Source organism: Oncorhynchus tshawytscha, linkage group LG16 (genome assembly GCF_018296145.1).
Source record: "Oncorhynchus tshawytscha isolate Ot180627B linkage group LG16, Otsh_v2.0, whole genome shotgun sequence".
Taxonomy (NCBI): domain Eukaryota; kingdom Metazoa; phylum Chordata; class Actinopteri; order Salmoniformes; family Salmonidae; genus Oncorhynchus; species Oncorhynchus tshawytscha.
The window spans coordinates 63,398,659-63,470,747 of record NC_056444.1 but is presented as its reverse complement, the minus strand read 5'-3'; positions in this window follow the sequence as shown (position 1 = coordinate 63,470,747).

Here is a 72,089-nt window from a genome sequence, read left to right as displayed (position 1 = left end):
TTCCTCGGCATACACATCACAGACAAACTGAATTGGCCCACTCACACAGACAGCATCGTGAAGAAGGCGCAGCAGCGCCTCTTCAACCTCAGGAGGCTGAAGAAATTCGGCTTGTCACCAAAAGCACTCACAAACTTCTACAGATGCACAATCGAGAGCATCCTGGCGGGCTGTATCACCGCCTGGTATGGCAACTGCACCGCCCTCAACCGTAAGGCTCTCCAGAGGGTAGTTAGGTCTGCACAACGCATCACCGGGGGCAAACTACCTGCCCTCCAGGACACCTACACCACCCGATGTTACAGGAAGGCCATAAAGATCATCAAGGACATCAACCACCCGAGCCACTGCCTGTTCACCCCGCTGTCATCAAGAAGGCGAGGTCAGTACAGGTGCATCAAAGCTGGGACCGAGAGACTGAAAAACAGCTTCTATCTCAAGGCCATCAGACTGTTAAACAGCCACCACTAACATTGAGTGGCTGCTGCCAACACACTGTCAATGACACTGACTCAACTCCAGCCACTTTAATAATGGGAATTGATGGGAAATGATGTAAATATATCACTAGCCACTTTAAACAATGCTACCTTATATAATGTTACTTACCCTACATTACCCTACATTATTCATCTCATATGCATACGTATATACTGTAAAATATATCACTAGCCACTTTAAACAATGCTACCTAATATAATGTTTACATACCCTACATTATTCATCTCATATGTATACATATATACTGTACTCTATATCATCTACTGCATCTTTATGTAATACATGTATCACTAGCCACTTTAGCTATGCCACTTGGTTTACATACTCATCTCATATGTATATACTGTACTTGATATCATCTACTGTATCTTGCCTATGCTGCTCTGTACCATCACTCATTCATATATCCTTATGTACATATTCTTTATCCCCTTACACTGTGTATAAGACAGTAGTTTTTTGGAATTGTTAGTTAGATTACTTGTTCGTTATTACTGCATTGTCGGAACTAGAAGCACAAGCATTTTGCTACACTCGCATTAACATCTGCTAACCATGTGTATGTGACAAATAAAATTTGATTTGATTTTGTTCATCATATATGCATAGTCACTTTAACCATATCTACATGTACATACTACCTCAATCAGCCTGACTAACCGGTATCTGTACGTAGCCTCGCTACTTTTATAGCCTCACTACTTTATATAGCCTGTGTTTTTACTGTTGTTTTATTTCTTTACCTACCTATTGTTCACCTAATACCTTTTTTGCACTATTGGTTACAGCCTGTAAGTAAGCATTTCACTGTATTCGGCGCACAGTGACAAATACACTTTGATTTGATTACCGGCACACTGGCAGTCACGAGTCATGACCACAGTCAAATTCCATGTGACCTTTGAGTCACGGTAACTATGCTTCTCAAAAACTGTGCTCTGATGCCGCTGATGGTCATTAGTAGGCTATCAAACTTGCTAACTGCCAGTAGCTAATGGCCTGCTACTCAGCCCTCTCTTGTCCCTCTAATCATGCTGACATCAATGCAAATGCAATCAAAAATCAAACACTTCATGGATCCTCTCCTCATAGCTGGTGGACGCATTGAATGAAGTGCAACATTTCTATAGGCTATGCTATTAAAAAGAGGATCTCATCAACATTTTATAGGCTAGGCCTACTATATTTACATCTCAACTTTCCTAATATTAAGCACATTGCTATGCTTTACAACTGGAGAAGCCTACCTGGCTGGCATGAAAATGAACCACAGAAAAGTTTCCTCCATTCTCTGTTCAAGTGAGTACAGATCACTTCTTTTTTTTCCCTGTCCCGACAGGTGCATGATAATGGCCCGTTCTAAATCAAAACATATTTCACATATTATTTAGTATATGTAAAGACAAAATCAAATTTAGAACAGTCTGATGAGGGAGAATGATGCCCAGCCTGTGCAGTATAAGGCACAAAATAGTGCATACATTTTTTTGTTACTTTTTCAAATCATAGTCACATGCATTATGTAGCCTGCCTAGACCATAGGCCTATATGTTTTAATAGGGTTTTAACAACTAAAGTGGCCAAATAACTCTAATAGTAACCTATAGACCTAGGGCTTTTGGAACTGGTTTAGAGAGCCGATAACCCAAAGAGCTTATAGTGAAGCATCTGTTCTTATAAGCCCAATCATTGCACAATCGCGTGTGAAAACAGAGTTTTGACTGGCCACTATTTAAAAGAGGATCCCAGCTTTTCTCTGCTGTATTTATTGCTCAATTCTTAAAAATGAAGCACATTCACATTAATCTGTTTTACAGCCAGTGTAGCCTAACCGCAGGAAGTGCTTCCTCCATTTACTTCCTCCATTAGCTATACAAGTGCAGTCAGAACAGGATCTGCACACACGTGTTCACATTTTCCGTCTGTTGCCCACATCGCAGTCATTGTTGTTTTCATCAATAATAATAACTTTGGAAATGTGTGTATTTCTATCAAAGTAAGTATCTTATTACATAATAATACTTTATTTATGTCGTTTCTACTGTAGCTTACCGTATGTATGGAGCATAATATATTTGTGTATATTCCTCATAACCGCGGACATGCGAGTTAACGTTACTCATTTAATAACCTTTATGGTGTTATATTCAATCATGCTTAGGTAGCTAGCTACATTCTTCTATTAGCTCTGTAAAACAATGCTAATTGTGGCAGAGAAGTATTAGCTTGTGTTGTATTTTGAAGCTACCCTGGCCTTATGACTCCCAAGTCTACAGCACTGCATCTCAGTGCTAGAGGCATCAGTGCAGACACCCTGGTTTGAATCCAGGCTGTATCACAACCGGCCGTGATTGGGAGTACCATAGGGCGGCGCACAATTTCGCCTAGCGTTGTCCGAGTTTGGCCAGTGTAGGCCGTCGTTGTAAATAATAATTTGATGTTAAATGACTTGCCTTGTTAAATAATGGTTAATTAAATTTATATATGACCATAGTTTGTTTTCATTTGGCCTATTTAGCATAGCTTTGTTCTGCCCTGCCTTGCCCCCTTGTGGAACTCAAAAGTTACTTTTTCTGACTGTTATAATATTGTTTTATTGCTATATCCTTATTGTATTCTAATTAGTAATAATTCCTCTTTATTCTATACTTTCAGAATCGACAAACACTATTTGCCAATATCATAACTGGAACTGGAGCTGGACATCTTTGGTGCTGAAGATTGAGGCCAGCTTTTGTATGCTAGCATACACAGTTTTAATGGATGAAAACACATAGGCCAATATATAACAGTTGTCTATTTTATTGCAGTAGTGGTGGTGGTTGGTTGAACAACCACAACAAAAAATTGTTTTAATAGAGGGAAAAAAATGAATATGCATAACCCATATTTCATATTCATGCAGTGGCTGAACAACAACTGCATTTCCATCCCCACCTCTGAAAGGCATAGTGTCATGGCAAGTCTGTCAAGTTCAGTTCAGTCAGTCACTAATTGCTTCAGATGTGCTCAATAGTGCTTGAGCATATGATACTCCCCAAAGCATGGTGAAATACATAGAGGTGTATCACAAACTAAACACATGTATTTTGTCAACTTCCTTTGCTTACTTCTCCTGGTGGCAGACAGGCAGACTTTGCAGTGCCTCCGTGTGCGAATACCTTGAGCAGCAGTTTGAGGGACTTTGCAAGGAAAATGCCGTGCAGTGAAGCGTATGGGGATTGTTCGCAGCAGGACGACCCCAAGTGGATGGGCACCGAGGGGTGTGGTGCTCCAGCAGCTCTCTCATGAGGTTCTCTCTGTACTTTTGGTAGGTAATTACTTTACCTATGAGGGTGTGGGAGGATGAGGGAAGGAATAGGATGATGAGGCAGTGGGTAGGTGGGTGAGATATTGTCACTATAATTGCATAATGCAACTGTATGTGATTTGTGTGTGAACTGTACGCTAATTACAAAAAAGACCTAATCAGTAATCATCATTATCACTAATCCTGTTAGTTGGCGGTGAACTATGTAGCCATTGAGGGCAGCAGTGTCGATCAGATGGAAAAATATCTTCTTATGCCACTTGGTCGTTTTCCAAGTGCATTCCACAAAGCTGTTTATCATGTCCGCCTTATCCACTTCCCCCATTTTGAGGTTATAGTCAAGCACACAGTCAGGTTTGATTTTTTTCTCTCTCTCGTCAGGTGGTCCACTTTCCCTGTGGCTGACATGGTTGCTGTATGGACAGTGGAGAGGACATGGAAGTCTCGTTTGTTATACCACTTTACTGCCAGCTGTTGACCGTTCTCCTTGAACTCCACCTCTCCTCTCTGCATTTTCCTGCATACGAATGCCGGCATCCCCTTCCTGTTCGACCTAACTGTGCCACAGGCCCCTGTGCTGTTGGAGAGCAGATGCTGGAAGAGTTTGGGACTGCTCTACCAATTGTCCACATACAAAGTGTGTCTCTTGCCGAGATAAGGAGCCAGCATGGTCATAATCACGGACCCGGACCCCAAGCCCCTTATAATGGTGGATGTCAGTGGTGGACCCTGTGTAAACTATAATGTCCTGGAGAAATCCTATCTTCACGTCGCACATGAATGACAAAAAACTTCACCCCAAACCTGTGCCTTTTGAAGGGAATATATTGACGGAACGCCAGCCTACCTTTGCATAACAACAGGGACTCATCAATGCAGGCTTCATTTTGTGCTTGTATTGCACAAAGACCTGACCAAATGCTGATGTCAAGCTGGTAAGAACATTTCTTATTTTGTATAATTTTGTATAATTATATTTTGTATAATGCCTTTTGCACACATTGTATATAGACTCCCCCCTTTGTTTTCTACTGTGTTATTGACTTGTTAATTGTTTATTCCATGTGTAACTCTGTGTTGTCTGCTCACACTGCTATGCTTTATCTTGGTCAGGTCGCAGTTGCAAATGAGAACTTGTTCTCAACTAGCCTACCTGGTTAAATAAAGGTGAAATAAAAAAAATAAAAAATAACGGGTCATTTAGGATGGCAGTAGCATTGTTGATGAAATGCAGGCATCACAGCAAAACTAGGAAGTGGTCTTGGGAAACGAGGGTGGCAAAGAAGGGAGTTGCAAACATAGGATCTGTGCTCCAGTATTCTCTTAGAGGGTTCTACTTTACTATCCCCATGAGAAGGACTGTCACCAGGAAGGTATACATTTCACTAATTGTGGTTTCAATGACTTCTCTCCCCATAGGAATACATTGCCTGCACCCCTAAATTCAACCTGAAGCCTATGTGGGTTATGAATGTCTTATGAACTTGTGTTCGATGAGAATCCATCAGGCCACTATAAGGTCTACAAGGTCTGTGTTGATTCTAAGCTTCCTGAAGCAACCGGAAGTGATTAAATTCACCCTAAAAGTGTTTTGATATACATAACCTGCAATTATGAAAATCACTGCATTCAACCCTGTGTAGATCGGTCAATTCTTAACATAAAGTCTTAAAACTCAGGATTCTGTAAGAGCGTACCCCAAACAAGATATCTGTTGACTTATAGCTTCCTGTGCCAACCGGAAGTGCAATAAAATGCTAATTAATTACTTAAACATCATAGAATGTGATTTTATGGATTTTTGTTTTAGATTCCGTCTCTCACAGTTGAAGTGTACCCATGATAAAAATGACAGACCTCTACATGCTTTGTAAGTAGGAAAACCTGCAAAATCGGCAGTGTATCAAATACTTGTTCTCCCCACTGTTTAAGTTCGTATGTGTATGCAAGCATGTAATTGAGTACTGAGTATGTGTGTGTTCATATCCACTTCATAATGTTCAGATATTTTTACAGTTCTCATACCTTCTTTTTTCATAACCTGAAGTCCCTGTAGAATTTAGTACAGCCATGGTGTTATGGAGCTGTCTCGGAATAGCTGTCCATCTACAATGATAAAGGCACACTTACCAGTCTCCCTTTGTGGTCTTTGTACCAGAGACAGTCTCTTACGACGTCCATTTATCTCCCTTGGAAATTGGTCATTGAGACTGAATTTGATCTCTTTAAGCTCCCTTCCCATGCTTTTGATCAGCTCCTTTTGTTAGTAGTGTTCAAATTTTGTGATGATCGGTCAGGGGCCCTTGGTATTGTCGCTCCGAACTCTAAGTCTGTGGACTAAGGTGGAAAGCCACCTTGTTTACAGTCTCTATGGGAAGTTTCAAGGTGGATTGCATGAATTCTCTGATCGCGCCCTCTGGATTATTGGATGCGTCCTTGTTAGTGGAATTTTTTAATTCCTGTATGTTTTGTAGCCAAAACCAGATTCTCACTCATTCTAATTCATTAATGAGTTGTAAGTTCATTAATTATGCATGAAGTAGATTGAGACCAGTCTAAAAGCCAAAAGTAACAGCGTTTATTTCAAGAGAGTACTCCCCCATACACATATTTCCACAGGTTATAAACTGAAAATGACGTCAGCGTTTTCTAAACGTTCTATTTCACAAGTAGAGGGGCCCTCTAGCCTTCGCGTTATCAGCACGAAGTCAAGGCCAGTCAGTATAAATCGACATTCTAGACAATCTGGAGATGGGCCGTTCCCACCACCTGGAGATTTGTACACTGAATGAACTAAGGAACAGACATTCATTGTTACTAAACTCCTGACTACTTTATATACAATTGGGAATGGGAGCAAGAGAGAAAATTCACATGTACAGTACATTATAGCATTTGGACTAGTCAGTTCTGATTGGAATGTGTACATAATTAGTCATTTCAACCATAATTTCCTCTAACAGTCCTCAGGAATCGCAGAAAAAAATTGATTTTAGTACGCATGCTATGACTTTGTAGGTCTAGTAGCGACTCCTTCATCACGATGTTTGCCCTGAGTAGACAATCCATGTTGGAATCGTGGATTTTTACCTTGCTGGGAAGGTCTTGTTTTCTCTTTGGAGCGTGAGAATTTCACTCTGGCTGAACTCCAAACCCCCTCAGCCCTGTTACCTCCTCACACAAATTGTCCAGTGTTGCATGGATTCCAGACAGAGCACTAGCCTCTACGTCAAGGGTAAGCAAATTGTCCGTGTCTGTAGACTAATCTCTTTTTCTTTTTTTGTCGGGTTAAAGTTATCTTGTGTTAAAGTTATCCATCACGGATCTTTCCATGATGGAGTATGTTCCTCCATAGCGTAGAGCTATTGGTACTCATCAATTTCCCTCAGGATCTCCTTAGTATCCAGGTTGGCTCTTTACAGCAATCAGTTGTTTAACAAAAAGATAACAATGAGTCTTTCCCACAATAACAACAGGTGTCTGTAGTACAGCCAGCTAGCACTTGCAGAATCCATGCAAAAAAAGGAACACAGACTTGCAGTCCCAGCCGAAAAAGGGTAACCGCGTTGTGGAATCCTTAGCAACAAAACTTTAGTTCTGATTAAAATAGATTTAATTAAAATGTTTTAATATAAACAATAAATCGAGTGTAGACATTACAATGTTCAGTTGCGTGCTCTGATGACGTATCTCCGGTCTAGAGCATGGTGTTTGTAATGCTAAGGTTGTGGGTTCAAGTCCATACACTACCCACCATTGCGACCTGTATGCTCTCATTGGCTGACCCTCGCTTCAAATTTGTCGCCAAACCCACTGGCTCCAGTCCCCTATAAGTCTTTGCCAGGTAAAGCCCCGCCTTATCTCAGCTCACTGGTCACCATAGCAGCACCCACTCGTAGCACGCGCTCCAGCAGGTACAGTATATCTCACTGGTCACCCCCAAAGCCAATTCCTCCTTTGGTCGTCTTTCCTTACAGTTCTCTGTTGCCAATGACTGGAACAAATTGCAAAAATCTCTGAAGCTGGAGACTCATATCTCCCTCACTAGCTTTAAGCATGAGCTGTCAGAGCAGCTCATAGATCACTGCACCTGTACACAGCCCATCTATCTACCTACCTCATCCCCATACAGTATTTATTTATTTATCTTGCTCCTTTGCACCACAGTATCTCTACTTGCACATTCATCTTCTGTACATCTACCATTCCAGTGTTTAATTGCTATATTGTAATTACTTCGCCACCATGGCCTATTTATTGCCTTAACTCCCTTATCTTACCGCATTTGCACTCACTGTCTATAGACTTTTTGTTTTCTTTTGTTCTACTGTATTATTGACTATGTTTTGTTTATTCCATGTGTAACTCTGTGTTGTTGTATGTGTCGAATTGCTATGCTTTATCTTGGCCAGGTCGCAGTTGCAAATGAGAAATTGTTCTCAACTAGCCTACCTGGTTAAATAAAGGTGAAATAAATAAAACATTTAAGTCCTGGACTCTGACCTTGTTATGATATTTTGCCTGTCCATGACCATTCTCTTGCCTGCTCCTTGGATTATAATAAATATCAGAGATTCGAACCATCTGCCTCCCGTGTCTGCATCTGGGTCTCGCCATGTGCACTTATAAACACAGCATGTGCGCACTCTCTCTGAAGTTGTGTAAAATATCCTTCCTACTTTATTCAGCTATGTTCAATTCTATTCTACTTACTATAAAACATTATCAAATAATGCCATGGGAATTATAAACAAAGCTTATCTGCTAAATTACCTAGTGTAACCACAGCCATATGGCATAGCCAGATCAGGGCCTAACATAAGGACAAAACAGAATATGGTATATGGGCAGCCAATTCTTTAGCCCAGTGATTTGCCCTTATACAAGTCCATGATTTATTTCTCTAGCACACAATCTTCTCTCTCCTCTCTTGTGTGGCTGTGTAGCTTGATCCCTGACAGGGAGGGCTGCCACTCTGTGTGTGTGTGGGGGGGGTGAGTTATTAACCAAAACCACCGGATCTGAAAACACAGCCAGAGAGACTGATGAGACTCCACCAGACTCAGGGATTCTCATCACCCTTAAACAAGAGGAATTTACCTCCCTGTCATCGAAACAAGAGGAGGGACCTCTCACCAAGTGGCATGAATACATAGACATTCTGTCGCCGTGAGCGTCTGAGTGGAACATGGCTGCATTTCAACACACTCCCTGTTAAACAAAGGAAAAAGCTCTTTGTTTATTTAATGAAGAATAATAAAAATTTAAAAAATTCTGCCGACTGAACTCAGCAGGTGTGGGGAAGAAAAATCGACATAGGAAACTGCATTACTGATTACCTCGGCCTCTTCTTTCTAATACTCCTTTTTCTCCCTATGGAGAAGTCTAAACATGTCCACTGATGCACAGCACTCTCTAAGTGGTAAGCAGAAAGTTTGAATAAAGGCTGAGTCATGTAAAACATCTTGTCATGCATGAGTGCAAAGTATACCATTAGCACGTCAGATTTTTTTTTTTACCAATGCCGAGTGGGGCTATGCGAGGCCAGGGATATCAAAGGAATTTTGAGTGCTCCTAAAAAAAAAAACATACAATGCTATTCAGAGACATATTGAACAAAAAAAAACGATCACGTCACTGCAACGGCGGAGGTGAAAACAAACAAGGAAGTTGTTGAATCACTCTCCTGCTTGAAGATCAACATGTTGTGGAGGATTTTCGAGGCATAGTCAACTTGATGATTGGCGCCTTGACCTTGATACTCAGCTAACAACTAAAGGAAAGGGTCACCCTTTTACTCTGACCCTTTGTTTGTTCCACACATGCAACGTCAATCTTCCTTCCTTTGTGGAAGGAGCACACTGAAGTCATTTTCACACCCTCCGCTCTGAGTATACTGTCAAAGACTCTCTGACATCAGTGCTTTGCAAGACCTATTTTGAACCACCTTCCTACATCTCTGCCATAGCCTTACAAAATGTCAGTCACATACTTCAGAGCATTGTCTTCTTCGTTGAAACAACAACAAACAGAAACCGGTGTCAGCTAGCCAGCTGTTTGACTCTTCCCTTGAGGATGTTGACAGCACTATATTTCCTGTCTCCGTCAGCAAAGCGCAGTCTCTGGCATCAGCGCGGGATACGTAAAGCACAGAGACAGCTTCACGACCCTTACAAGTTTTTACGAGAAACAACAATGTTTCTCACATCATTTGTGTTGTCTCGGCAAAGCGCTTCAAAAGGTCTGAAAAACATTCTTGATGACAATGTGATTGCATTTTCAGAATTGTTTGACACTATTTGAGACTAACAGCTCTTGGTGTCAAAGCATTTTTATCCCATCAAAGCTTGACACTTTGTAAACACGTTTTTAATCTCAGAGCAAGTGCTTTTTCCATGTTGTCAAATGTAATTGGCTGGCATAGTGCTCGGTGCTTACGTAATTTCCATTAAGTGCCCTGCCTTGTTGACATTCAAAGTAATGTGTACTGATTTGATCTAAAATTCTATCAGCATGACAAAACATCCTCCGTGAGAGAAACATCCTTGCATCGTTTCTTAGAATTTATTGATGTCAGACATGTTTCAATACTAAAATGTAGCATTTTCTATTTTATTCAAATGTTTACCTGGGCATAGTTGATCTCACAGCATAAGCCATTGAGTCCTGAAGGACAGGATTGCACTGAAATGTATTCTTCTGATTATTTTTAATTTGAAGACGTCCATTGATTTTATACATTATGTTGCTGGTGTTTGTCTCCTAAATGCGGAATGCTTGAACCATAGCTTATGAAATATGAAACCATAAAAAGCATCTTGACATCCTGACATGTCAACACTGATTATATTTCCCAACCTTGAATGTTCCCTCTTCATAATCATTGGCAGAATTTTTAGAACTTGGAATGATGTTTACATTTACTCCGAGGATTGAAATTCCTTGGCTTTGGAGACATGATTGAGTGTCATATTACGTCCTCTTAGTGAGTCATTGGTCATGGTTGCAGACACCAAAACAAATCAATGGAGACATATTTACAGTGATTCACTATCTGAAACCGTAGCCATAGTGATATGATCAATAGAATACAGGGAGTGAGGCATCCAACTGAATGTTAGAACATAGTTGAGTATTAGCATGTAGTTAATTTGCTTTAGTTTTAGCATATAGCTGAAGGTACCTGAGTGTTGGTATATAGCTGATGCTAACAGAGTGTTGTCATGTAGTCGATTTGCTATAGAAATTATGAGTTCAGCACAGGGACATGCCCATGTTTTATATTACAGGGGGAACCAGAAAGGAAGGCTGAGCAGATTCACTTAGTCTTTTTTTATCTTTAAAGTTTTTTTAAAGAGCTCAGCCATGTGCTCCTTGTCAGCAACAACCACATCATCAACATTAAGGGACATGGGCAGCTGTGAGGAGAAGGGTTTATTCTCCAGGTCAGGATAGCCTGAGTGAACTTATTTCTCATTTGCCTGAATGATAGCCAGTCGGCCTGAGTATGTGTGTGCCAAGCGTTTCACCAAATGGAATTCTTGAGGTGGAGTAACTCTGCAGATCACTGTCGAACCAGGGGCTGAACCTGTTTTTCATTCTCATTTTCTTTATGGGGGTGTGTTTGCTAACAATACCTCTGAAAATATAAAAAAGATGGTCCAAGTGTCTTCGACAGAGAGGATCAAGCTGATTCTATACCAATTTACAGAGGCCAGGTCATGAAGGAAGGCTTGCTCATTAAAGTTTTTTAGCAAGCATCTATTACAAATTAGGACAGGTCATTTCTCTGAGCTGCCATGACGAACACAGGCTGTAAAACAGTGATCACTAAGATCATTACGGAAAACACCAGGCTAATATCTATCAGGGTTGTTTGTGAGGATAACATCGAGAAGCCTTTTCTAGGTGTTTGGAGTCATACCTTGTGGGATTAGTAATAATTTCAGAAATATTTAGGGAGTCCTATTGCTTTAGGACTTGGTCAGGTTGTTTAAGCATGTCCCAGTTTAGGTCACCTAACAGGGCAAATTTAGACTTAGTATAAGGGGCCATGAGAGAGCTTAGTACGGTACAGGCCGGTGCTGATGGTGGAAGATAACACCCAGCAACAGTCAACAAAGAACTACTTGAAAGATTCATTCTTAAAACCAGCAAATCAAATTGTTTGGGGACAGATATGGTGGAGACAACCGAGCGCTGAAGGCGTCCCTTTGCCATTCCACCACCTTCGGAAGATCTGTCTTGCCGAAAAAGGTTATAACCAGAAAGATTAACATCAGTGTTTAAAATGCTCTTTCTTATCCACGTCTCAGTAATGACCAACACATCTGGATTTGAGCTGTGAACCCACTCTTCAATTGATCAATTTCAGGTAATGGAAGATTAACTGTGTAATTTAAATCAACGGATATTCCCATTCAAGTCAACATTCTCTGGTGTGTGGACCTCCAAACATCTTTGTGGTACCATTTGAAAGTTGACATTTAATTGTATTTATCAGCTAAAACATGACACCCACCCGGGCATGTAAAATAGGGTCTAAGCAATACGTTTAAGTTTTTTTTTTAGATCATTGAGGTTAAATGTAGAAAAATTACAACAACAAAAGAATTATAGAAATTAAAAAGTAGTTTGACATTCCTTTTTGTAAGCTTTTAATTTAAAATCAAACTCAACTGTATCATATTTTCCAGTGATGAGGTCATGGATGTCTCATGGTATGGTGGGGGGGGGGTATGGAAAATGGGTCAACTTTCTGCACCTCTATCTCCTGAATGTTTTGTCATTCAGGTCCAAAAAGTTACTTTCTGGCCACTTCTACCATAGAAAAATATGCATAGAAAATATATTTCAAATCAAAAGGGGTGCAGTCAAAAAGTTATTGAAATCAAATGGAACTACCCTACTGAAGGCAGTAAAGTAGTCCTTATGTGTAGAACTTTTGACACTTGCTCAGAGGATTTGATAGTGCAGCTGACAATGACAAATGTATTCTGATTTCCAATAGTGCATGAGACACCAATCAATTATTGACAATTGTCATCAATAAATATCAAGAAGAAGAATCACCTGGAATTCCATATGGTGTTTGTTTTCTCCAACCAGATGGCTGTCACAGCCTATGATGATAAATAGTGACAGCAGAAATTGATACAGTATGTCCACAAAGGACACAAGAACATGCTAGGTAAATCTATTTTCATGATCAGTGGGTTAATCCTGTAAGGAATTATGTCAGTCCGTCATTAACCTACAGTAGTTTAAATGTAAGCCCACCCCGCTTATTCATGAAGCTCATTCTTTCACCAGTTTCCTCATTGCCAATGCTGTTTTGAATGAAAGTGCAATTTGTTAATTATTAATTGATACATGCACTTATGCCCCACAGAGATGATGATAGGCCTTCAGGAATTCCAGCAAATTCAAAATGGAAGAAGTCCTCTAATATTCGGCCTTTGTGTCTGAAAAACAATGTAAGGAATGTAAAAATGACAGCGTTGTTGTAGACACTAATGGGCCAAGACAATCTATTGATGTTAACCTCATGCTGGACACGAGTATCCAAGCGTATCTGCACTGATCCTTTATAAAAAAGACAACAACAAAGGGACAGTTCTCCTTTACCACATGCATTACCCCATAACTCCCATATGGAATAAGGGGTCTTAGAGCTGGCACTCTCACTCAATCTAAATTGACTCTATGGATTTCCAAAATGTACTGATCCTGCCAAAGATTCCATTGCTTTATTAAGTCTCTTATGGGGATACCACTGAAGCAACATGCAATGGACAGGCTGCCAGAGGAGAATGTTAGGAATGGGTGTATTCATTACTCGCTCTTTGTTGATGCAGTTGTATAGTGGGCCATGATTAAGTGACAAAGTTTGTGGACTGCTCAAATGTGTTTTTTAGGGAGAATTTGAATGACTGAGTGAGTAGGCCAACGAAGAGACCTTGATACTTCACACCCTTACATGCAACATATTGATGTTCAATGTCACACTTCAATATGTTTGTACAAGGCTGAGCAGTTCATCTACTGTATGTCTCTATGCAGACATGTCTTTATGTGCTTAATTAGAGATATGACCAACATCTGTGGTAGTAAAATTGTGCTATATTCGGTAATAGTCATGCATAAATGCCAGATGCTGTGCCAGTTCTGTGAAGTGGAATAGCTCACAAAAATTACACTGTTGAGCAGGCAGCGAAATACCAGTTATCAAGGGCAACCTGGTCCCTGGTTGCTTAAGATCCTGATATTGGACATGAACTGTAGGCATAATCAAGTAATTGTGGTGTGGTGGTTATAAATAGCTATAAGCTGCAGACAAATTCAGTATTAAATATTGTCCCCCATTAGATTTGACGTAAAAATCCACACATCCATGCCATTAACCTCTCTAGGGTAGGGGGCAGCATTTGGAATTTTGGATGAAAAGCATGCCCAAATTAAACGGCCTGCTACTCGGTCCCAGAAGATAGGACATACATATAACTGGTAGATTTGGATGGAAAACACTCTAAAGTTTCCAAAACTGTTTAAATAGTGTCTGTGAGTATAACAGAACTGATTTGGCAGGCAAAAACCTGAGAATAATCCATTCAGGAAGGTTTTTTTTGGTTGATTTTGTAGTTTTCTATTCAATGCCATTACAGTATTCATTGATTTAGGACTCAATTTGCAGTTCCTATGCCTTCCACTAGATGTCAACAGTCTTTAGAAATTGTTTCAGTCTTGTATTCTTCTAAATGAAGGAGTAAGACCAGTCTGAATGAGTGGACCCTGATGTGTCACAGAGCTTTTTCATGCGCAATCCAGAGAGAGTGCATTTCTTGTTTACCTTTTATATTGACAACGTTAATGTCCGGTTGAAATATTATCGATCATTTAGGCTAAAAAAAACCTGAGGATTGAATATAAACATCGTTTGACATGTTTCTATGAACTTTACGGATACAATTAGGATTTTTTTGTCTGCCTGTTTTGACTGCGTTTGAGCCTGTGGATTACTGAAGAAACGCGCAAACAAAACAGAGGTTTTTGGATATAAAGAGACTTTATCGAACAAAAGGAGCATTTATTGAGTAAATGAACATCTTCTGAGTTCCACCATATGAAGATCATCAAATGTTGTTTAAGTATGTCCCAGTTTAGGTCACCTAACAGAGCAAATTTAAACTTAGTGTAAGGTGCCAGGAGAGAGCTTAGTACGGTACAGGCCGGTGCTGATGATGGACGATAACACCCAGCAACAGTCAACAAAGAGCTACTTGAAAGATTAATGCTTAAAACCAGCAAATCAAATTGTTTGGGGACAGACATGGTGGAGACAACCGAGCACTGAAGGCATCCCTTTGCCACTCCACCACCTTCGGAAGATCTGTCTTGCCGAAAAAGGTTATAAGCAGAAAGGTTAACATCAGTGCTCAAAATGCTCTTTCTTATCCACGTCTCAGTAATGACCAACACATCTGGATTTGAGCTGTGAACCCACTCTTCAATTGATCAATTTCAGGTAATGGAAGATTAACCGTGTAATTTAAATCAATGGATATTCCCATTCAAGTCAACATTCTCTGTTGTGTGGACCTTCAAACATCTTTGTGGTACCATTTGAAAGTTGACATTTAATTGTACAGTATTTATCAGCTAAAACATGACACCCACCCGGGCATGTAAAATAGGGTCTAAGCAACAAGTTTACGTTTTTTTTAGATCATTGACGTTAAATGTAGAAATATTACAAGAACAAAAGAATTATAGAAATTAAAAAGTAGTTTGACAACCCTTTTTGTAAGCTTTTAATTTAAAATCAAACTCAACTGTATCATATTTTCCAATGATGAGGTCATGGATGTCTCATGGTATGGTGGGGTATGGAAAATGGGTCAACTTTGGGCACCTCTATCTCCTGAATGTTTTGTCATTCAGGTCCAAAAAGTTACTTTCTGGCCATAGGAAAACATGCATAGAAGATGTATTTCAAATCAAAAGGGTTGCAGTCAAAAAGTTATTGAAATCAAATGGAACTACCCTACTGAAGGCAGTAAAGTAGTCCTTCTGTGTAGAACTTTCGACACTTTCTCAGAGGATTTGATAGTGCAGCTGACAATGACAAATGTATTCTGATTTCCAATAGTGCATGAGACGCCAATCAATTATTGACAATTGTCATCAATAAATATCAATAGGCCTAGAAGAATCACCTGGAATTCCATATGGTGTTTGTTTTCTCCAACCAGATGGCTATCACAGCCTATGATGATAAATAGTGACAGCAGCATTTGATACAGTATATCCACAAAGGACACAAGAACATGCTAGGTAAATCTATTTTCATGATCAGTGGGTTAATCCTGTAAGGAATTATGTCAGTCCGTCATTAACCTACAGTAGTTTAAATGTAAGCCCACCCCGCTTATTCATGAAGCTCATTCTATCACCAGTTTCCTCATTGCCAATGCTGTTTTGAATGAAAGTGCAATTTGTTAATTATTAATTGATACATGCACTTATGCCCCACAGAGATGATGATAGGCCTTCAGGAATTCCAGCAAATTCCAAATGGAAGAAGTCCTCTAATATTCGGCCTTTGTGTCTGAAAAACAATGTAAGGAACGTAAAAATGACAGCGTTGTTGTAGACACTAATGGGCCAAGACAATCTATTGATGTTAACCTCATGCTGGACACGAGTATCCAAGCGTATCTGCACTGATCCTTTATAAAAAAGACAACAACAAAGGGACAGTTCTCCTTTACCACATGCATTACCCCATAACTCCCATATGGAATAAGGGGTCTTAGAGCTGGCACTCTCACTCAAAGTAAATTGCCTCTATGGATTTCCAAAATGCACTGATCCTCCCAAAGATTCCATTGCTTTATTAATTCTCTTATGGAGATACCACTGATGCAACATGTAATGGACAGGCTGCCAGAGGAGAATGTGAGGAATGGGTGTATTCATTACTCGCTCTTTGTTGATGCAGTTGTATAGTGGGCCATGAGATTAAGTGACAAAGTTTGTGGACTGCTCAAATGTGTTTTTTAGGGAGAATTTGAATGACTGAGTGAGTAGGCCAATGAAGAGACCTTGATGCTTCACACCCTTACATGCAACATATTGATGTTCAATGTCACACTTCAATATGTTTGTACAAGGCTGAGCAGTTCATCTACTGTATGTCCCTATGCAGACATGTCTTTATGTGCTTAATTAGAGATATGACCAACATCTGTGGTCGTAAGATTGTGCTATATTCGGTAAAAGTCATGCATAAATGCCAGATGCTGTGCCAGTTCTGTGAAGTGGAATAGCTCACAAAAATTACACTGTTGAGCAGGCAGCAAAATACCAGTTATCAAGGGCAACCTGGTCCCTGGTTGCGTAAGATCCTGATATTGGACATGAACTGTAGGCATAATCAAGTAATTGTGGTGTGGTGGTAATAAATGGCTAATTAGCTGTAGACAAATTCAGTATTAAATATTGTCCCCCATTAGATTTGACATAAAAATCCACACATCCATGCCATTAACCTCTCTAGGGTAGGGGGCAGCATTCGGAATTTTGGATGAAAAGCATGCCCAAATTAAACAGCCTGCTACTCGGACCCAGAAGATAGGATATGCATGTAACTGGTAGATTTGGATAGAAAACACTCTAAAGTTTCAAAAACTGTTAGAGTAGTGTCTGTGAGTATAACATAACTGATTTGGCAGGCAAAAACCTGAGAAAAATCCCTTCGGATTTTTTACGTTTTTTGTTGGTTTTGTAGTTTTCTATTCAATGCCATTACAGTATTCATTGATTTAGGACTCAATTTGCAGTTCCTATGCCTTCCACTAGATGTCAACAGTCCTTAGAAATTGTTTCGGTCTTGTATTCTTATAAATGAGGGAGTAAGACCAGTCTGAATGAGTGGACCCTGATGTGTCACGGAGCTTTTTCATGCGCAATCCCGAGAGAGTGCATTTCTTGTTTACCTTTTATATTGACGACGTTATTGTCCGGTTGAAATATTATCGATCATTCAGGCTAAAAACAACCTGAGGATTGAATATAAACATCGTTTGACATGTTTCTATGAACTTTACGGATACAATTTTGATTTTTTTGTCTGCCTGTTTTGACTGCGTTTGAGCCTGTGGATTACTGAAGAAAATGCGCGAACAAAACAGAGGGTTTTGGATATAATGAGACTTTATTGAACAAAAGGAGCATTTATTGAGTAAATAAGCATCTTCTGAGTGCCACCATATGAAGATCATCAAAGGTAAGGGATTAATTATTTCTCTATTTTTGAGTTTTGTAAGGCTTCTGCTTGGCTGGTTACTGTTTGTCAACTGGGCTATGTTTTCAAATAATCGTAAGGTATGCTTTCGCCGTAAAGCATTTTTTAAATCTGACATAGCGGTTGGATTCACAAGAAGTTCATCTTTAAACCTATGTAAAATATGTTTTGTTTTCTGAATTTTTATAAATGAGTATTTCTGTATTTGTATTTGGCACTCTGCAATCTCACTAGATGTTGGCCAGATGGGATGCTAGCGTCCCACATACCCTAGAGAGGTTAATCACCACTTAATTAAGTCAGGATTCCTATTTGACTCAGCCATGCCTCATTGCCCATCCAATATTTCCTCATCTCCCACCCCTTCTAATGGGACAAGCCCAGATGCTCCTCCCTCTTTTTCCCCTGCTCCGCTAAAAAGTTTCTCCCTGTAGGCAGTCACTGTCTGAGGTGCTAAAGGAGCTCCTTAAACTTGACCCCACAAAACCATCTGGGTCAGATGCAGCCCCTATCATCGCCAAGCCAACTTGTCTCTCCTCTGGGGAGGTTCCAATTGCTTTAAAGGCTGACACGGTGCATTCTGGATTTAAAGGGGGAGATCAAGCTGATCCTAACTGTTATAGGCCTATTTCTTTTTTGCCCTGTTTATCGAAAGTGTTGGAAAAATGTGGCAATAATCAACTGACTGGCTTTCTTGATGTCTATAGTATTCTCTCTGGTATGCAATCTGGTTTCTGTTGAGGTTATGGATGTGTCACTGCAACCTTAAATATCCTAAATGATGTCACCATTGCCCTGATTCTGAGCAATGTTGTGCTGCTATTTTTATTGACTTGGCCAAAGCTTTTGATAGGGTAGACCATCCCATTCTTGTGGGCCAGCTAAGGGGTTTTGGTGTCTCTGAGGGGTCTTTGGTCTGGTTTGCTCTCTCAAAGAGTGCAGTGTATAAAGTCAGTACATGTGCTGTCTCAGCCACTGCCTGTCACCAATGGAGTACCCCATGCACGATCCTAAGCCCCACAGTCTTCTCAATTTACATCAACAACATAGCTCAGGCAGTAGGAAGCTCTCTTATCCGCTCTTATTTTTATATTTATTCCCAGCCTCCATCCCCGCAGGAGGCCTTTTTCCTTTTGGTAGGCCGTCATTGTAAATAAGAATTTGTTCTTAACTGACTTGCTAAGTTAAATAAAAGGTTAAATAAATAAAATAAATAAAATTCCATATGAAAGCTATTGAAATCGTAGGAATATAGATAATAGAATAGACGTTCCCATTTAAGTTGACTTTCGATGGTTGGTTGACTGGCGGCTATCTTTGCGGTAGTAATTGGAAGTGAATACTTCAATTTGATATACATTTCAATGATGTACCAGCTGAATTGCAGCGGTCTGAAACAGGGGAGAATGACTGCCACCTCTCATTGATGCCACTGAAGTTCAAGGCTAACTGCAGACTGCAGGCATTATTTACAGAAAACAAAACCTATTATAGTGAATGGAAAAATGGAAATCTTCGTGGTGAATTTTCATGTAAATATATATTCTTTACTGCACTGTTGGTGCTAGAAATATAATAATTTCGCTGCACTTGCAATAACATCTGCAAAATATAGGTACGCGAACAATAACATTTGATTTGATTAATTTTTAGCAGCCCCGGTCGGCCTTCAACTTGTGTTAGTCAATGAGAAGGGGCAGCACTGAGCTAGCTGCAAACATCACTTCCTGGAGTAGCTCAAACTGCGCATGTTATGTCTCCATGAGACGCCATCTTAATCAACTTCATTTGGATTCAATGTGTTATTGATTCTTCACAAAGGAATGAATAGTGTAATTTGATCGATGGCTTTGTTCACTCGTATATACAGTCATTGGTCTGACGGGATAGGCCCATTCTATGAATTATATTTCTATGATTGAAATTAAACCCACCGTGTATTCAAGCATATGATGTGTCTCAATCGATGGTGGGCACAACACATACACCTCAGATGATTTAAATTAGGGTTTAAAGCTCATCATATGAGAAAATGAAAAAAAAATGGAGTTTACACATTTTTAGACAATTGATGTCAAAGGTTACATTTTTGTACAAATTGTTACATTTGTCATTTTTTTCAAAAAAGTATTAAATTGTTTGACACTCCTGTTTGTAAGCTTTTAAATTATATCAAACTCAACTGTCACTTTCTGACCACTTCTACCAAATGAAAAAATGTATGAAAAGTTTTGTTCAAATCAAAAGGGGTGCAGTCAAATGGAATGACCCAGTAACTATAAGTTCCCAGCCAGGCAGTTGGTTCTCCATACAGTCAGCCTTGGTATTGTAGCTAGTAGCTACAATGTGCTGACAAATTGTTCTCCCTGATCATATCCCCCATAAATCCTAGCTAAGCAGGGTGTCTTGCTTCCCTGGTCAATCCCACTCAGTTATCATGCCCGGGGTGCAGCAGTTACATATCTAGCTTATCCGGGCGGATGAATCTGGGGCCTGAATCAAATGTACCATCATAAACCCCACAGCATGTCCCGTAGCCAGCGTCACTAGGGGAGCAAATGCCAGGGCTCTAGATCATAACAGCCATAATAGTGGTTTCCTATGATGGCGGGAACAGGGAGCCATTGAATGGACCTATAAAGGGCTCCATTCAGGGCCCTTGGCAGTCCCTATGTGCCCCTGAATGCACCTGCGGCTGCCGTGGGGACCCGGAGACCAGAGAGAAGAGAAAGAGAGAGAGGATAAAAGTACAAAAAGATAAAGAAAAGGGCATAAAAGGCGAGATAGATTTAGCATGTTGAATGAATCGCCAGCCGGGAGGGAAAGTAAGTCAGTCCGCTGGGGGTAGGAGAAGGAGACTGCTGCCAGAGCTGCAGGGATACAGTATATGGATTGTAATTCAACCAGAGTGAAACATTTCCACTGTAGAATTTCCATTACAAATGTGTTAAAACAGACCGATGAGCCGGGAGTAAGAGATCAGCGTCAAGCAGGAGAGCCTGATTACAAATGTCTCCATTAGCATCCTCAGTTAATGTCCACCCGCAGGTTTAGTGGACAGACTGTCAGCCTGTGTTTACCTCTAATAACCCTTAATTTAGGCAGTGGGGCTAAAATTCTAGCACAGCTCCTCCATCCACTATGGTCTGCACCTTTTCCATTGTCATGAAGAGAAAACCTGAGGGCAAGGGAGCTACAAGGGAGCTAATGTGAATGAGCGAGAGGTCAAGAATTTTCTTTTCTGCCAAAAACATCTAAATGTTTACTCCAGAGTGGTTAAACAATAGCTTAGTTCAATAATGGTTTTGTAACGCTGATGTACAATGCATTTGACACATCAGTTGTGATACAACAGATCATGTTCATGAGTTTGTCTGCACAAAGCTGTTTAAAACCTCTTAGAGCTACCCCCTACTTTTTTCAATTTCCGCCTGAAGACATACCCAAATCTAACTGCCTGTAGCTCAGGCACAGAACCAAGGATATGCATATTATTGGTACCATTTGAAAGAAAACACTCTGAAGTTTGTGGAAATGTGAATTGTATGTAGGAAATATAACACAATAGATCTGGTTTAGGTAATACAATGAAAAAAACACATGTTTTTTATTTTTATTGTTGTATAATCATTTTTAAAATGAACAAGATAAAACAAACATTCAGATAGGATGATGGGGACAATTTCAGTGAAAGACATAAGAGGGCAGCAGTACTTGTGCAAAGTTTCAGAATGATAACTTCCAAAATGATTGTGCTACATGACATTTATCATGAAGTCACCCAGGTGTCCCACACAAATAGCCCAAATGTACTCAATTGGCCAAATTGGTGAAGTTATACATTTTGTATGGAATAACTATATACAAAATACCAAAATGGTATTCTAACACACCCTCCCAAAAAATGGAGAAAAACATTTTTTACAAAATAACACTTTCGATATTTGGAAGACCCTCAGTCCTCTACACAACATTGTGCTGCTGATGCCAGGTGCCATAGCAGTCTCTTTCTGCTGTAAAGCAAAGGGTCACCAAGCATGACTTAATTTTGCAAAGAACACAGCGACGCCTCCATGCTGTGCCCTTTTGGCCCTGAGGCACATCCATGCCTGCAGAAATACATTTGGGCAGATGAACACCACTTGTTGCAGGAGCTGGATGAACCAGCTTCAGTGGGGGATGGACACCTTGGGACTGGGGGCTCCCATTTGGAGTCAGTGTCACTGTGAAAGAAAATGTTCAGTTAGAATAGTTTCACATATGAGCCCTGAATCAAAAGATATAATAAACCGATATATATAGAGAGTACAGGGAACATAAGGTTGAATATATTATTATAGACCTGCTAGATCTACTGTCTCATTTATATTATGACATTTCAGCTAGATCTACTGTCTCTATTATATTATGACAGACCAGCTAGATCTACTGTCTTTATTATATTACAACAGACCAGCTGTATCTACTGTCTCCATTTCACTTTGGCCATTGTTGTGGGCCTGCCCTCCCCTCAACAGCCTCAAATAGGCTATTTCATTTCACAAATAATATTTTATGTTATTAATTTCAAACAAAGGCATTAGCATGAGAAGAACTTACCAGTCCAAAACGATGTCCTCTCCGTTCCAAAAATATTCCTCAATTTGGGAATAGCTAAATGAATCGTCCTCGATCAATTTCTTCTAAAATTGTGTGTACATCTGTACATCTAGACTTAGATTTAGCTTTCCCTGACTTAGTCGCCATACTGATTGATATATAAACAGCTGAATATGCGCTTTACCAAAACCATGCTGTGCGTAACATGCGTTGCTCCTTCCGGTATGAATCGTCAATGGCGAATGAACCTCTTTACGCCGGAGTTTACTACATGGGTTGGTCTTCCAACACATAAACATTACATATTGACGTTTACCTCAGCTCATTGGCTATCTACCCAGCTAGATTTCAAGACGATCAGTGGTCATTGGGTTAAAATACAGTCAATCAACGAAACAGCGGTCTTATCATTGGTGCACAATGATGTCGACTTGTTGTCTTCAAATCGGTTTCTTTCAGTCAATACGTCCCGCGAAATGACCCATCAGGTTTGGTTGTGTTACAAACAAACCAGTTGATTGCAATGAAACCAAACATGACTGGAAAAGTCACGTTTTGTGTGTGTATTTACCTTGAATGTGTCGTCAAAAATGGAATGAGGCGGAATTCACGACACAAGCGGTTCAAAAAATGTTTCATGTTAGGCTTTAAAAGTGAATTTTATCAAACAAAAGACCATTCATTGTGTAACAATGAGCATTGGGATTGCAAACAGAGGAAGATCGCCAAAGGTAAACAATTTGTTTTATTGCAGTTTGTGATTTTGTTACGCCTGTGCTGGTTGAAATAGTTGTTTTTTATGGGGCTCTATCCTCAGATAATCGCATTGTATTCTTTTGCAGTAAATCCTTTTTTAAATCTGACAACGCAGATGGATTAGCAAGATTCTAGGCTTTCGAAACATGTGAGACACTTGTATTTTCATGAATGTTTAATATGACTATTTATGTAGCGATCACCGTATGTTGTCGAATTTCATCCCGCTAACGGGTTCTGTGTGCAGCGAGGTTAACCCCCTTTGTTTTTACACTGCTACTACTCGCTGTTTATCATCTATGCATAGTCACTTTACCCTTACCTACATGTATAAATTACATCGACTAACCTGTACCCCCGCACATTGACTCGGTACCTGCACCTCATACTCACGGTGAAATATGGTGGTGGCTCAGTGATGTTTTGGGGCTGTTTTAATTTCAGAGGTTCAGGGGCACTGGTTAAGACTGATGACATAATGAATTCCACCAAGTACCAGGCAATTTTGGCTGACAATCTGGTTGCCTCTGCCAGAATCTTGGCTGTATGTGGACTTTCCAACAAGACAATGACCCAAAACATACCTCAAGATCCACACAGAAATGGTTCTGTGACAACAAAATCAATGTTCTGCCATGGTCATCTCAGTCGCTGGACCTCAATCCAATCAAAAACCTGTGGGCTGAGTGGAAGAGGGCAGTTGATAAGCGCAAACCCAAGAATGTGAAGGATTTTGAAAAGATCTGTATAGAGGAATGGTCCAAAATCCCTCCAAATGTGTTCCTTAGCCTTGTCAAACATTACAGGAAAAGACCATGCTGTTATCCTTGTCAGAGGTGGTGGCACTAAGTACTAAATGAGGAGTACCAATAATTTTATTTTGGTGAAATGTATTTTGTATTAAATAATTGTATGATTTTAGTGGGTTCCATTGAAACATTAAAAAAGTACAGTATTTCTCGCATGTTGGTATTTTGAGTTTCTCTATAATTATATTGTTTCTATTTTTTTACTTCTTGCGTCTAGCAATCCCGTATCCGGGAGCGTAATCATAGCCTCAAGCTCATTACTATAACGCAACGTTAACTATTAATGAAAATCGCAAATGAAATGAAAGAAATATATTCACTCACAAGCTTAGCCTTTTGTTAACAACACCGTCATCTCAGATTTTCAAAATATGCTTTTCAACCATAGCTACACAAGCATTTGTGTAAGAGTATTGATAGCTAGCATAGCATTAAGCCTAGCATTCAGCAGGCAACATTTTCACAAAAACAAGAAAAGTATTCAAATAAAATCATTTACCTTTGAAGAACTTCAGATGTTTTCAATGAGGAGACTCTCAGTTAGAGAGAAAATGTTCATTTTTTCCAAAAAGATAATTTGTGTAGGAGAAATCGCTCCGTTTCGTTCATCACTTTTGTCTAAGAAAAAACCCCGAAAATTCAGTCATTACAACGCCAAACTTTTTTCCAAATTAACTCCATAATATTGACAGAAACATGGCAAACGTTGTTTAGAATCAATCCTCAAGGTGTTTTTCACATTTCTATTTGATCATAAATCATTTGTGGCAGTTGGGTTTCTCCTCGGAAGCAAATGGAAAAATACACGCAGCTGGAGATTACGCAATAATTGCGACGGAGGACACCAAGCGAGCACCTGGTAGATGTAGTGTAAAATGGTCAATCTTCCAATGATATGCCAACAAATACGTCACAATGCTGCAGACACCTTGGGGAAACGACAGAAAGTGTAAGCTCATTCCTGGCCCATTCACAGCCATATAAGGAGACATTGGAACACAGCGCTTCAAAATCTGGGGCACTTCCTGTTTGAAATTTCATCTTGGTTTTGCCTGTAGCATCAGCTCTGTGGCTCTCACAGACAATATCTTTGTAGTTTTGGAAACGTCAGAGTGTTTTCTTTCCAAAGCTGTCAATTATATGCATAGTCGAGCATCTTTACGTGACAAAATATCTTGTTTAAAACGGGAATGTTTTTTTATCCAAAAATTAAAAGAGCGCCCCCTATATCCAAGAAGTTAAAGGATTGTTTGTGCATTGCCAGTCAGGGGTGCCAGTAATTTTGGAGCCCACTGTATAGTGTTAGGTTCTAATTCTCAGAGTAAATAAGGACACTATGAAAGCTTAACCAAGTTTAATTCTTCCCAGAGGATCAATACAGCTGCATTAAACAAAACATAATTCCACCACCACAAGCATATATACTCCAATTTAGGCACTCCTCCTTCTCTCCAATGCTTACATCTATTATGATTCGACAGGAAGACGAAGTAATAGGGTAATAAACCCACATTTCTCCCTTAAGGGGATCTGACCTGAGCTCAACCCCTCATTTGCCTAATCCACAGATGTCCATCCATATCCCCTATAGCAATCCTGTGACTTCCTCCCGTTCACCCAGCACATTCCAAAGCCATCTGGCTCCTACAGATAACCATTAACTTCTGATGTAAAAACCAGTCTCTAAGACAGCAATGTTCCAAGTTTAACACAGAGTCCAACAATACACGTTGTTTTATTTATTTTTTTACTTTAGTTTATTTAAACAAATATTTTATCTATTTATTGAACTGCATTTGTATTTGTAAAGATTATGGATCCACATGCCAAAGCAGCAGCTACTCTTCCCGAGGTCCAGCAAAATTAAAGAAGTTATTGTAAGGAAGTCTGTGTGTAGCTGGTGTATAGGAGTCAGTCGCAGGACAGCAGACATGAGTAAATACAGTGCCTTGCGAAAGTATTCGGCCCCCTTGAACTTTGCGACCTTTTGCCACATTTCAGGCTTCAAACATAAAGATATAAAACTGTATTTTTTGTGAAGAATCAACAACAAGTGGGACACAATCATGAAGTGGAACGACATTTATTGGATATTTCAAACTTTTTTAACAAATCAAAAACTGAAAAATTGGGCGTGCAAAATTATTCAGCCCCTTTACTTTCAGTGCGGATCTCTGACTGATCCAATGTTGACCTAAATGACTAATGATGATAAATACAATCCACCTGTGTGTAATCAAGTCTCCGTATAAATGCACCTGCACTGTGATAGTCTCAGAGGTCCGTTAAAAGCGCAGAGAGCATCATGAAGAACAAGGAACACACCAGGCAGGTCCGAGATACTGTTGTGAAGAAGTTTAAAGCTGGATTTGGATACAAAAAGATTTCCCAAGCTTTAAACATCCCAAGGAGCACTGTGCAGGCGATAATATTGAAATGGAAGGAGTACCAGACCACTGCAAATCTACCAAGACCTGGCCGTCCCTCTAAACTTTCAGCTCATACAAGGAGAAGACTGATCAGAGATGCAGCCAAGAGGCCCATGATCACTCTGGATGAACTGCAGAGATCTACAGCTGAGGTGGGAGACTCTGTCCATAGGACAACAATCAGTCGTATATTGCACAAATCTGGCCTTTATGGAAGAGTGGCAAGAAGAAAGCCATTTCTTAAATATATCCATAAGAAGTGTCATTTAAAGTTTGCCACAAGCCACCTGGGAGACACACCAAACATGTGGAAGAAGGTGCTCTGGTCAGATGAAACCAAAATTGAACTTTTTGACAACAATGCAAAATGTTATGTTTGGCGTAAAAGCAACACAGCTCATCACCCTAAACACACCATCCCCACTGTCAAACATGGTGGTGGCAGCATCATGGTTTGGGCCTGCTTTTCTTCAGCAGGGACAGGGAAGATGGTTAAAATTGATGGGAAGATGGATGGAGCCAAATACAGGACCATTCTGGAAGAAAACCTGATGGAGTCTGCAAAAGACCTGAGACTGGGACAGAGATTTGTCTTCCAACAAGACAATGATCCAAAACATAAAGCAAAATTTACAATGGAATGGTTCAAAAATAAACATATCCAGGTGTTAGAATGGCCAAGTCAAAGTCCAGACCTGAATCCAATCGAGAATCTGTGGAAAGAACTGAAAACTGCTGTTCACAAATGCTCTCCATCCAACCTCACTGAGCTCGAGCTGTTTTGCAAGGAGGAATGGGAAAATATTTAAGTCTCTCGATGTGCAAAACTGATAGAGACATACCCCAAGCGACTTACAGCTGTAATCGCAGCAAAAGGTGGCGCTACAAAGCATTAACTTAAGGGGGCTGAATAATTTTGCACGCCCAATTTTTCAGTTTTTGATTTGTTAAAAAAGTTTGAAATATCCAATAAATGTCCTTCCACTTCATGATTGTGTCCCACTTGTTGTTGATTCTTCACAAAAAATAGTTTTATATCTTTATGTTTGAAGCCTGAAATGTGTCAAAAGGTCGCAAAGTTCAAGGGGGCCGAATACTTTCGCAAGGCACTGTAAATGTACTTTACTCAACATATAAATAAATGCAATAGAAAAACAGAGCCCACAATAACGGACCTTCCTAGATAGAAACAGCCACTCACAAACAAACATGGGGGAACAGAGGGATAAATAATGAACAGGTAATTGGGGGATTGAAACAAGGTGTGTAAGACAAAACAAATGGAAAATGAAAAGTGGATCGGCGATGGATGGAAGGCCGTTGACGTCGACCGCCGAACGCCGCCCGAACAAGGAGAGGGACCGACTTCGGCGGAAGTCGTGACAGGTATACAATTTTAAAACAGTACAACACATCCATTACAGAATTCACAACACTAAGTGTTTGCCCTCAGGTCCATAGTCCATTTCCACGTATCTACAAAACACCATCCATGTGTAAGTGTGTGTATAGTGCGGATGTTATCATGTGTGTGTATGCAAGTGGGGCGGAAGGTAGCCTAGTTGTTAGAGTGTTGGACTAGTAACTGAAAGGTTCCAAGATCGAATCCTCGAGCTGACAAGTTAAAAATCTGTTGTTCTGTCCCTGAACATAGCAGTTAACTTCTTACGGCTGAAATCCCGTTAACTTCTTATGGCTGGGGGCAGTATTGAGTAGCTTGGATGAATAAGGTGCCCAGAGTAAGCTTCTGGGCCTGAGTAGCAGGAAGTTAAAACCTGTTATGGCAAGGCGATCCCCGAGGGGAACTCCACCCCCCCATTCAGCTGAAAAGGTGGCGCAATTCAAAAATATTCTTTAGAAATATTTAACTTTCACACATTAAGTCCAATACAGCAAATGAAAGATAAACATCTTGTTCATCTACCCATCATGTCCGATTTTTAAAATGTTTTACAGCGAAAACACAACATATATTTATGTTAGACCACCACCAAATCAAAGGAAAAACACAGCCATTTTTTCCAGCCAAAGATAGAGTCACAAAAGCAGGATTAGAGATTAAATGAATCACTAACCTTTTGAAAATCTTCATCCGATGACACTCATATGACATGTTACACAATACATTTATGTTTTGTTCGATAATATGCATATTTATATCCACAAATCTCGGTTTACATTGACGCCATGTTCAGAAATGCCTCCAAAATATCTGGAGGAATTATAGAAAGCTACGCCAGATAACAGAAATACTCATCATAAACTTTGACTAAAGATACATGTTCTACATATAATTAAAGATACACTGGTTCTTAATGCAACGGCTGTGTCCAATTTTTAAAAAACGTTACGAAAAAAGCCTACCATGCAATAATCTGAGACAGCGCTCAGACGTAAAAGAATTTCTACGTTATGTTGGAGTCAACAGAAATACGAAATTACATCATAAATATATCATAAATATTCCCTTACCTTTGATGATCTTTCATCAGAATGCAGTGCATGGCGTCCTAGTTCCACAATAAATCGTTGTTTTGTTCCATAATGTCCAATACTAGTGTCCAATTATCTGCATTTGCTAGCACTTTTAGGTCACGTGCCCAAAAGCTGACGCTGGTCCAGGACAAATCGCATGAAAACTTCAAAAAGATATATTCCAGGTCGAATAAACTGGTCAAACTAAGTAGAGAATCAATCTTCAGGATGTTATTTTCATATATATCCAATAACGTTCCAACCGGATCATACGTTGTCATCTGCAGCCAAATGGAACGACGTTGGCACCCACAGAGAAATGCGCCACAGGGAAATTGCATTCTGCCAAGACCGTGACTATTTCCTCTCACAAAGTCAAAGTTCAAAGTTCAAAGTTCACACCAGAAGCTCCATTCCACGTTCTACCAAATGAGGACATCTAGTGGAAGGCGTAGGAAGTGCTACCAGATCCATATCTTGTTTGGAAAGGAAGATTTTCACTTCTTGTTTGGAAGATTGCCTGCCCTATGAGTTCTGTTATACTCACAGACATAATTCAAACAGTTTTAGAAACTTCAGAGTGTTTTCTATCCAATAGTAATAATACTTTGCATATATTAGCAATCTAGGACAGAGTAGGATGCAGTTCACTATGGGCACGCAATTCATCCAAAGTGAAAAATACTGTCCCCTATCCCCAACAAGATAAATCCTCTTGGGGATAGGGGGCAGCATTTTCACTTTTGGATAAATAGCGTGCCCAATTTCAACTTCCTGCTACTCATGCCAAGAATATAAGATATGCATATTATTAGTAGATTTGGATAGAAAACACTCTGAAGTTTCTAAAACTGTTTGAATCATGTCTGTGAGTATAACAGAACTTGTGTAGCAGGCAAAACCCAGAGGACTAACCGTTCAGAATTCTTTTTTTGAGGTCTCTGTCTGTTCAGTGAGTTCTTGTTGGCAAACAAACTGATTTTCAGTTCCTACCGCTTCCACTGGATGTCACCAGTCTTTGGAATTTGGTTGAGGTTATTCATTTGTGCAATGAAGAAGTAGGCCAACTAGGAACTGGGTAACACTGTTGAGAATTGCGCAAGATGTGAAAAGTAACGTTGGTTTGTTGTCTTCCTGTATTGAACACAGACAGACCCATATTCAATTTGATCGATTATTAACGTTTAAAAATACCTAAAGTTGTATTACAAAAGTAGTTTGAAATATTTTGGCAAAGTTTATAGGCAACTTTTGAAATATTTTGTAGTGACGTTGGTTAATCACCCTGTTGCAAGAGCGCATTTCTCACTGGCTGTCCACTGGTTTAAAAAACAATGGTTGATAGGTAGCTTAAACTTCTTGAATTCAACCATTATTGGGTTCAAATAAACATTTAGATTTGTGACAGCCATCCACAACAACCACAATCTGTAAGGCGCAAATAGCTAAATGAGAGAGCAGCAGATAACAATAATAAGCGATATCCGTATCGACGTAGACTACAACACTGCTGTCACCCTTACCTCCACGCGTTTATTCAAGTTGGATAAACAAAAGCCTATTCCAGCTCTTTTCCCACGATCCATCAAACACATTTGATGTGTCATCATAGTGGTCTCTGACTTGTGGTCAGACTCGCTCAGGTGGAACAAATTTAAACTTGCGCATTTTTTCTATGCTAATTTGAATGTCATTGAGAAAACAGAGAAGTGTCAAAGATTTTTTCGCAACCATCCTTTCTGAATTTAAAAGTAATCTTCACGTTTTTCAAAAGTATCTGTAATCTGATTACAATATTTTTGCTGGTAACGTAACGGATTACAGTTACCGTTTTAAAATATTATTTTTTACAGTTATCCATTACTCCCCAACTTTAGAAATGCCTCAGTGCTAGCAAAACAGTCCGTAAGTCTAGGTAATTGGTATGCAGCGCCCTTCGCACTGTTGACCAAATCTCCCATTCCGAGTAGCCCACACACAGTGCTCCCCATTCCAGTAAGGATGTGTCAGTCGTGATCACCCTGCGGAACACTTCCCCGCCCATACGAACCTCCTGCAACAGCAATCGCAGCCCCCTCCAAGGGGTCAACGCCCTTAGGAGTTGGAGAGATGCGTCCAAATGAGTAGCAATCACCCAGCGCTGAAACAGAAGGGGCAACAGAAGTCCCAGAGGCACCACAGCTATCATATAGGTTATCAGACCCAATAACCGCAGGCACAAGCGAAAAGGCAACCAATGCCCCAGCTGAATCCGTGCCAGACAGAGCAGGAATGCATCCCTCCTCTGTTGGGACAAGAACGAGGCTTAGAAACGAGGCTTAGAAACTGAATGCGCTTAGCTGGAGTCAAACAACTTTTCTTGTGATTCACTATGAACCCCAGAGACTGAATATGGGAAACCAGCGTGGCATTGTGGAACTCCACCTGTTCCCTCGACTCCGCTAAGACCAGCCAATCATCCAGATAATAGTCTGATCCCCTGGCACTGCACCATAGAAAATGTGCAGGGAGACAGGGAGAGCCCAAAAAGCAGGACCATAAACTCATAGGCCACACCCTTGAAAAGATCCCTCCGAAACTTCCTGTGGGGAGAATGTAGAGCCACATGAAAATACGCATCCTTCAGATCTATGGACAGAAACCAATCATTGGCACGCACCGACTGCAATAGCCGGCGAAGTGTGAGCATTTTTAACTTGCAAACCTTGAGGTGCTTGTTTAAAACACGCAAGTGCAGTAAAGGACGCAACATTTCAGTGCTCTTGGGAACTAAGAACTACTGGCTGTAATAACCACTCTGTACTTCTGACACAGGGACCACCCAAATGGCCTGCTTTTGAAAATAGCACATTGCCAGTCTCCCATACATTATCTCCTGAAGGGGCAGAGGGCCACCATGAGGAGTGGGATAATTATGTGTTTTTTTATTGTTGTTTTCATATCCAACAATCTTGACAACTGTGTGTCAGTGTGGGTAAGGAACTGTGTTTATTATTCCCACACCTTGACGATACCGCACTCTCAATACCCCTGAACACCGAGGGACTTTGGGTAGAAAGAATTTGCTTTCATGGTACCGCTGTTCTGATACCCGGTCCATACTGGGTTTGGGGACTTCGGCAACCACTAAATTGCCCCCACTGTTGCCACAGTAAATGCTTGGGGCTTCCCGGGCTCCAGGGTCTTATTCCATTCCTGCAGCAAATCAATATGTTACATCTGCAGCATTGTGACAACATTTAACTACCAGATCAGCACACCCTTAGGCTAGTACACTTTGCCTAGCTGATCCGCCAAGAACCGGCACAGTTTATTCAGAAGCACCATGCTAGGATTAGCGCCTTGTTAGCCTCAGGGTCTAAGTAACACTCCGGCGTGCAAATGAGCTCCACCTCCTCCATACCTTCTACATTCATGAACTCTCCATAACCTGGTAGAACCAGCCTGGCTGAATGAGGGGAATCCCAGGTCGCCTTTAGCACATCGGGTGAAATCTTTAAAACAGGGGTTAGCGACACCTCACCACTGCTGGGACAGGAGGTAAATACCAATCCTGGAGGAACTTGGTTGCGGGGGAGAAGACGGCCCTATGACAGAGATCCATCTCCCCCGCTAAATCCAAAGCCGGGGTCTAGGCTGCCCCAGACTGATGTCATCTAATTAATACACTGAAGACCCTCCAGAGCCAACCAGGGATAGTATATGATCCCTGGAATCCGGACTCTAAACACTTTCAGAGAAACTGGAATGAGATGTTTAGCCTTTTTGAACTTACTCTTACCACGGGCCACAGACTACACTAGCAGAGCAGAAAGTAATGGGTTTTCAGAAAATACAAATCCTACCCAAGCAAGAAAGCATTAGCTACACAAGTAGAGCAGAAAGTAGTTAGCAAACACAAAAACAGGTACCAAGACCCAAAATTCGCAACATCTAGGGGACAAGTACTCTGTCCCCACTGACACCTAAGGCAGATCCGAATCTTGTAGTCTTCATGTGCTTGAAAAGTTTATAAATTGCGTGACAAGTTCTTCCTTCAGGTGAGCTAAAGAGAGAAGAATTTAGGAAATTAATCTACCTGGCGTGTCAGATTTCAAAAAAGCTTTTCGGTGAAAGCTATCCAAGCGTATATGTAAGGACATCTCTCTCAGACAGACAAAACATTACAAACAGCTAGCAGCAAAGTAGATTGGTCACGAAAGTCAGAAAAGCAATAAAATGAATCGCTTACCTTTGATGATCTTCGGATGTTTGCACTCACGAGACTCCCAGTTACACAATAACTGTACCTTTTGTTCCATAAAGATTATTTTTATATCCAAAATACCTCCATTTGGTTGGCGCTTTATGTTCAGAAATCCACAGGCTCGAGCGGTCACGAAGGGGCAGACGAAAATTCCAAATAGTATCCGTAAAGTTCGTAGAAACATGTCAAACGTTTTTTATTATCATTCCATAGGTTGTTTTTACAATAAATAATAAATAATATTTCAACCGGACCGTAGCTTCTTCAATAGGAGAGAGAGAGAAAATGTCTGCTCCAAGCTGCTTGTGCATATAAAACCGTGCTGGCACCCAGCCATCCACTGACGCGATGTGATGTGTCTCGCTCATTTTTCAGAATAAAAGCCTGAAACTATCTCTAGAAGACAGTTCAGTCCATGTGGAAGCCATAGGAAAAGGAATCTGGTTGATATCCCTTTAAATGGAGGGAAGGCATGCAATAAAACAGGGCGCTGGAAGCAACACAGCGCATCACCTGAACACACCATCCCCACTGTCAAATCAGCATCATGGTTTGGGCCTTGCTTTTCTTCAGCAGGGACAGGAAGATCTGTCCCTCTAAACTGGCCAAGATCCAAAACTGAGAATCTGTGGAAAGAAAACTGCTGTCTGGCAAGCAAAATAGAAGGCACTTCCTCTTTGGATTTTCCTCAGGTTTTCGCCTGCAATATCAGTTCTGTTATACTCATAGACAATATTTTGACAGTTTTTGAAACTTTGGAGTGTTTTCTATCCAAATATGACAATTATATGCATATTCTAAATTCTGGGCCTGAGAAAAAGGCAGTTTCATTTGGGTAGGTTTTTCATCCAAACATCAAAATACTGCCCCCTAAATTCAAGAGGTTTTAACAACAAGCTAAGCTGTGTTTTGCTATGTTGCACTTGTGATTTCATGAAAATTAATTATTTTTTAATTTTTTAATTTAATTTGTATTTGGCACTCTGCAATTCAGCGTATGTTGACGAAAATGATCCCGCTAAAGGGATGGGTACGCCAAGAAGTTAATGTGAGCCAGGAAGGCGGGGCTTTCGAGGGCGGTCTCCGCATCCATTTGCCCGTTGGGCGTGATTTCAGTTTTATTCTGTTGAATATGATTGGCTGTTGACTCCTTATAGTATGTTATACAGAGGGACTGACTGAAAGGGAACAACTCAATTAATTCATGTCCCTCGAGAACATGTTTGTCCAACACTCAATTTCAATACAGGTAGTCCTGCATATTTCTAAAGTGTAGGAAGTCTCTTTCCTGTGGACTGCTTAGGCCTGGGTGGTCCATTGTTTGTGCCACCCAAACAGAGAAGCGAGGCGAGAAGCAGAAGAATAATATGAAAATCAGTTCTGAAAAATCTCAAGGCAAATTTCAGCTTTGTAAATTCACTCATGGAAATGAAATGGGCCCTATTTATTTATTTTTGTCAGGGTTACTACATTGGTGGCGTATTATTTCTCCGGGCCCCTTGCAGCCGGCATTAGTAAATGTGTGCTGACAGCAGAGGTTACCTTGAGCCAGCCGCTGGACCCGGGGGCTGTATGTCTTCATTTACCCTAGTATCTGCAGATGCCAGGAAAAAGGGAAAGTTATTTTCTGTGCCTGGCCCGCGGGGAAAACTGAGGCTAATGATCTTGGCCATGTTGATTGTTACCTTGCTCCTAGAATAGCGGTGCTTTTAGAGGAGCTGCATGAATGTATAGAGAGAGAGAGACAGAAAGGACAGAAAGAGAGAGACTGAGAGCGAGGGGGGTGGCACACTGGCCCACCGCTAGGGTCGACACTTCTGAACTCTGTTAGCCCAGAGAGCTCAGGCCACTGTGATTGCTCTGCACCTATGGGTGCCCCTATTAATCATCTGTCTGACTGCTATATGGATAGACTTGAGATCACGCTTTACATGAAGGTAACATGTAGTTACAGTGGTTCCTCCCTTAAAAGTTGTGTCATACTGTGTCGCACCTTGCGTGATGCCGCAGCATTCTCTGGCACGTCATTTAATTGTCAGACATTTTTTCTGTTACTGCAAGTTATTGCTAGTTTGACCACCAGAGGGCATCTGTGAGAAGCATTTGATTGTATTCCGTATTTTCAGTACCAGAGAATTTAAAACCTTTTTTATAATAACATCGTATATGGGGTTTATTTTAAGAAATGTGACTTAATTAATTTGATTAATATTATGGTGTTTCTATTCAGAGAAAAACGAAACCCTCGTTAGGATGGAATGGAAAACGTGACGTAGGGAGTAGGCTACAGGATTGGAGGATTCTAAATTGTTTGCCTTCATTAGACAACTTTGTTTCAATATTTCTGTAAATCAGTGATATTTATTCCCATGGTAATTTGTTATGGATCCATAACTAAATCAACAGCTGCATTTTGAAAGTGTTTTTTTTTTATTATCCTTTTTTGTTAACGAAATGTGTTTATTTGTTTATTTGGCAACTGTCCAGTCTACAATACATACTGTAGTAAACATGGGAAAGTGCCTAATTCATTATCATTAAATGCTTACTTACAAACCCTTAACCAACAATGCTGTTGAAGTAATACTGTTGAAGAAATATGGCTTCAGGTTCTTCTGCCTTACCTAAATAAAGCCCATTCTTGTGGGAAGCTGCTATAGACCACCAAGTGCTAACAGTCAGTATCTGGATAACATGTGAAAATCTTGATAATGTATGTAATATCACCTGAGAAGTATGTTTTCTGGGTGATTTAAATATTGACTGTCTTTCATCAAGCTGCCCACTCAAAAAAAACTTCAAATAGTAACCAGTGCCTGCAACCTGGTTCAGGTTATCAGTCAACCTACCAGGGTAGTTACAAACAGCACAGGAATGAAATCATCAACATGTACTGATCACATCTTTATTAATGCTGCAGAAATGTGCTTGAAAGCAGTATCCAGATCTATCAGATGTAGTGTTCACAATATAGTAGCCATTTCTAGGAAAGCCACATTTCCAAAGGCTGGGCCTAATATAGTGTAGAAGAGGTCATACAAGAAGTTTTGTAGTGATTCCAATGTTGATGATGTAAAGAATATTTGCTGGTCTGTGGTGTGTAATGAGGAGCAACCAGACACTGCACTTGATGCATTTATGAAATTGCTTATCCCAGTTACTAATGAGCACGCACCCATTAAGAAAATGATTGTAAAAAAATGTAAATCCCTGTGGATTGATGAGGAATTGAAAAGTCTGTCTGCACAACCGATAGGCAAACGTACTGCAAATTCAGAAATCATGTGACTTAACTGAATAAAAATACATGGAAACTACACTATGAAACAAAGATAAATGACAAAGAATGAGAGTAAAAAGCTTTGGAGCACCTTAAATGAAATTTGGAGAAAAAGGCAAACTCCATCATTAATTGAATCAGCTGGCTCATTCATCACAAAACCAACTGATATTGCCAACTACTTAAATTACTTTTTCATTGGCAAGATTAGCTAATTTAGCATGACATGCCAGCAACAAACGCGGACACTACACATCCAAGTATAGATGACCAGATTATGAAAGATAAGAATTGTAATATTGAATTTCGTAAAGTGAGTGTGTAAGAGGTGAAAAAAGTATTGTTGTCTATCAACAATGACAAGCCACAGGGGACTGACAACTTGGAAAATTACTGAGGATAATAGCGGACGATATTGCCACATCTTCAATTTAAGCCTACTAGAAAGTGTGTGCCCTTAGGCCTGGAGGGAAGCAAAAGTCATTCCACTACCTAACAATTGTTTAAAAAAAAACTAACTTTACTGGCTAAAATAGCTCACCAATCAGCCTGTTACCAACCCTTAGTAAAATATTAGAAATAATTGTGTTAAATATTAGATACAATGCTATTTTACAGTAAACAAATTGACAACAGACGTTCAGCACGCTCATAGGGAAGGACATTCACAACAAGCACAGCACTTACAAAAATAACGGATGATCGGCTGAGAGAAAATGATAATAAAAAGATTATGGGGGCTGTTTTGACATTTTTGATCATAGTCTGCTTCTGGAAAAACATGTGTCATGGCTTTACACCCCTGCTATATTGTAGATAAAGAGTTACCTGTCTACCTATCTGTTTAAAAAATATATATATATATATTTTTTTTTGTTTTTACATATTTTTCTTTGCATATCTTTTAAAACATTTTGCTAAACCTCAACTTCTAAATACTCTCCTGCAACCCGCCTCACCCAATGTAGCTATTTTTCCTAAAGTATTTATATTTACTTCGGATCTGGACCCCCTGAACTGAAGCTAGCCAGCTAGCTACCAGCTATGCTAGCGGTCTTCAGCTAACCGGTCATCAGCTAACCTTTAGCTCGGAAAGCTCTCGCCAGTTCGAACAACGCGACTCTAACCAGAGCATAACGGACCTATTTATTTTTTTATCCCCGGATTCCCACCGCAAACGGAACATTTTTCAGCTGGATCTTCACAACTAGCTATCTAGCTAAACCGCAACCCCGGATGATTACTCCTGGCTAGCGTTTCCACCCACTTAGCTTGAAGCTAGCCCGGCCAGAGCCCCTGTGCTACCACCGTAGCATACTCCTGGGCTACAATACCCGGACCCACGACCGGTCTATAGATGTCACCGCATGAAGAGGAATAAACAGACTCACCCCATCGCGACGTCCCCCAAAAACTAACTCTCTCTCTAGCCCTTGCTATCTCCTTGCTTGCTAACCCGGCCTACTAACTGTTAGCTTGTTAGCACAGGCCTGCTAACCGTCTGAATCGCCGCGTCCCAAACACTCACTGGACCCATATTTACTTTCTATCTCTTTTCGATTTTTAATTTGTTTATACCTTCCGGTAACCTGCCTCACCCAATGTGATAGGGAATCGCTATTATTTTTAATTTTTAGAACACACTCAAGAACCTCCAGAAGCTAACCAGCTAACTAGCTACAAGCTATTTAGTCATTGTTCGTTTTTTTTTTAACCTGGATAACACTCGCCAGTCCAGCTTCCCTGCCCCATCCACCGCTGCCCCCTGGACACTGATCACTTGACTACATAGCTGATGCACGCTGGACTGTCCATTAATCACGGTACTCCATTCTGCTTGTTTATGTTTTATCTGTCGGCCCGTTGCCTAGTCAACGCCATTTTACCTGCTGTTGTTGTGTTAGCTGATTAGCTGTTGTTGTCTCACCTACTGTTTTAGCTAGCTCTCCCAATTCAACACCTGTGATTACTGTATGCCTCGCTGTATGTCTCTCTCAAATGTCAATATGCCTTGTATACTGTTGTTCAGGTTAGTTATCATTGTTTTAGTTCACAATGGAGCCCCTAGTTCCACTCTTCATACCCCTGATACCTCCTTTGTCCCACCTCCCACACATGCGGTGACCTCACCCATTACAACCAGCATGTCCAGAGATACAACCTCTCTCATCATCACCCAGTGCCTGGGCTTACCTCCGCTGTACCCGCACCCCACCATACCCCTGTCTGCGCATTATGCCCTGAATATATTCTACCATGACCAGAAACCTGCTCCTCTTATTCTCTGTCCCCAACGCTCTAGGCGACCAGTTTTGATAGCCTTTAGCCGCACCCTCATACTACTCCTTCTCTGTTCCGCGGGTGATGTGGAGGTAAACCCAGGCCCTGCATGTCCCCAGGCACCCTCATTTGTTGACTTCTGTGATCGAAAAAGTCTTGGTTTCATGCATGTCAACATCAGAAGCCTCCTCCCTAAGTTTGTTTTACTCACTGCTTTAGCACACTCTGCTAACCCGGATGTCCTTGCCGTGACTGAATCCTGGTTCAGGAAGGCCACCAAAAATTCTGAGATTTCCATACCCAACTATAATATCTTCCGTCAAGATAGAACTGCCAAAGGGGGAGGAGTTGCAGTCTACTGCAGAGATAGCTTGCAAAGTAATGTCATACTTTCCAGGTCCATATCCAAACAGTTCGAACTACTAATTTTGAAAATTACTCTCTCCAGAAATAAGTCTCTCACTGTTGCCGCCTGCTACCGACCCCCCTCAGCTCCCAGCTGTGCCCTGGACACCATTTGTGAATTGATCGCCCCCCATCTAGCTTCAGAGTTTGTTCTGTTAGGTGACCTAAACTGGGATATGCTTAACACCCCGGCAGTCCTACAATCTAAGCTAGATGCCCTCAATCTCACACAAATCATCAAGGAACCCACCAGGTACAAACCTAACTCTGTAAACAAGGGCACCCTCATAGACATCATCCTGACCAACTGGCCCTCCAAATACACCTCCGCTGTCTTCAACCAGGATCTCAGCGATCACTGCCTCATTGCCTGTATCCGCTACGGAGCCGCAGTCAAACGACCACCCCTCATCACTGTCAAACGCTCCCTAAAACACTTCTGTGAGCAGGCCTTTCTAATCGATCTGGCCCGGGAATCCTGGAAGGACATTGACCTCATCCCGTCAGTTGAGGATGCCTGGTCATTCTTTAAAAGTAACTTCCTCACCATTTTAGATAAGCATGCTCCGTTCAAAAATGCAGAACTAAGAACAGATACAGCCCCTGGTTCACTCCAGACCTGACTGCCCGACCAGCACAAAAACATCCTGTGGCGGACTGCAATAGCATCGAATAGTCCCCGCGATATGCAACTGTTCAGGGAAGTCAGGAACCAATACATGCAGTCAGTCAGGAAAGCTAAGGCCAGCTTCTTCAGGCAGAAGTTTGCATCCTGTAGCTCCAACTCCAAAAAGTTCTGGGACACTGTGAAGTCCATGGAGAACAAGAGCACCTCCTCCCAGCTGCCCACTGCCCTGAGGCTAGGTAACACGGTCACCACCGATAAATCCATGATTATCGAAAACTTCAACAAGCATTTCTCAACGGCTGGCCATGCCTTCCGCCTGGCTACTCCAACCTCGGCCAACAGCTCCGCCCCCCCCCGCAGCTACTCGCCCAAGCCTCTCCAGGTTCTCCTTTACCCAAATCCAGATAGCAGATGTTCTGAAAGAGCTGCAAAACCTGGACCCGTACAAATCAGCTGGGCTTGACAATCTGGAACCTCTATTTCTGAAACTATCCGCCGCCATTGTCGCAACCCCTATTACCAGCCTGTTCAACTTCTCTTTCATATCGTCTGAGATCCCCAAGGATTGGAAAGCTGCCACAGTCATCCCCCTCTTCAAAGGGGAGACACCCTGGACCCAAACTGTTACAGACCTATATCCATCCTGCCCTGCCTATCTAAGGTCTTCGAAAGCCAAGTCAACAAACAGGTCACTGACCATCTCGAATCCCACCGTACCTTCTCCGCTGTGCAATCTGGTTTCCGATCCGGTCACGGGTGCACCTCAGCCACGCTCAAGGTACTAAACGATATCATAACCGCCATCGATAAAAGACAGTACTGTGCAGCCGTCTTCATCGACCTTGCCAAGGCTTTCGACTCTGTCAATCACCATATTCTTATCGGCAGACTCAGTAGCCTTGGTTTTTCGAATGACTGCCTTGCCTGGTTCACCAATTACTTTGCAGACAGAGTTCAGTGTGTCAAATCGGAGGGCATGCTGTCCGGTCCTCTGGCAGTCTCTATGGGGGTGCCACAGGGTTCAATTCTCGGGCCGACTCTTTTCTCTGTATATATCAATGATGTTGCTCTTGCTGCGGGCGATTCCCTGATCCACCTCTACGCAGACGACACCATTCTATATACTTCCGGCCCGTCCTTGGACACTGTGCTATCTAACCTCCAAACGAGCTTCAATGCCATACAACACTCCTTCCGTGGCCTCCAACTGCTCTTAAACACTAGTAAAACCAAATGCATGCTTTTCAACCGATCGCTGCCTGCACCCGCATGCCCGACTAGCATCACCACCCTGGATGGTTCCGACCTTGAATATGTGGACATCTATAAGTACCTAGGTGTCTGGCTAGACTGTAAACTCTCCTTCCAGACTCATATCAAACATCTCCAATTGAAAATCAAATCAAGAGTCGGCTTTCTATTCCGCAACAAAGCCTCCTTCACTCACGCCGCCAAACTTACCCTAGTAAAACTGACTATCCTACCGATCCTCGACTTCGGCGATGTCATCTACAAAATTGCTTCCAACACTCTACTCAGCAAACTGGATGCAGTTTATCACAGTGCCATCCGTTTTGTCACTAAAGCACCTTATACCACCCACCTCTGCGACTTGTATGCTCTAGTCGGCTGGCCCTCGCTACATATTCGTCGCCAGACCCACTGGCTCCAGGTCATCTACAAGTCCATGCTAGGTAAAGCTCCGCCTTATCTCAGTTCACTGGTCACGATGGCAACACACATCCGTAGCACGCGCTCCAGCAGGTGTATCTCACTGATCATCCCTAAAGCCAACACCTCATTTGGCCGCCTTTCGTTCCAGTACTCTGCTGCCTGTGACTGGAACGAATTGCAAAAATCGCTGAAGTTGGAGACTTTTACCTCTCTCACCAACTTCAAACATCTGCTATCTGAGCAGCTAACCAATCGCTGCAGCTGTACATAGTCTATTGGTAAATAGCCACCCATTTTCACCTACCTCATCCCCATACTGTTTTTTTATTTTTACTTTTCTGCTCTTTTGCACACCAATATCTCTACCTGTACATGACCATCTGATCATTTATCACTCCAGTGTTAATCTGCAAAATTGTAATTATTCGCCTACCTCCTCATGCCTTTTGCACACAATGTATATAGACTCCCCTTTTTTCTACTGTGTTATTGACTTGTTAATTGTTTACTCCATGTGTAACTCTGTGTTGTCTGTTCACACTGCTATGCTTTATCTTGGCCAGGTCGCAGTTGTTAATGAGAACTTGTTCTCAACTAGCCTACCTGGTGAAATAAAGGTGAAATAAAAAATTAAAAAATAAACAGAGGGTGTTCTTTAATGGAAGCCTCTCCAACATAATCCAGGTCGAAACATGAATTCCCCAGGGCAGCTGTCTAGGCCACTTACTTTTTTCAATCTTTACTAACGATATGCCACTGGCGTCACATCTGCTCCTGCAACACCCTCTACTGCTCATCCTATGTCTCCTTGACCTGCCGCCACTCCCCCAGTACTCTTTCCCTCTGTGTGTGTGTGTGTGTGTGTGTGTGTGTGTGTGTGTGTGTGTGTGTGTGTGTGTGTGTGTGTGTGTGTGTGTGTGTGTGTGTGTGTGTGCATGCACGTGCGTGTGTGTGTGTGTGATTGTGTGGGCGGAGACAGGTGTGCTGGAGTCAGAGCAGATCCCCACCAGCTGCAACCTGTTCCATATTCAAGACCTCTACAAAAACTCTGTCCTGCCACTTCGTAATCTCTGCTCAGTCAGTCTACGTTTCTATCCAGTTGTTTCTATTCAGATCCTGTTATCCTGTTGTGCCTGTTTTCCTTGCCTGACACTGTTTTCCTCTCCGCTACAGTTATGCCTGCTCTGATTCTGAAGCCCTGTCTCTTGTCCCACTCCTCGTCATCCTGCTACTCTGTCTTGGATTCCCCACTCTACTACTCCCTTGGATTCCCCTCCGGACCTGCTTACCCTGTCTCAACCCCTCTCGCCTCAGCCTCTGCTCCTGGTTTCCAGCAACCCACCCGAGCTTTCCCTGACCTGCATTCCATTTCCCCGTGTTTCAATAAATAACTTGGTTATTTAATCCCAGTCTCCTTGTCTGAGTCTGCTCCTGGGTTCCACTCCGCGTAACAGGCTTTGAGTAAAGCCAGTGTGTCTATGTATGAGGATGACTCAACACTATACACGTTAGCTACTACAGCAACTGAAATTACTGCAACACTTAATAACATTTCAGAATGGGTGGCAAGAATAAGTTAGTCCTAAATGATTCAAATGTTCTTCGGCTTGCAATCCTCACCCTTTTTCCTCCAAACATAACGATGGTCATTATGGCCAAACAGTACTATTTTTGTTTCATCAGACCAGAGGACATTTCTCCAAAAAGTACGATCTTTGTCCCCATGTGCAGTTGCAATCCGTAGTATGGCTTTTTTATGGCGGTTTTGGAGCAGGGGCTTCTTCCTTGCTTGAGCGATTTAGGACTTGTTTTACCGTGGATATAGTTACTTTTGTACCTGTTTCCTCCAGCATCTTCACAGTGTCTTTTGCTGTTGTTCTGGGATTGATTTGCAACTTTCTCACCAAAGTACTTTCATCTCTAGGGGACGGAACGCGTCTCCTTCCTGAGCGGTGTGATGGCTGCATGATCCAATGGTGTTTATACTTGCATACTATTGTTTTATTGTTTGTACAGATGAATGTGGTACCTTCAGGCGTTTGGAAATTGCTCCCAAGGATGAACCAGACTTGTGGAGGTCTACAATTTTTTTCTGAGGCCTTGGCTGATTTCTTTTGATTTTCCCATGATGTCAATCAAGGAGGCACTGAGTTTGAAGGTAGGCCTTGAAATACATCCACAGGTACACATCCAATTCACTCAAATGGTACACCTCCAATTGACTCAAGGTTCTAAAGACTGTTGACATCTAGTGGAAGCCTTATGAAGTGCATTCGGACCAAATTTTACACTATCTTGCATAGGCAAAGAGTTGAAAAACTACAAACCTCAGATTTCCCACTTCCTGGTTGGATTTTTTCTCAGGTTTTTGCCTGCCATATGAGTTATGTTATACTCACAGATATCATTCAAACAGTTTTAGAAACGTCAGAGTGTTTTCTATCCAGATCCACTAATAATATGCATATCTTATAAAGAGGAACTTCTTGTGAATCCAACCACGGTGTCAGATTTAAAAAATGCTTTACGGCGAAAGCATACCTTACAATTATTTGAGAACGTAACCAGCCAAGCAGAAGCGTTACAAAACTCAGAAATAGAGATAAAAGTAATCCCTTACCTCTGATGATTTTCATATGTTTGCACTCAGAAGACATTAAATTATTCAATAAATGTTCCTTTTGTTCGATAAAGTCTCTCTTTATATCCGAAAACCTCCGTTTTGTTTGCGCGTTTTCTTCAGTAATCCACAGGCTCAAACGCAGTCACAACAGGCAGACAAAAAAAATCCAAATTGTATCCATAAAGTTCATAGAAACATGTCAAACAATGTTTAGATTCAATCCTCAGGTTGTTTTTAGCCTAAATTATCTATAATATTTCAATCGGACAATAACATCATCAATATAAAAGGTAAACAAGAAAGGCACTCTCTCTGGTCGGGCGCATGAAAAATCTCTGTGACACGGCAGGGTCCACTCATTCAGACTGCTCTTACACCCACATTTATCAGAATACAAGCCCCCGTAGACACTGTATATTCGATATGCAATGACTTGAAAAACTACAAACCTCAGATTTCCCACTTCTGGGTTGGATTTTTTCTCAGGTTTTTGCCTGCCATATGAGTTCTGTTATACTCACAGACATCACCCAAACAGTTTTAGAAACTTCAGAGTGTTTCCTATCAAAATGTACTAATAATATGCATATATTAGCAACTGGTCCTGAGTAGCAGGCAGTTTACTCTGGGCACCTTATTCATCCAAGCTACTCAATACTGCCCCTGTGTTTTTTTACCATTTAAATCTTTTATTTTTATTGGCCAGTCTGAGATATGGCTTTTTCTTTGCAACTCTGCCTAGAAGGCCAGCATCCCGGAGTTGCCTCTTCACTGTCAATGTTGAGACGGGTGTTTTTCGGGTACTATTTAATGAAGCTGCCAGTTGAGGACTTGAGAGGCGTCTGTTTCTCAAACAAGACACTATAATGCACTTGTCCTTTTGCTCAGATGTGCACCGGGGCCTCCCACTCCTCTTTCTATTCTGGTTAGAGCCTGTTTGCCCTGTTCTGTGAAGGGAGTAGTACACAGCGTTGTACGAGATCTTCAGTTTCTTGGCAATTTCTCGCATGGAATAGCCATTATTTCTCAGAACAAGAATAGACTGACGCGTTTTAGAAGAAAGTGCGTTGTTTCTGGCCATTTTGAGCCTATAATCGAACTCACAAAAGCCAGCATCCCGGATTCGCCTCTTCACTGTTTAAATGTATGTACAGTAGTTCTGTACCTGTCTATTAATGATATGTATTGTTGTTTTATATTGTATTTAATTTATGTATACTGAATAAAAATATAAACGCTACATGCAACAATTTCCAAGATTTTGCTGAGTTACAGATCATATAAGTAAATCAGTCAATTGAAATAAATTAATTAGGCCCTAATCTATGGGTTTCACATGACTGGACAAAGGCGCCAGCCATGGGTGGGCCTGGGAGGGGATAGGCCCACCCACTTGGGAGCCGACCCACTGGGGAGCCAGGCCCAGCCAATCTGAATCAGTTTTTCCCTACAAAATAGCTTCATTACAGACATACAGTGGGGCAAAAAAGTATTTAGTCAGCCACCAATTGTGCAAGTTCTCCCACTTAAAAAGATGAGAGAGGCCTGTAATTTTCATCATAGGTACACTTCAACTATGACAGACAAAATGAGAAAAAAATCCAGAAAATCACATTGTAGGATTTTTAATGAATTTATTTGCAAAGTATGGTGGAAAATAAGTATTTGGTCACCTACAAACAAGCAAGATTTCTGGCTCTCACAGACCTGTAACTTCTTCTTTAGGCTCCTCTGTCCTCCACTCGTTACCTGATTTAATGGCACCTGTTTGAACTTATCAGTATAAAAGACACCTGTCCACAACCTCAAACAGTCACACTCCGAACTCCACTATGGCCAAGACCAAAGAGCTGTCAAAGGACACCAGAAACAAAATTGTAGACCTGCACCAGGCTGGGAAGACTGAATCTGCAATAGGTAAGCAGCTTGGTTTGAAGAAATCAACTGTGGGAGCAATTATTAGGAAATGGAAGACATACAAGACCACTGATAATCTCCCTCGGTCTGGGGCTCCACAAAAGATCTCACCCCGTGGGGTCAAAATGATCACAAGAACGGTGAGCAAAAATCCCAGAACCACACAGGGGGACCTAGTGAATGACCTGCAGAGAGCTGGGACCAAAGTAACAAAGCCTACCATCAGTAACACACTACGCCGCCAGGCACTCAAATCCTGCAGTGCCAGACGTGTCCCCCTGCTTAAGCCAGTACATGTCCAGGCCCGTCTGAAGTTTGCTAGAGAGCATTTGGATGATCCAGAAGAAGATTGGGAGAATGTCATATGGTCAGATGAAACCAAAATATAACTTTTGGTAAAAACACAACTTGTCGTGTTTGGAGGACAAAGAATGCTGAGTTGCATCCAAAGAACACCATGCCTACTGTGAAGCATGGGGTGGAAACATCATGCTTTGGGGCTGTTTTTCTGCAAAGGGACCAGGGCGACTGATCCGTGTAAAGGAAAGAATGAATGGGGCCATGTATCGTGAGATTTTGAGTGAAAACCTCCATCCATCAGCAAGGGCATTGAAGATGAAACGTGGCTGGGTCTTTCAGCATGACAATGATCCCAAACACACCGCCCGGGCAACGAAGGAGTGGCTTCGTAAGAAGCATTTTAAGGTCCTGGAGTGGCCTAGCCAGTCTCCAGATCTCAACCCCATAGAAAATCTTTGGAGGGAGTTGAAATGACATTGCTTGCTTAGACCTGCAGAGAAATGTTCTACAAATATAATTAGTTATGCCATTATTCTGATTTTGACAAACATTTCACAAACTACAGTAACACGGCATGATGAGAGTTTTTATATGCTTATGTTATAACCCATATTTTTTTAATGCATACTGGAGATGTACATGTTATACTAAGATAGCTGAAATGACAGCCATCATGGAGCACATGGCTGAGAGGGACTGCATGCACATCTCTTTCTCTCCTCTCTCTCTCTCTCGCTCTCTCCCCTCCCTCTCTTCTTCTCTATTCCTCTCCCTCTCTTTCTATCTGACAGCAGCAGAGCACCTTTGGGAGGTAATTAGGAAAACCTCAACAGGCACACACACAGCAGCTGCTGAAAACAAGGCTCCCAACACTTTTCTCTTTCCTTCCACATTACAATAGTAAGGAATGGAGGGAAAGAGGGAGGGATGGGGGCGGGTGTAGGGGAGTACAGGGGAACTTCGAGGTCCTCTTTGGATAATGGTGTAAAACATTCAGCTTTTGTATTCCACACTGTTAGGTGGAGTGATTCTGAAGCAAGTTTTGACATTTTACTTTTTATAAGATTGTATTTTATATTTTATCATCAATACAAAACACAGATACAAACACAATGACATCATACTTTACAAACATCAACTGCATCACACCTTCCCTGACCCACTAGCCCTCATCCCTATCTCCAACTGCACAATTTTGTTTTTCTCCGTCGCCCATGCACTTACAATTTTTACATAGTAAAGCATTTGACCTTTCCATTGCATGAACGGCAGAGAATTTGTTGATTTCCGTTTTTAAGTACTGTGGTTCTTCTTTTAAAAGTTGTGGCATACTGTAGCACACCTTGCGGGCTGCTGCAGATTTCCATGGCACATTATTTAAGTGTCAGCCATTTTTGCCATTAATGCTAGTTAGTGCTAGTTTTACCAACAGAGGGCATCTTTGAGAAGCATTTGACTGTTTTTAATATTGGCTGTACTAGAGAATTTAAAAAAAAAATGTGTAAGAACATAGTATATGGGATTGATTTTAAGAAATTTTGCGTAATTTGATTAATATTGTGGTGCTTCTATTCCAAGAAAAAAGAAACCTTCAATGTTTCCATTAGGAAAATATGGTGCTGTACAACGTGTCCGGTCGGTAGTAGGCTACTAAGTAACTGCGAGTGAAGAGCAAAATAATCCTAACATTTTCACACCCTAATTGTAGCCTAAGCAATTCCCAAATGGAGATTCAGTGAAAATAAAATCTAATTGATTTATCAAGACCAGACCCCATGCTTGTCTCAGAGCAGCGCAAAACGATGATGAAATAGTTGACCACACGTGGGTAGGTGTGGTCAAATCCTATTATAACAATTGGATGATTTTGAATGTTCCAGTAAGCAAGAGTTTGTTGCCTATATTAACCTACTTAATTCAAAGTTTCTGTCATTCAGTGATATTTATTCCCATAGTAATTCATTATGGATTCATCCAGATGTGGTTAGAAAACAATGCATTTGGTGGACTTGGTAAGAGTCCTGCTGATAGCCCATCAAGTGTGCATGGCTTCTTTTGTATTCATAAACGAACTCCAGCACAGAGAAGAGAAAGGAGCCTTGAATAATTAAACATGTCGGTAAAATATTGTTAGACTTGGGGATTATGGTCATGGACAGTGCTATTCGCCTATGTTACGCTGAATGCCAAAGCTCAGGAAAATGAACAGGTAAAGTAGGCTACAATACTGTAAAAAGAAATGCTTAAATAAATTGACTGCTGGTCTTTAATATATGCTGCACATTTTTACATTGTATTCCATTTCCAGCGAGACTATTCAAGCCATCAACTCATGGATGGTTGAAGATGATGAGCGATCGGCAAAGGCAATCTGGAATCTGCTGGCATCCCCGCACAACATTAACATCGCTCTAATCACAGTCAGAAGATTTTATAAATATTTATATATATATATATAAAATCTTCAATCCCATATAATGTCTTACAGAGCCTTTCCATGAGTCCACTCAAGTTTCTTCAACTGTATATACAGTTGAAGTCAGAAGTTTACATACACTTAGGTTGGAGTCATTAAAACTCATTTTCAACCACTCCAAAAATGTCTTGTTAACAAACTATAGTTTTGCAAGTCGGTTAGGACATCTACTTTGTGCATGACACGTAATTTTTTCAACAATTGTTTACAGAGATTATTTCACTTATAATTCATTGTTTACATACACCAAGTTGACTGTGCCTTTAAACAGCTTGGTAAAGTCCATAAAATGATGTCATGGCTTTAAGAGCTTCTGATAGGCTAATTGACATCATTTGAGTAATTTGGAGGTGTACCTGTGGATGTATTTCAAGGCCTACCTTCAAACTCAGTGCCTCTTTGCTTGACATCATGGGGAAATCTAAATAAATCAGCCAAGACCCCAGAAAACAAATTGGAGACCTCCACAAGTCTGGTTCATCCTTGGGAGCAATTTCCAAATGCCTGAAGGTACCGCGTTCATCTGTAAAAATGATAGTACGCAAGTATAATCACTGTGGGACCACACAGCCGTCATGCCCTTCAGGAAGGGGACACGTTCTGTCTCCTAGAGATTTAGGTTATGTCAATATAGGACTTGTTTTACTGTGGATATAGATACTTTTGTACCTGTTTCCTCCAGCATCTTCACAAGGTCCTTTGCTGTTGTTCTGGGATTATTGATTTGCACTTTTTGTAAAGTACGCCAAAAGCACCAAACGTTCTGTCTCCTAGAGATGAACGTACTTTGGTGCGAAATGTGCAAATCAATCCCAGAACAACAGCAAAGGACCTTGTGAAGATGCTGGAGGAAACAGTTACAAAAGTATCTATATCCACAGTAAAACAAGTCCTATATTGACATAACCTAAAGGACGCTCAGCAAGGAAGACGCCACTGCTCCGAAAACCGCCATAAAAAAGCCAGACTACAGTTTGCAACTGCACATGGGGACAAAGATTGTACTTTTTGGAGAAATGTCCTCTGGTCTGATGAAACAAAAACATAATGTTTGGTCATCGTTATGTTTGGAGGAAAAAGAGGGAGGCTTGCAAGCCGAAGAACACCATCCCAACCGTGAAGCACGGTGGTGGCAGCATCATGTTGTGGGGGTGCTTTGCTGCAGGAGGGACTGGTGAACTTCACAAAATAGATGGCATCATGAGGACGGAAAATTATGCGGATATATTGAAGCAACATCTCAAGACATCAGTCAGGAAGTTAAAACTTGGTTGCAAATGGGTCTTCCAAATGCACAATGACCCCAAGCATACTTCCAAAGTTGTGGCAAAATGGCTTAAGGACAACAAACTCAAGGTATTGGAGTGGCCATCACAAAGCCCTGACCTCAATCCTATAGAAAATGTGTGGGCAGAACTGAAAAAGCATGTGTGAGCAAGGAGGCCTACACACCGGACTCAGTAACACCAGTTCTGTCAGGAGGAATGGGCCAAAATTCACCCAACATATTATGGGAGCATGTGGAAGGCTACCTGAAACTTTTGACCCAAGTTAAACAATTTAAAGACAACGCTACCAAATACTAATTGAGTGTATGTAAACTTCTGACCCATTGGGAATGCAATGAAAGAAATAAAAGCTTAAATAAATCATTCTCTCGACTATTATTCTGAAATTTCACATTCTTAAAATAAAGTGGTGATCCTAACTGACCTAAAACAGATCATTTGTAATGGATTAAATATCAGGAATTGTGAAAAACTGAGTATAAAAGTATTTGGCTAAGAGTAATGTAAACTTCCGACTTCAACTGTATATATATATGTATATATTTTTTAGAACATTAACAATGTGTGTTTCTCTTGTTTTGTACTGTTCTGTAGTTTCAACCCAATAATTCATCTGACAAGCAAATAACTTTGAACTTTTGAGGTTGAACATCCTGCCATCTGTCTAGTACAGGATTTGAATTCCGTGTGGCAGACCTTTCCTTGGTGGGGAGAAGATTCCAAAGTACCAAAGATCCTGAGAGCGATGACATCTGGAGATAAGCTAGCTCCGGGTAGGTGCGCCCATGGTGGTAAGGTCAAGGGGGAGGTTCCAGACAAAGTGCGATCCAACCAAGACCTCAAAGATGGAGAAGGCTTAATTAAGATGACGGCAAGTCACAACAGCTGTGAAGGCGGAGGAAGGCTGCAGCAGAGTAGGTGCCCAGTCCCTATCTGTCAAGACCCGTGTGATGACTGCCCGTGCATTAGTTTCCCCATGTTAAACAATGACACGCACAGGCGTCCTCCAAAAGGACTGAGGCAGATGGAGTCCTTCTGCAGCCTTACTCATGACTGAGCAGCCTTCTTTAGTATCCACTCTGCCTTCCCCATTAGGGGAAGGGGCTATAAAAGGTGCCTTTAATCTTTTTGGGATAGTGGGCAGCATTTTCACTTTTGGATGAATAGCGTGCCCAGAGTGAACTGCCTCCTACTCTGTCCCAGATGCTAATATCAAATCAAATGTATTAATATAGCCCTTAGTACCCCCCAAGGGGGGGCGCCAACCCAGACAGACAGGAAGATCACATCAGTGACTCAACCCACTCAAGTGACACACCACTCCTAGGGACGGCATGAAAGAGCACCAGTAAGCCAGTGACTCAGCCCCTGTAATAGGGTTAGAGGCAGAGAATCCCAGTGGAAACCGGCCAGGCAGAGACAGCAAGGGCGGTTCGTTGCTCCTTTCCGTTCACCTTCACACTCCTAGGCCAGACTACACTCAATAATATGACCCACTGAAGAGATGAGTCTTCAGTAAAGACTTAAAGGTTGAGAACGAGTTTGCGTCTCTCTCACATGGGTAGGTAGAACATTCCATAAAAATGGAGCTCTATAGGAGAACGCCCTACCTCCAGCTGTTTGCTTAGAAATTCTAGGGACAATTAGGATGCCTGCGTCTTGTAACCGCAGCATACGTGTAGGTATGTACGGCAGGACCAAATCGGAAAAGATAGGTAGGAGCAAGCCCATGTAATGCTTTGTAGGTTAGCAGTAAATCCTTGAAATCAGCCCTTGCCTTAACAGGAAGCCAGTGTAGGGAGGCTAGCACTGGAGTAATATGATCACATTTTTTTGGTTCTAGTCAGGATTCTAGCAGCCGTATTTAGCACTAACTGAAGTTTATTAGTGCTTTATCCGGGTAGCCGGAAAGTAGAGCATTGCAGTAGTCTAACATAGACGTAACAAAAGCATGGATGAATTTTTCTGCATAATTTTTGGACGGAAAGTTTGTGATTTTTGCAATGTTACGTAGATGGAAAAAAAGCTGTCCTTTAAACAGTCTTGATATGTTCATCAAAAGAGAGATCAGGGTCCAGAGTAACGTTGAGGTCCTTCACAGTTTCATTTGAGACAACTGTACAACCATCAAGATTAATTGTCAGATTCATCAAAGATCTCTTTGTTTCTTGGGACCTAGAACAAGCATCTCTGTTTTGTCCGAGTTTAAAAGTAGAAGGTTTGCAGCCATCCACTTCCTTATTTCTGAAACACAGGCTTCTAGCGAGGGCAATTTTGGGGCTTCACCATGTTTCATTGAAATGTACAGCTGTGTGTCATCCGCATAGCAGTGAAAGTTAACATTATGTTTTCGAATGACCCAAGAGGTAAAATATATTGTGAAAACAATAGTGGTCTTAAAACAGAACCTTGAGGAACACCAACATTTACAGTTGATTTGTCAGAGGACAAACCATTCATAGAGACAAACTGATATCTTTCCGACAGATAAGATCTAAACCAGCCCAGAATTTGTCCGTGTAGACCAATTTGGGTTTCCAATCTCTCCAAAAGAATGTGGTGATCGAAGGTATCAAAAGCAGCACTAAGGTCTAGGAGCACAAGGACAGATGCAGAGCCTCGGTCTGATGCCATTAACCTCTCTAGGGTATACGTCCCACCTGGCCAACATCCAGTGAGGTTGCAGAGCACCAAATTCAATTACAGAAATGCTAATTATAAAAATTCAGAAAACAAAACATATTTTACATAGGTTTAAAGATGAACTTCTTGTTAAACCAACTACAGTGTCATATTTATAAAATGCATACCTAGCCCAGAACATACCTAGCCCAGAACATAGACCAGTTGACAAATTATTACAAACAGTATCCAGCCAAGCAGAAGTATAGATAAAATTAATCCCTTACCTTTGATGATCTTCATATGGTGGCAATCAGAAGACATTCATTTACTCAATAAATATTCCTTATGTTCGATGAAGTCTATTTATATCCAAAAACCTCCGTTTTGTTAGCGCGTTTTCTTCAGTAATCCTGAGGCTCAAACTCAGTCAAAACAATCAGACAAAAAAATCCAAATTGTATCCGTAAAGTTCATAGAAACATGTCAAACCATGTTTATATTCAATCCTCAGGTTGTTTTTTAGCCTAAATTGTCTATAATATTTCAACCGGACAATAACGTCGTCAATATAAAAGGTAAACAAGAAATGCACATGCGCCTGAAGAAACTGCGTCACGTTAGGGTCCACTCTGGTCTTACTCCCTCATTTATAAGAATACAAGCCTGAAATGATTTCTAAAGACTGTTGACATCTAGTGGAAGGCATAGGAACTGCAAATTGAGTACTAAGTCAATGGATACTGTAATGGCATTGAATAGAAAACTACAAAACCACAAAAAACTACTTCCTGAATGGATTTTTCTCAGGCTTTTGCCTGCTAAATCAGTTATGTTATACTCACAGACACTATTTTAACAGTTTTGGAAACTTTGGAGTGGTTTCTATCCAAATCTACCAGGTAGATGTCAACAGTATTTAGAACTGTTTTGAGGATTCTACTCTAAAGGAGGGGCTCATGAGGGCTCTTTGAGTGAGTGGTCTGGCAGAGTGCCACAGCCTCAGTCTGGCGCACTCACGTGAAAGGTAGCTACGTTCCACTTCATTTGTACAGACAATGGAATTGTCCGGTTGGAACATTAATGACGTTTTATGTTAAAAACATCCTAAAGATTGATTCCATACTTCGGCTGGCATGTTTCTGCGGGCTGTAATGGAACTTTTTGAACTTTCCGTCCGATGTTCAGCACGACCTGAAAGCGCTTTTGGATTTGTTTACCAACCGCCCTAACAAAAGAAGATATTTGGACATAACTGATGGACATTATCGAACAAATCAAAACATTTATGGTGGAACTGGGATTCCTGGGAGTGTATTCTGATGAAGATCATCAAAGGTAAGTTAATATTCAAAATGCTATTTCTGAGTAATGTTGACTACCCAATATGACGGGTATCTGTTTGTACTCAGATTATTGCATGGTTTGCTTTCTCCGTAAGTAAAAAAAAAATCTGACACAGCGGTTGCATTAAGGAGAAGTGTATCTAAAGTTCCATGTATAATAGTTGTATCTTTATCAATGTTTATTATGAGTTCTGTAAATTGATGTGGCTCTCTGCAATATCACCGCATGTTTTAGAACTACTGAACGTAACGCGCCAATGTAAACTCAAATAAATATGAACTTTATCAAACAAAACATATATGTATTGTGTAAGATGAAGTCCTATGAGTGTCATGTGATGAAGATCATCAAAGGTTAGTGATTAATTTTATCTCTATTTCCGCTTTTTGTGACTCGTCTCTTTGACTGGAAAAAAATGGCTGTGTTTTCTGTGGCTTGGTGGTGACCTAACATAATCTTTTATGGTGCTTTCACTGTAAATCCTTTTTGGAATCAGATATAACGAGAATTATATCTTTGAAATGGTGTAAAATACTTGTATGCTTGAGGAATTTTAATTATGAGATTTTTGTTGTTCTGAATTTGGCGCCCTGCACTTTCACTGGCTGTTGCGGGTCCTAGACAGGTTCAAATAGCCTGCCTCAAACTCCTGTCTCAATTATTGCATGCAGAGGGATCACCGACATGTGGTCAGAAACATTGAAAAATGAATTTTGGAGCCTGGAATGTGCACACCCTAATGGATAGTGCAACCAGTGATTGGCCTGAGAAGAGAACTAAGATCAGAGCCAGAGAATTTAGAAGGTGCCATATTAACCTAGCTGCCCTCTCTGAAACACGTCTGGCAGCTGAAGGAGAAGAAGGGTGGGTATAGCTTCTTCTGGAAAGAGAAAGCAGCTTAAGAGCCAAGGATCCATGGCGTTGGATTTATAATCAAGAACCAGCTCATCAGCCGCCTCTCTGAACATCCCGATGGGATTCAGTGAGCACCTCATGACCATCCATCTGGTGCTTGCTAACAGCCAGATGACAACAGTTGTAAGTGCCTATGCTCCAACTGTGGATTCGCAGGTAGAATGTAAAGGAGACCTTCTACCTCAGGTTAGACACAACACCGTCAAGCATCCCAAAGGAGGATAAGATAATTTTTCTTGGGGATTTCAATGCCAGGGTGGGCCCGGGACCACAACCTTGGGAGAGACAGAATAGGAAAGGAAGCCATTGGCAACATCAACTCCAATGGAGTTCTTCTTCTCATCAAATGTTCTGAGTATGACCTTACCATCAATAACACTCTTTTCTGCCTTAAAAATAAACTCAAAGCATCTTTGAGGCACCCCTGCTCCAAATGGTGGGATCTCATTAATTATCAAATCAAATTTATTTATAAAGCCCTTCTTACATCAGATGATGTCCCAAAGTGCTGTACAGAAACCCAGCCTAAAACCCCAAACAGCAAGCAATTCAGGTGTAGAAGCACGGTGGCTAGGAAAAACTCCCTAGAAAGGCCAGGACCTAGGAAGAAACCTAGAGAGGAACCAGGCTATGAGAGGTGGCCAGTCCTCTTTTTGCTGTGCCGGGTGGAGATAATTGTGTTATGTAATTATGTAATTGTTCGAGCTAGTGACTGCTGAGAAGTGAACGTCACCAGGGCCATAACCAGTACAGATGACTGCTAGACAGATCATCGCCTTATCTGCTCCACAATGTCCATCAGACTAATGCAGAAGAGAATGGTTCAGAAGAAGACCCGGCCAAGACTCGGCCAAGACTCAACAATGAGAGCCTAGTCACTCTGCAACACCTCCAGGTTTTGCTGGGGAAAAAAACTCAGGATATCCAAAAATACTGGGGTCTGCTCAAATCAATAATTCTTGTCACCTGCAAGAACACCCTTGGGTACAACTACAGAAAACATTAGTATTGGTTTGATGAGAATGACACAGAAAAAGAGCAGCTCATCACAAATAAAAGTAGAGCCTTTTGTGCCTGGCAGAATGACATCAATTGGAAGGCTAAAAGAGAGGCTCACTCCAGAGCTAAGGTTGGTGACCAGCGCAGGGTGAGGGAGTTCAAGAACACGTGGTGGACTAAAAAAGTCCTGGAACTCCAGCAGCTGGCAGACACTGCCGATACCAGAGGCTTCTTCAGTGCCACCAAGGCAGTGACGGTTCAAGCTGCCACAGCCTAACCCCCTACGCTCTAAGGATGGACAAACATGAGTGATGGACCATGAGGCAATCAACACCCTATTGAGAGAGCACTTTCAAGAGCTTCGCTACCGCATATTCAATGCTGAACTGGAGGATATCAACCAAATCCCCCAGAGATCAATCAGAGATGATATGGGCGAACCTCCCATTGTGACCGAGATGCAAGATGCCATCAGGAGCCTGAGAAACGCCGTCGGACCAGACAGGATCCCAGCAGAAATCCCAAAGGAAGGCGAACCAGAGCTCCTTATTCACATACATGCCCTACTCCTGAAGATCGGGGACAAGGAAGAACTACCCTCAGAGCTCAGGGATGCTCTGATAGTGATCATCTTCAAAAAGGGAAACAAGGCATAATGTGGGAACCACAGAGACAAACCCTCTCCTGTCAAACACAGGCGAAATACTTCCACATGCCAAGTGACTGTTACCCGGGTCTGAGGAAGTACTCCCAGAATCGCAGTGTGGCTTCCACCCATCCAGAGGTACTGCCAATACTGCAGATCTTCACAGTACGTCAACCACACAATAAATGCTGGGAACAAAAGCAACCATTGTACATGACCTTCATAGACCTAACAAAAGCCTTCAACACAGCTGACCGCTACTCTCTTTGGCGGATAATCTCGAAATACGGCTAAACTGACAAGTTCATCAGAATACTGAGGCTGTTGCATGATGACATGTCTGCCACAATGCTCATCAACATCGGCTCTGAGTCAGAGCCCTTCACTGTGGAGACAGGTCAAACAGAGTTTCATCTGCACACTGTTTGCCACCTTCAGCGCTGCCATCCTCCACCTCAAGTTCAGTACAATACAGTACACATTGAGTACAGTACAATACAGTACATTATATTGTACTCAACTGTGCTGTACTATTAGGAAGTTTACTCAGCTTTCTTTTCTTTACTGTACTTTACTCTGCTGTCCGAACTTGTGAAACAAAGACATCTATCTATGATTTGTTCAGACTGGACTAAATCTGAACCAAACATGGGCATCTATGTTTGGGCCAAATCAAGGCCGATTTGGACCAGACCAAAAACTAAAGCCGGTCCAGACTAAAAAATGACATCAGGGTGGACTGACCAAATTTCAACTACTTTTCAATGTCAATGGATGTCCGGTGTCAGTTGGTGCTCAACAGTGGTGGCATTAGTTACTTAAAAAAGTGATATACTGTATTTCATATTACTTACATTTAACCCATAAATTGAAGCCATGTCTAAGCCGGAGGGTGCTACTAAGCTATATGGAATTGTTTTAAGGTAATACCAAGATCATTTTTCTATTTGATTTAGAATTTTAAGACCGCTTTAAGAATCCCAAATATATATATATATATATATATATATTGTACTGATTTCATGAAAAAAATGTATTTGGCCATACTGCTATTAGCCCATAGAAACACGTGGAACAACAGATAGTCCCAAAGAATTATAAAAAGGAAGTTTGTTCTGAAGTGTCTGTCCTATATATATATACAGTACTAGTCAAACGTTTGGACACACCAACTCATCCAAAGGTTTTCTTCATTTTTTAAAAACTATTTTACACATTGTAGTACAATAGCGAAAAAAAAATCGAAAATTTGAAATAACACATATGGAATCATGGAGTAACCAAAAAAAGTGTTAAACAAATATACATTTATTTTATAATTTTAAATTCTTCAAAGTAAGCCACCCTTGTCCTTGAATGACAGCTTTGCTCATTCTTGGCATTCTTTCAACCAGCTTCATGAGGTAGTCAGTTGGAATGCATTTCAATTAACAGGTGTGCCTTGTTAAAAGGTCATTTGTGGAATTTCTTTCATTCTTAATGCTTTTGACTCAATCAGTTGTGTTGTGACCAGGAAGGGGTGGTATACAGAAGAAAGTCATATTTGGTAAAGGACAAAGTCCATATTATGGCAAGAACAGTTCAAATAAGCAAAGAGAAACAACAGTCCATCGTTGCTTTAAGACATGAAGGTCAGTCAATGCGGAAAAGTGCAGTCGCAAAAACCATCAAGCGCTATGATGAAACTGGCTCTCATGAGGACCACCACAGGAGAGCAAGGCCCAGAGTTACCTTTGCTGCAGAGTATAAATTCCTTAGGGTTAAGGCTTATACTGCAGCCCAAATAAATTCTTCACAGAGTTCAAGTAACAGGCACATCTCAACATCAACTGTTCAGAGGAGACTGTGTGAATCAGGCCTTCATAGTTGAATTGCTGCAAAGAAACCACTACTAAAGAACACCAATAATAAGAAGAGACTTGCTTGGGCCAAGACAAATGAGCAATGGACATTAGGCTGGTGGAAATCTGTTTTTTGGTCTGATGAATCCAACTTTGAGATTTTTGGTTAATTAAGAAATGTATTTTTGAGACGCAAAGTAGGTGAACTGATGATCTCATCATGCGTGGTTCCCACCATGAAGCATGGAGGAGGAGGTGTGATGGTTTGGGGGATCTTTGCTGTTGACCATGTCTGTGATTTATTTAGAATTCCTGATGTCGCTTAAGTAACAGACAGTTTACTTTGGGCATGCCTTTCATCCGGACGTGAAAATAATGCCCCCTAGCCCAAAGAGGTTTTTAAGATGCCTTTTCTATCTGTTTGACCAGAAATCAAAGCCTTTGCTTATTCCTAATTTTTGGTTGGAAAACTATAGACTCTTAGCTTTTTTGACACCAAATTTTCCATGTTGGTGCTTATGGAAATATAATTTACAAGGAAATGCCCTGTACTTTTCTACTAGATGTTGATCTCATCGGGACTATCATTGCTTGCATCCACAGCTCCATCTATACATTTGAGTGTGGTTTAATTCCCCCAGCCCCATCCCTCAGCTTACAAACAAAGTCCTGCTGTTTACATTACAGATTGTGCTGTTAAGTAATTGTGTGGTGCAGCTATCTGGTTGTATAAGCGCAACAGAGAGTAACAAGATGATGCACTATGCAAGAATATATAGGCTAAAGAGGAATGGTCGATAAAATGCCTCTATTCAAAAAATCCTGCTAATGCTGCTGTTGTGTTTCAGTAGGCTCTGAGACACAGGTCCAAGCTGCTCTTTATTCTGTAGCCAACTGAGGTGCCAGCGATTGATGGCCACGTTAAGAATGGATGGATGGCCATGCTGTTGGAAATGGTGAGGATGAATGGATGGTGGTTAGTCTCTGGTACAGAGAGGATGGACGGATGTTCATATGATGTGCCACAGCACTGAGGTAGATGCTGAGGATGGATGATGCCAATATACAGTAAGTCAGTGACTGATGAGCTTATAATTTGGCAGGGGAAACATGTATAGATACCATACCATCTACTACTGTGTAGCATATTACCCTAGGTAAGGCAACCTGCTCTCACAAAACCAGACACAAAGCAAATTAAGTGGTACACTTCCTCAGAGTTAGATACTGTACAACACTTGTTGTGTTCAACAACAATCCCAACATCGTGGTTACAGGCTATGCATCCCACATAACATGAAGTCACTACTCAATCAGCAACTCAATAAATGCATTCATAATCAAGATGCACAGTAGCTGCCCTGTGATGAAGACAACTGCTAAACTGAATAATAACAACTCCAAAAGTACTCCAAAAATGATATCCATAAACCCCCAAATATTACAGCAGAGACCGGAGGTAAAAACAAAAGATGGAACATGTAAAGGAGAGAGAAATCGAGAAAAAGGATAATCTGAGGAGATTTTTGTGATTTATGGAAAGATATCTGCCACTTGGAGTTTGCATCGGAGGACCACTTGTGGTGACGTACTGTAAGAGTGGCAGGAAAGTGATGTATTGCCTTTCCAGGTTATTAGATGGGGACCCTGATAGGCAGTAAAATGAGTCTTTAGTGAGATGAAAGCAGACTTTAGCCACCCTGTGCATTGGAACCCGGAGCTCTCTTGTGGCGTTGACTTACCAGGCTTGCTTTTTAGCGAGGTGTTAATAATCCACAGCTTTCAATTTCCCACTTAAATCAGCAGAAACCAAAGGCGGGCCGGCACAAAATGGAGGATGTGAGTCTTGTTGACACGATGAAGCCCAGCGGGGCCACAGCATTAATCTCATCACCAATCCATAAAAACCTCCGAGAGCATCATTAATGTAGTGATATGGCTCCGGTGGGAATAGAGTCAGACACAGAAAAGTTTACTAGGCTCAAGTATTTATTCATAAGGGCTCTGGGGAGAGTAAAGGACCAAGAAAGAATAAACATCATTACAAAGTGTTTTTGTTATCTCAATAGAGACCTACATGAACATATACAGTGCATTCAAAAAGTATTCAGACTTATTCTAAAATGGATTAAATCGTTTTTTCCCCCTCATCCATCTACACACATTGTCCCATAATGACAAAGTAAAAAGAGGTTTTCAGAAATGTTTGTCTTCAATACTTTGTTGACGCAGCTTTGGCAGAGATTACAGCCTGAAGTCTTCTTGGGTATGACGCTACAAGCTTGGCACACCTGTATTTGGGGAGTTTCTCCTATTCTTCTATGAATATCAGACTTTTTCAAGTTGGATGGGGAGCATAGCTGCACAGCTATTTTTCAGGTCTCTCCAGAGATGTTCGATCTGGTTCAAGTCCGGTCTCTCGCTGGGTCACTCAAGGACTTGTCCCGAAGTCACTCCTGCGTTGTCCTGGCTGTGTGCTCAGGGTCATTGTCCTGTTAGAAGGTGAACCTTTGCCCTAGTCTGAGGTCGTGAGCGCTCTGGAGCAGGACCGTGGTGCGGACAGCGTCAGATACGGACATCCTGTTATCTGGACACCCCCAGAACCTTGGGAGAAGTGAGTGCAGACAGGTGGAATCCAGTATGCTGTAGCCCCAGGTATAGCGGTGATAAAAGTTGGTGAAACCCAGGAACCACTGCAGCTGTACTCTGGACGTAGGCTGGGGCCAATCCACCACTGCTCTCAGCTTGGAGAACACGGTAGCCTCCTGGAGCGGTTCGAAGGCCGAGGACATGAGAGGTAGTGGGTAGCGGTTCTTTGCCATGATGTCGTTGAGACCTCGGTAGTCGATGCACAGGAACGGGGTTTTGGCCTTCTTCTCCACAAAGAAGAACCCTGCACCGGCAGGGGAGGCAGAAGGACAGATGAACCCAGCAGCTAGGGAGTCCTCAATGTACGTCTCCATAGCCTTGGTTTCCAGACCCAACAGAGAGTACAGTTGTCCCGGGGCAGAGTGGTGCCTGGGAGAAGATCAATCCCGCAGTCATATGGTCGGTGCGGTGGCAGTGATGTGACCCGGGCCTTACTGAACACCACCCGGAGGTCCTGGTGCTCCGTGGGAATGTCGGGGAGGTCTGGAGCAACTTCCGAGACCCCAGGAAGACATGCCGGGATAGGCTGCGCTGACTTCAGGCAATGGGCGTGGCAGAACGGGTTCCAGACCATGATGGCCCCAGCAGACCGTTTAATGAGGGGATTGTGTCACTGGAGCCAGGAGAATCCCAATACCTCGGGAACCTGAGGAGACTTAATGAGCAGGAACTGGATGGTTCCCTGAGACATGTAGTTTGATGGGGGTGGAATTGTGGGGGACCCGGCCTATAGAGTGCCCGTCCAGTGCTCTAACGTCCATGGGAATGGAGAGTGAGGATATCGAGCTCGGAAGCCAGGGTAGCGTCCATCAAGCTTTCATTGTCACAGAGTCAATGAGGACCCAAAGTGAGTTTGACTGGTTCCCCCACAGCAACATGGCATGAAAAGGGATGCGAGTAAGGGGAGAGGAAAAGTTCTCCGTATGGCCCACCAGAGTACTCACTCCTACCGTTAAGCCTGGTCTTTTAGTGGTCAGGTGGAGATAAAATGACCAGTATTCCTGCACTACAGGCAGCTCTTAGTGTGACGCCTGTATAGCCGTTCAGCTGGAGATGGCCTAGTAGCATTGTCTCGGTAAGAGGTGAATCCTCGTGCCTTCCAGTGGTGGCTCCTTGGGAGGAGAGGATGTTGAGGAGCTGGTCCAAGACAGTGTCGGAGAAAATAAAGTTTATTTCTAAAACAGGGGCAGGCAAACAACAGGTCAAAGGCAGGCAGGGGTCAATAATCCAGAGAGCGTGCTGAGGGTCCAGAACGGCAGGTATTCTCAGGGTTGGGGTAGGCAGGGGTCAATAATCCAGTAAGGTGGGGTAAGGTACAGGAACGGCAGGCAGGCTCATGGTCAGGCAGAACGGTCAAAATTGGGAAGTACTAGAGAACAGGAACAAGAAACAGGCAGGAGCAAGGGAACAAACGCTGGTAGATTTCACAAACTAAATGAGCTGGCAACAGACAAACAGAGGACAAAGGTATAAATACACAGGGGATAATGGGGAAGATGGGCGACACCTGGAGGGAGGGTAGAGACAAGCACAAGACAAGTGAAACAGATCAGGATGTGACACTTATGTAAATAAGGTATTTCTGTTTTTTATGTTGTATAAATTTGCAAAAATTTCCCAAAAAATATTTTTGCTTTGTCATTATGGGGTATTGTGTGTAGTTTGTTGAGGATTTTGAGGATTAAAAAAACATTTTTAGAATAAGGCTGTAATGTAACAAAATGTAAAAAAAATTCAAGGGGTCAGAATACTTTCCGCATATACTGTAGATGGCTAATGCTTTCACCATGAAAACAGAGATTAAATATCTTTGAAATATAATTTTTTTTGCAAAATCATATAAAAATAACTAAATTCAATGCAACCATTAGCAAACACTGCAGACATGAGATTGCATAAGAATTATAGATTTGCCTGAAGTGGCTGGTAGTACATTATGCATAGTCAAATATCCAGTTCCTTAGACTTTGACCTCAAGGGGGGGGAAGTGGCAAATCATTATGTTATTCAATGTTTAAGTCTATGTGTTGTTTGTAATTAAAAAACATTAGATCATTGTAAGGGGAGTACAGCACTGGCTGACAAAGAAGTAGATGTGTTAGCCATAACCTCTGCAAACCGATGGGGAGGACCACATTTGTAATTAATACTTTCACTGCGTTGACATGAAATACATTTCAGATTCAGCATTATAAATATTATTTATAAATTGAAATGCTCAAATCTCATACAAAAACACAAACCAATGTATGGTTTGTGAATTATTAAAATTAATTTACAAGATTCGATAAATTCAAAAATTCAAAACCCGTCTGTCATACAAAACTCTTAAGTGCCATAGTCATACAACTGACAAAGGGTTTTTATTTCTCTGTAGAGATGACTGAAATGGTCACAGAAATAGATATAGTGATTTAGGATGAAGATAATGAATTCAGACTGCGGTTCTCAATCCCCTTCAGGTGCTTCAGTATGTTGATCATAAACGGGAAAGTCCCCTGAAAACAGCCAAAAGGTCAACCCAGCAGGGAAATGTCTGGAAAATCTTCAATCTGTGATTACAATCACAATGCTGCCTGTGGCCAATTATTAACTGTAGATGTAGGAAGGCCTATGTGAGGAAAGGTTTAACTTCATTACAAAACATGATCCGAGGTTGAAATTCAACGCATTTTGCAATGTTTATTGCAGAAATGTTTGTGTTGTTGCATGTGGTTAAATATGTTGTAAGATTTGTGATGGTAGGAAATGACTTACACTGATTCTATTAGCATAGTGTGTTATTTTGGTTTGGTGGTTTGTTTTGAATCTCAAAAATCCCCATCATATGCTAATACATGTCTTAATGTATAGATTACCAAAAACCTATAATACTAATATTTGGCAATCATCATCACTCTTGTCTATATCACTGTGTGTTTTATGCAGTGAATATGCCCACCAACACTTAAACATCACTAATACAATAATGTCAAAGATATGACCACATGAGATCAAAATAACTAGCTCCCTTCCATGCATCCACCTGTGATCTGCAAACTTTCATTATTTTAACCCCACTTGACTCTTTTGTTTTGCGAAAAGGAAAAGTTACAAAGAGCAAAACTGACAGGAAAGCCTTTAGCTAATAGCAACCCGAATCTGCCATCCCTTGGTAGATAGAGGCTATGACTTAAATATTGAACTCTAGACTAGCTTTGTTCTCACTTAGCCCTCTGGTGTGATAGGGGGCGGGAAAGTAGTTTATACTGCTGGGTGACCTGAGCTGCCCTGGAAATTAAAAGTTCAAAAACAGAATTGCCATTAGCAGCACTGCTACGTTTTTTGTGAGTTTTTGCTATGGCCATAAGCAGCAACTGCCACTGTTGGTGGATGCTGCCTGGTTGGACCAATAAAAATTACCCTCAAATCTCAACCTGTTGAATGATGCCACCCACACTGTTGTGTTTGACTGTGCAGTTAAAGTTCCAGGTATTAGATAGGAAGTCGCAGCCCCACGTCCCTGTGGAGAAAACAACCTGTGGTTACCTAGGTTACCCCATTGGCTCACAGCAAATACTTGACCTTATTCCAAACGCAATTTTATTTTTGTCTGCTTGTCTTAGTCATTTAACAAAAGTACAAAGTGTCAAGATTACTTTTCCAAATTGCCTGCTCCTGAGCATTCTCACTATTTAGAAAAATTTAATATTGTAAGGCTTCCCTCATGCCCCTTTTCATGACGGTGCTAGCAGCCACGTGAGTGAGTTAAGATAGCCAAGACCACCAACACAAACAATCGGACTATACAGCTACAAGTAGTGAGTGCCGTTACAAACCGGCTGTACTAAACAAGTAAAATGTCTTACCTGTGATGAAATGTTTCCACACACACAGCTACATTTAGCCTACTTGGACACCGGGTCCCCACATTTCCCAAACTTCCATGCCAGATAGCCTGAAGCCACAGGGCTCTTCTCTCAGGATCTATTTCCCTACGTGCGAGTATTGCGAACCGTAGGTCGGGATTTTTTACCTGGTTACATGTACATTGAACAACACAGCAGCTTTTGGGATTTTTTTGTTATTTCTGCATAACAAAAAAATCTATGACGAAGTTGGCTCTTTTGCAATGGGGATTTAAAAGTTAGTGCGGGTAGTGGGTAGTGCGTACAGCCCAGTACATCACTGGAACTAAGCTTCCTGCCACCCAGGACCTACAGTGGGGCAAAAAAGTATTTAGTCAGCCACCAATTGTGCAAGTTCTCCCACTTAAAAAGACGAGAGAGTCCTGTAATTTTCATCATAGGTACAGAAAATCACATTGTAGGATTTGTAATGAATTTATTTGCAAATTATGGTGGAAAATAAGTATTTGGTCAATAACAAAAGTTTATCTCAATACTTTGTTATATACCCTTTGTTGGCAATGACAGAGGTCAAACGTATTCTGTAAGTCTTCACAAGGTTTACACACACTGTTGCTGGTATTTTGGCCCATTCCTCCATGCAGATCTCCTCTAGAGCAGTGATGTTTTGGGGCTGTTGCTGGGCAACACAGACTTTCAACTCCCTCCAAAGATATTCTATGGGGTCGAGATCTGGAGACTGGCTAGGCCACTCCAGGACCTTGAAATGCTTCTTACGAAGCCACTCCTTCGTTGCCCGGGCGGTGTGTTTGGGATAATTGTCATGCTGAAAGACCCAGCCACGTTTCATCTTCAATGCCCTTGCTGATGGAAGGAGGTTTTCACTCAAAATCTCACGATACATGGCCCCATTCATTCTTTCCTTTACACGGATCAGTCGTCCTGGTCCCTTTGCAGAAAAACAGCCCCAAAGCATGATGTTTCTACCCCCATGCTTCACAGTAGGTATGGTGTTCTTTGGATGCAACTCAGCATTCTTTGTCCTCCAAACACGACGACTTGAGTTTTTAGTTATAAAAAAGTTATATTTTGGTTTCATCTGACCATATGACATTCTCCCAATCTTCTTCTGGATCATCCAAATGCTCTCTGGCAAACTTCAGACGGGCCTGGACATGTACTGGCTTAAGTAGGGGGACATGTCTGGCACTGCAGGATTTGAGTCCCTGGCGGCATAGTGTGTTACTGATGGTAGGCTTTGTTACTTTGGTCCCAGCTCTCTGCAGGTCATTCACTAGGTCCCCCCGTGTGGTTCTGGGATTTTTGCTCACCGTTCTTGTGATAATTTTGACCCCACGGGGTGAGATCTTGCGTGGAGCCCCCGATCGAGGGAGATTATCAGTGGTCTTTTATGTCTTCCATTTCCTAATAATTGCTCCCACAGTTGATTTCTTCAAACCAAGCTGCTTACCTATTGCAGATTCAGTCTTCCCAGCCTGGTGCAGGTCTACAATTTTGTTTCTGGTGTCCTTTGACAGCTCTTTGGTCTTGGCCATAGTGGAGTTTGGAGTGTGACTGTTTGAGGTTGTGGACAGGTGTCTTTTATACTGATAACAAGTTCAAACAGGTGCCATTAATACAGGTAACGAGAGGAGGACAGAGGAGCCTCTTAAAGAAGAAATTACAGGTCTGTGAGAACCAGAAATCTTGCTTGTTTGTAGGTGACCAAATACTTATTTTCCACCATAATTTGCAAATAAATTCATTAAAAATCCTACAATGTGATTTTCTGGATTTTTTCTTCTCATTTTGTCTGTCATAGTTGAAGTGTACCTATGATGAAAATTACAGGCCTCTCTCATCTTTTTAAGTGGGAGAACTTGCAAAATTGGTGGCTGACTAAATACTTTTTTGCCCCACTGTATATACTAGGCGATGTCAGAGGAAGGCCCAAAAAATTGTCAAGGACACCAGTCACCCAAGTCATAGACTGTTCTCTCTGCTACCGCACAGCAAACGGTACCGGAGCAGCAAGTCTAAGTCCAAAGGCCTCCATAATAACAAATATCTACCCCAAGCCATAAGACTGCTGAACAATATCAAATGGCCACTTGGACTATTTACATTGACACCCCCACCCCTTGTTTTTTACTCTGCTGCTATTCTCTGTTTATTATCTATGCATAGTCACTTTATCCCTAGCTACATATACAAATTATCTTGACTAACCTGTACCCCCGCATCATTGACTTGGTACCGGTACCCCCTGTATATAGCCTCGTTATTGTTATTTTATTGTTACTTTTACTTTAATGTTTTACTTTCTTGAACTGCATTGTTGGTTAGGGGCTTGTAATTTCACCCAAAGGTCTACACCTGTTGTATTCAGTGCATATGATTTGATTTGAATTGAAAGAATGTTTGTTTTGTGGGCCTAGTAAAGGGGGATTCCTTATTATTCCGTGAATATCGACGCAGAGTATTTGTTCAGAAACAGAACACAAAGCTGAGCCAATGAGGACAGAGAGGTCCTTTAGAGTGTGAAAGTGAGAAGATCATGACAGGGCTGGTCTCCTGGGCCATGTTATTTTTAGGACCGCTCCTAAACTAGTGTTATAGGACTCCAAACCCTGTAATCCAGGCATTGAGAGGCAGTGGAGTGAGAGGAGATAATCAAATACCTGTGTATACTTCAATCAGTGCAGATGAATGGGAGGAGACAGGATAAAGAAGGATTTTTAAGCCTTTAAACAGTTGAGACATGGATTGTGTATGTGTGCCATTCAGAGGGTGAATGGGAAAGACAAAAGATGTAAGTGCCTTTGAATGGGGCATGGTAGTTAGTGCCAGGTACACTGATTTTTGTCAAGAACTGCAATGCCGCTGGGTTTTTAATGTTCAACAGTTTCCTGTGTGTATTAAGAATGGACCACCACACAAAGGACATCCATTTATCTTGATACAGCTGTGTGTGTATACACAGCTAACTCAGTGTGTGTGTGAGATATATATATGCACAGACTCTCTATCCCCTTGCCCATTCTCTCGCTCTATCACTATTTTTCATTGTGAAATAAGGATACCCTACGGGGCTTCCTTCCTGGTTTACTGCAGCTCACTGATAACTATTTTAATATACATTGACCGTCTACAGGGGAGAAATCAATACCTTGAGGAGGCTTGTACCTGGCTGAAATGAGTTGCCTTGCCTCTAACCATGCAAGAAATGTGGACAAACGTTTGACAGTCGGTGTACATTTCAACAATCAATGACATCAAATTTGATAAGGAGAAAGGCGGGATAGGTTCTGAGGGGGTGGAATGCCTTGGTCGCCCGTGCAAATATGGTGTGATAAAACTGTAGTGATAAAAACAATTTATCACTAGACGAGTTAGGAGTTTTATTTCTGCATCCATTCTGCAACTATGCATGTTCTACTATATACGCTTGGAAGCCCCATTTGCGGAAGATGGAATCAGTCTTTTGGAACTTGAAGAGGACTTAACTGCTTAGGGCAGAAAATGCAGTGAATCATATACTTCCAGATGTACTTGCAGATATACTGTATATCTTATCATGTTATACTGAAGTATGAGATCCTGCCATGATAGTAAATTATTCATAAATGTTTGAACAACATTGTGTGAGCACGGTCATAACAATATGTTATTCCTGGCGTCTAGGTTAGAGATGATGTGGGCGTCAGATCAGAGTCAAGAGAGAGAGAAAGAAAAGAGGGAAAAACACACAGTACCAATGAACACACAATCAGACAAGCTACCACCCTATACCAAGTAATGTAATGGCGCTGTCTATGGCTCCAAAGCTAAACAGTAGTAGTTAATTCACAGTGTTGTCCATGGTACTTAGTGAAGTCATGTACATACATTTTCCCCCATTTCTCCCCATTAAGCAGCGAGTCGGAGTCTGAGGCGGAGCCTTCTCTTGTCTGTACTCCTCCCATTACGGGGTCTGAGACGCCGAAGCTTCCCACCATTACCTCTGACAAATTGAAAACCCTAGTCATTGGCGACTCCATTGCCTGCAGTATTAGACTTAAAACTAATCATCCAGCGATCATACACTGTTTACCAGGGGGCAGGGCTACCAAATCCAATCAAATCAAATTTATTTATATAGCCCTTCGTACATCAGCTGATATCTCAAAGTGCTGTACAGAAACCCAGCCTAAAACTCCAAACAGCAAGCAATGCAGGTGTAGAAGCACGGTGGCTAGGAAAAACTCCCTAGAAAGGCCAAAACCTAGGAAGAAACCTAGAGAGGAACCAGGCTATGTGGGGTGGCCAGTCCTCTTCTGGCTGTGCCGGGTGGAGATTATAACAGAACATGGCCAAGATGTTCAAATGTTCATAAATGACCAGCATGGTCAGAATAATAGTCCTGGGGCATAAGGCAGAACAGTTGGAAACTGGAGATTATAACAGAACAGCAAGATGTTCAAATGTTCATAAATGACCAGCATGGGTGGAAACTGGGGACAGGTGGACTGGGGACAAGGAGTCATCATGTCAGGTAGTCCTGGGGCATGGTCCTAGGGCTCAGGTCCTCCGAGAGAGAGAGAGAGAGAGAGAAAGAGAGAATTAGAGAACGCACACTTAGATTCACACAGGACACCGAATAGGACAGGAGAGGTACTCCAGATATAACAAACTGACCCTAGCCCCCGACACATTAACTACTGCAGCATAAATACTGGAGGCTGAGACAGGAGGGGTCAGGAGACACTGTGGCCCCATCCAAGGACACCCCAGACAGGGCCAAACAGGAAGGATATAACCCCACCCACTTTGCCAAAGCACAGCCCCCACACGACTAGAGGGATATCTTCAACCACCAACTTACCATCCTGAGACAAGGCTGAGTATAGCCCACAAAGATCTCCGCCATGGCACAACCCAAGGGGGGGCGCCAACCCAGACAGGATGACCACATCAGTGAATCAACCCACTCAGGTGACGCACCCCTTCCAGGGACGGCATGAGAGAGCCCCAGTAAGCCAGTGACTCAGCCCCCTACCGACAATAAGGCTAATCTGAAGATGGTGCTGGCTAAAGCTAAAACTGGCGAGTGTAGAGAGTATAGAGATATTGTTATCCACGTCGGCACCAACGATGTTAGGATGAAACAGTCAGAGGTCACCAAGCGCAACATAGCTTCAGTGTGTAAATCAGCTAGAAAGATGTGTCGGCATCGAGTAATTGTCTCTGGCCCCCTCCCAGTTAGGGGGAGTGATAAGCTCTACAGCAGAGTCTCACAACTCAATCGCTGGTTGAAAACTGTATTCTGCCCCTCCCAAAAGATAGAATTTGTAGATAATTGGCCCTCTTTCTGGGACACACCCACAAACAGGACCAAGCCTGGCCTGCTGAGGAGTGACGGACTCCATCCTAGCTGGAGGGGTGCTCTCATCTTATCTACCAACACAGACAGGGCTCTAACTCCTCTAGCTCCACAATCAAATAGGGTGCAGGCCAGCTTAGTGGAGTCTGCCACTAGCACAGTCAGTGTAGTCAGCTCAGCTATCCCCATTGAGACCGTGTCTGTGCCTCGACCTAGGTTGGGCAAAACTAAACATGGCTGTGTTCGCCTTAGCAATCTCACTAGGATAAAGACCTCCTCCTCTAACTTCAAAAAGTTATATTAGAAATATTTCAAACTAAGTATAGAATCAATCTTTAGGATGTTTTTATCATAAATCTTCAATAACGTTCCAACCGGAGAATTTAATTGTCTGTAGAAAAGCAGGTCGCTATCATGTGAAATGCGTGTGGCCAGGACCTGGCTCTTTGCCAGACCACTGACTCAAAGAGCTCTCATCCGGCCCCACATCACAGTAGAAGCCTTATTCAAGTTTCTAAAGACTGTTGGCATCTAGTGGAAGCCTTAGGAAGTGCAACATAACCAATATCCCACTGTGTATTCAATAGGGGCTGGTTTGAAAATCTACCGACCTCAGATTTCCCACTTCCTGTTTGGATTTCTTCTCAGGTTTTTGCCTTCCATATGAGTTCTGTTATACTGACAGACATCATTCAAATAGTTTTAGAAATTTCAGAGTCTTTTCTATCCAATACTAATAATAATATGCATATATTAGCAACTGGGACTGAGGAGCAGGCCGTTTAGTCTGGGCACCTCTGGGCACCTTTCATCCAAGCAACTCAATACTGCCCCTGCAGCCATAAGACGTTAATTAATGTGATTACTTATTCATTGAGTCCACCAACTATATGTAATTGTTACCCGATTTAAATTAGTCTTGTAACAATTAACTCATTAGGAATTTGGGGCTCTACCGTAGAAGTTTAATGAGTTACTATCTCCCAAATTAAACTCAAGACAATATATATATATATATGATATATGGATAACAGTAATTTATTAATCATTACTTCACTTCTTAAATCCACAAGAACCCCAGCCTTTTCTGATCAGTCAGTTCTACACAAATTGATTTAATTATTTATTTACTAGATAACTAAATAATAACACAAACTTACTACATGAGACAAAGGTCCCTAGCGGACTGACAGAATATGGCATTTTACCCAACAGCATGGAGAGGGAGAGAGAGAGTAAAAGGGACACTTATCGTGGTCACATTCTATAACTATTCTCACAGTCATATAGTTTGCACACAAACTGCCACCCATTTGGAATAAGAAATCATGAATGTATTTATGTGTGGGTGTCTTTGTCCGTTGTGTAGTCCTGAATAGAGCTTATTTGAGGTGATGAGAGTAGCGTACTATGGGGATTTGAGACTTGAAGTAGGATGGGATGGTTTGAAAAGTTTGAGATATTTGACTCAGGACAGCTATTTATTTATTTATTTATTCACCTAGTTTATTTCTTCACCTCGTGTTGAGGTTAAAAGTTTCAACCATTTCAAACATTT